At 34.9% G+C, this 69,171-nt stretch overlaps 11 protein-coding genes across 14 annotated transcripts in view; 5 read left to right on the top strand and 6 right to left on the bottom strand.

Annotated features, from left to right (window-relative positions):
- Positions 1-4,833: 4,833 nt before the first annotated feature.
- LOC132172560 (uncharacterized) lies at positions 4,834-5,382 on the bottom strand. Its single transcript, XM_059584082.2, has one exon. The coding sequence runs from the start codon at positions 5,344-5,346 to the stop codon at positions 4,993-4,995; it is 354 nt and encodes a 117-aa protein (XP_059440065.2). The 5' UTR covers positions 5,347-5,382; the 3' UTR covers positions 4,834-4,992.
- Positions 5,383-9,467: 4,085 nt separating this feature from the next.
- LOC148587970 (uncharacterized) lies at positions 9,468-10,021 on the bottom strand. Its single transcript, XM_088512381.1, has one exon. The coding sequence runs from the start codon at positions 10,002-10,004 to the stop codon at positions 9,603-9,605; it is 402 nt and encodes a 133-aa protein (XP_088368507.1). The 5' UTR covers positions 10,005-10,021; the 3' UTR covers positions 9,468-9,602.
- Positions 10,022-16,138: 6,117 nt separating this feature from the next.
- On the bottom strand, positions 16,139-16,784 carry LOC132172335 (uncharacterized). Its single transcript, XM_059583815.2, has one exon. The coding sequence runs from the start codon at positions 16,729-16,731 to the stop codon at positions 16,297-16,299; it is 435 nt and encodes a 144-aa protein (XP_059439798.2). The 5' UTR covers positions 16,732-16,784; the 3' UTR covers positions 16,139-16,296.
- A 7,838-nt stretch (positions 16,785-24,622) lies between these two features.
- Positions 24,623-27,056, bottom strand: LOC132171797 (Pectin lyase-like superfamily protein). Its single transcript, XM_059583198.2, has 6 exons — positions 26,463-27,056; positions 26,202-26,369; positions 26,071-26,115; positions 25,608-25,815; positions 25,432-25,513; positions 24,623-25,268 (listed from the first exon to the last, which is right to left on the bottom strand). The coding sequence occupies exons 1-6, from the start codon at positions 26,850-26,852 to the stop codon at positions 24,764-24,766; spliced, it is 1,398 nt and encodes a 465-aa protein (XP_059439181.2). The 5' UTR covers positions 26,853-27,056; the 3' UTR covers positions 24,623-24,763.
- Positions 27,057-29,481: 2,425 nt separating this feature from the next.
- Positions 29,482-34,239, bottom strand: LOC132170752 (glycogen synthase kinase-3 homolog MsK-3). 3 transcript variants are annotated; one of them, XM_059581846.2, is made up of 13 exons: positions 34,158-34,239; positions 33,480-33,621; positions 33,268-33,360; positions 33,095-33,154; positions 32,623-32,895; positions 32,351-32,425; positions 31,536-31,592; positions 31,307-31,447; positions 31,166-31,216; positions 30,868-30,963; positions 30,647-30,730; positions 29,670-29,772; positions 29,482-29,590 (listed from the first exon to the last, which is right to left on the bottom strand). In XM_059581846.2, exons 2-13 carry the CDS (start codon positions 33,570-33,572, stop codon positions 29,505-29,507), a joined length of 1,212 nt encoding a protein of 403 aa, XP_059437829.2. In that variant the 5' UTR covers positions 33,573-33,621; positions 34,158-34,239; the 3' UTR covers positions 29,482-29,504. The 3 variants fall into 3 exon arrangements, with proteins under 3 accessions (XP_059437829.2, XP_059437830.2, XP_088368472.1); XM_059581847.2 differs by having other exon boundaries at positions 33,480-33,618; positions 34,158-34,199; XM_088512346.1 differs by lacking the exon at positions 34,158-34,239 and adding an exon at positions 33,719-33,835.
- Positions 34,240-45,291: 11,052 nt separating this feature from the next.
- Positions 45,292-48,498, top strand: LOC132172522 (putative protein phosphatase 2C 49). Of its 2 annotated transcripts, XM_059584038.2 has the most exons (5): positions 45,292-45,482; positions 46,696-46,893; positions 46,976-47,208; positions 47,667-48,242; positions 48,337-48,498. In XM_059584038.2, the coding sequence occupies exons 1-4, from the start codon at positions 45,405-45,407 to the stop codon at positions 48,238-48,240; spliced, it is 1,083 nt and encodes a 360-aa protein (XP_059440021.1). In that variant the 5' UTR covers positions 45,292-45,404; the 3' UTR covers positions 48,241-48,242; positions 48,337-48,498. The 2 variants fall into 2 exon arrangements, with proteins under 2 accessions (XP_059440021.1, XP_059440020.1); XM_059584037.2 differs by having other exon boundaries at positions 47,667-48,498.
- A 577-nt stretch (positions 48,499-49,075) lies between these two features.
- LOC132171059 (Polyketide cyclase / dehydrase and lipid transport protein) lies at positions 49,076-52,533 on the bottom strand. The gene is made up of 7 exons (XM_059582269.2): positions 52,185-52,533; positions 51,503-51,602; positions 50,952-51,047; positions 50,774-50,826; positions 49,880-49,928; positions 49,605-49,652; positions 49,076-49,305 (listed from the first exon to the last, which is right to left on the bottom strand). The coding sequence occupies exons 1-7, from the start codon at positions 52,427-52,429 to the stop codon at positions 49,213-49,215; spliced, it is 684 nt and encodes a 227-aa protein (XP_059438252.1). The 5' UTR covers positions 52,430-52,533; the 3' UTR covers positions 49,076-49,212.
- Positions 52,534-55,061: 2,528 nt separating this feature from the next.
- On the top strand, positions 55,062-56,060 carry LOC132172700 (short-chain dehydrogenase reductase 3b-like). Its single transcript, XM_059584253.2, has 2 exons — positions 55,062-55,106; positions 55,196-56,060. The coding sequence occupies exons 1-2, from the start codon at positions 55,093-55,095 to the stop codon at positions 55,968-55,970; spliced, it is 789 nt and encodes a 262-aa protein (XP_059440236.2). The 5' UTR covers positions 55,062-55,092; the 3' UTR covers positions 55,971-56,060.
- Positions 56,061-59,301: 3,241 nt separating this feature from the next.
- LOC148587971 (protein rolling protein) lies at positions 59,302-62,919 on the top strand. Its single transcript, XM_088518826.1, has 8 exons — positions 59,302-59,764; positions 60,845-60,878; positions 61,375-61,608; positions 61,700-61,789; positions 61,932-61,997; positions 62,203-62,294; positions 62,412-62,459; positions 62,540-62,919. The coding sequence occupies exons 1-8, from the start codon at positions 59,424-59,426 to the stop codon at positions 62,655-62,657; spliced, it is 1,023 nt and encodes a 340-aa protein (XP_088374952.1). The 5' UTR covers positions 59,302-59,423; the 3' UTR covers positions 62,658-62,919.
- Positions 62,920-63,715: 796 nt separating this feature from the next.
- LOC132169184 (uncharacterized) lies at positions 63,716-66,637 on the top strand. Its single transcript, XM_059580255.2, has 8 exons — positions 63,716-64,219; positions 64,344-64,377; positions 64,515-64,673; positions 64,923-65,012; positions 65,709-65,774; positions 66,011-66,102; positions 66,180-66,227; positions 66,319-66,637. Exons 1-8 carry the CDS (start codon positions 63,933-63,935, stop codon positions 66,437-66,439), a joined length of 897 nt encoding a protein of 298 aa, XP_059436238.2. The 5' UTR covers positions 63,716-63,932; the 3' UTR covers positions 66,440-66,637.
- Positions 66,638-67,640: 1,003 nt separating this feature from the next.
- Positions 67,641-69,171, top strand: part of LOC132173063 (tolB protein-like protein) — a 2,404-nt gene continuing 873 nt past the window's right edge. Inside the window, exon 1 of the mRNA XM_059584627.2 lies at positions 67,641-69,171. This exon is cut by the window's right edge and continues 873 nt beyond it. Coding sequence (XP_059440610.2) covers positions 67,965-69,171 — 1,207 coding nt within the window. The 5' untranslated portion in view covers positions 67,641-67,964.

Below are 69,171 nucleotides of genomic sequence, written 5' to 3' on the forward strand. Positions count from 1 at the left end.
CGATTTTATAAACCCTCCTAAACTTTCAAATCTCTCACTTTGGACCTCTGAACTTTGAATTTCTCTCAATGTGGACCCCTCCGTCAGATTTTAAACATTACATGACATTTATACCCTTGGCTTTTGTATAAAATTTTAACTTCCAAAACGTTTTTTTATTTTAAAAAAAAAACAAAAAAAAAATCAGGGATATTTTGATCTTTTTTGTAATTTTAACGGCTAAAATTGACAGAATGATCCTAATTGAGAGCAATTCAAAGTTTAGGGGTCTAAAGTAAGAAATTTGAAAGTTCAGAGGGGGATTTGTAAAATCGGGTGAAAGTTTAGGGGGTCAAAATGAAGTTTACTCTAGATTTTAAGTAGAATTGTTAATCCAAATTCTTCCAATAGAACCCTACTTAGATTGTATCTCCTAACTTTAATTAACAGCTCAATGGGCCTTCATTGGCCATGAGGCCCAGGATCAAATGAGCAAGTTGTACAAAATTATTCCCCGCAATGATGAAGTTGAAATTTATAGATATAGGTTTAATCATGTTATATTAATTTAATCATTCACAATAAGGTAAAAATTAATATTATTTTTTTCATTCACACGCATATATAATTAACATTACTTGTATGCCTTTGTTGCGTGCATGAAGAGTGAAGACATTGAATTGAAGAGCATTACTTAAATTCGTTTTAATTAGTTTGCAGTTGCAACCACGGTTGTCAGTGACTCTTACTGTAACATTATCTCAGCAGCAAGCAAGAGACTATCCACTCAAGATGTTGCCATTGGTAAAGCTCATGCTGCCCTCTTGGAGGTTCAAACTGCAGCTTCTTGTGGTGTTTATTTTTGCTGTTCAAAAATAGCAGTTATTTGCAGACTAGGGATTTTCTAGTCTTATCTTTAATAGCTTTGAAAGTTTTTAGAAGTGCTAACTTTAGAGAATATAGTGTAACTAGATCAGTCGTTTCTCACCTATCTTATGTTTGAAAACATTTCCAATTCGTCTCCCATTTTCTACCGGTTTGTTACTGTGTAAAATGGTTTTTGGAAAAAAATTTTTCTATTTTTGAGTGTTTAGCACAATCTAAAATAATAAAATATTAGCCAACATGAATATGTTTTCAACTCACCAAGATAAGTAATCTCCATGAGGTATAAAATGGTATACACTTCTTATTTACATTATACTATTTTTTGCCACTCTTCCACACTCCCCAATGGATTGAGCATTTTTTATGTACCATCTTATTTGAAAACTAATTGGTATCCAAGTGAAACAAGCCAAAGTCTTCTATGGCATTTGAAATCGTACAAAGCCAAACATGTTTTAAAAGTCGTCCATATGAGTAGAGCAGCACTGTTGCATCTTAGCAATACCGCCTTACCCATAACGCTACTTCAACTCAAACACATAACTCTGGCTCTAATACTAATTGTTAGATCGGGCCTTCAACAATCTCTTATGAAAACCAATTAATGTCCAGTAATAAAAGTCAGTCTCTTTACAGTATTCGAAACCATACAACGTAAAGCATGTTCTAAAAGTAAAAGCCGTCTACATGACCAAAGCGGCACTGTTGCACCTTAACACTCCCGAACAAGCAATTGTGAGATGGCCGCTAATGTGACCCACGGACTCGAGTAGGTGGGCCCCACAGGGCCCTCACACAATTGCCGGCCCAAATTGTAAATAATATCAGCAAGCAATTGCACTGAATCTCTATCTCACTTTCAAAGGCTTTCTAATCTCACACACTTGTCTCTTCCATGGCTCGTATTTTTCAGTCTCTTTCTTACCAGCTCCTCAAATTATATGAAAATATATGATCATTAAGAGCAAATATGTGTATATTTTAATTAAACATAATGTTTTAGGTTGATCTTTTAAGTTTTTTTTATACTAAAATTTTAATGTTGTGAAGAATAAAAGTCGATATTGATAAAAATGTCTTCTGCTTTTTTGGGGGGGCCCGGGGGGCGGGAGAGAAGAAAAATGTCTTCTGCTTGAGACATTCGATTTGGCAATTAACCACTAAATTAGCTTTGTTGCTTTCTAACCAACCAAAAAGTTGTAGTGAATGACTTTCTTCACATCTAGTACTGATCAGAAGAAAACTCCAGCGAGCCCACCGTAATTCCTGCTTAAAACGGGGAATTTGTAGCCTTCGCCGCCGTCATTCACGTTGAAAAGATTTTGCACACTTATTATAGCTCTAAATAAATAATATGCATAATAATTTAGGAATAATTCTTTTATGTAAATAATTAAGTTTAAAAGGTGTTAGTTCTTGTGTTGGCTTAATTCAGTTCCAAAATGCAGATGTTACTGTTCACGGCTCAAACACTGATATAGAATGCTCAGAATCCAATCTCCACCGTTCATAATGTAGATTCATGTGTTATGAACGTCCCTGCAAAATTTCAGCTCAATCGGACCACAAACGCCCATCGATCGGAGCTGTTGATGAAGACTGGACAGGCCGGGTCCGGACCGCAATTCCTCGGGTCCGGACCTCATTTCCAGAAGCTAAAATCTTGCTCCGCGAAGCCGTGTCTTGACCGCCCATTAACATGTCCGGACACCCCGTAAGTTTTAGGCCCAAAAACATGATTTTAAGTGGGTTAGGTCTAGGATTTTGTCGGGGGTATATATACATCATTATAGAAGAGAGAAGCACGAATTTTCACCCCCAGAGACTTCGTGTGAGGCTGTGCTTGAGTGATTATTTTGTTGTGAGCCAAATTGATTCCTCTTAGAGGATTTTTGTTAGTATTGATTGTGTGCTTAATTGAAGTTTATCGGAAGGGTCCGATAAAGGAGAATCACGTTGAAGAAGATTGTGAGCGAGGAGACAAGTTGGAGGCTTGTCGATCTTACAGAGTCAAGGTCTTGCAAAGGGTTGTAAGTGTTCCTAGTGTCTGTAATCTCTGGATAATCTTTTGATAGTGATTTCTTGGGTTTGGCTGCCCCGGAGAGGTTTTACTTTTAGAACTTTTTGTAAAAGATTTCCTCTTCGTCACCAAAATCTTTGTGTGTGATTATTCATATTTTGGTGAATGTTTGTTTTGATATATATCTGTTAATTCCGCATAAAATTGTGATATTTATCTATTTAGAATTTTTCAAAAGGAAAATATCACATCAATATCTATTAATATTAACTAGAAATAGCTTATCTTGTCCATCTTTTGTCAAACTATTTTTTAAATTCACCGCTATTAGATCTGTATAAAAGAGTTAACAAGTGAGTCCTACAGATTCAATAATAGATTTAAAATTAAAATTAAAATTAAAATTAAAAAAAAAAAAAAAAAAAAAAAAAAAAAAAGTACACGTAAAGTTTGACAAAAATTGGACGGGAAAAGGAAAAATAACATTTCTTTATCAATCCAGCTATTACTTTGAAATATTAAATTTTAAATGTTGTATTAGTATTGTAGTTGATGGAGAAAATTCATTTTGTTGAAATACTTTTTTGGTCAACCAAACCCAAAGACAGGCTCTTACAAAACAGAAAGAGAACCGTCAGAGTAGCGCTAGTGGAGGGCTAACAAAGGAACTTACCATGGTTAAGTCAAATAAATAGCTGATGAGAGAAGACATAATGAAGAGGGACTTTTGACAGAGCACACCTAATTTTGGGGTTGGTGACCCCCTTTTTTATGACATATTCTTTGGAATGGTCCTTTGATGCTTGCTACGTTGCAAAGCTGACAGTTATACGCCATTGGTATGGTTATTGATTATGCAGTGGGCCTCCATGCATAAATTAGGATATTCACAACATAGTAAATATGTGATACTCTTTAGATGAAAAAGAATACAAAAAGTCAAAAAGCTCTTTGAAAGAGCATTAAGCTCTAAAGTAACAATTGGAAATACATGCTGGGGTTTCCTCCATCCAAATGTTATCCATAACATTCCTAGTCGACTCCTTGGCCAATCCATGTGCTACTTTGCTTCTTGTTTGATATGACAAATTCTCCACTGTTGAAGGGACCTCATAACCAAACTTGGTGTCATCCACAATTAGCCCAAACCTAAGCCAGTTTTGCTCAGTCCCACCAATCGCCTTAACAACCGTCAAGGAGTCCCCTTCCAAGATAATCTCATAGAGGCCTAAATCTCTGCATAATTCGGCTGCTTGCAGGATTGCCATGGCCTGATCCCCTGTAACTGGATCAAAGACAGTAGGAATAGTCTTACTTTTAGCCGCAGTGACGAGTCCTATATCATCTCGAATTATCACCCCAACTCTCATGTGTTTCCTCTCCAAAGCTATTGCAATGGCCTAGTTAGCTTTATTGAACCAGGAGGGGAAGTCCACCATTTCAAATGGCAATAACTTCTAAAAAAGAAAAAATGGCTATGATTTCGATCTATATGGTAGGATGCTTTATAAGTATATGTGATCCAAAAACTAGATTTAAACGATAGTTAATAATTTAAAGTATAAGATCAAATCAAGGGAAATCCATCAATCATAATATACCTTATTAAACTACTATTCAATTGACAATATTTACTCAAATTTTTAATCGCAACAACGTTCGTCTAAACTACCAAAACATTACACAATTTTTTTTTTTAATATAAAGCAAACTTGAATCTCTCTATGTAATTCTTTCTTCTCTTTTTTATTTTTTAATTTTTGTTAAATTGACATCATTAACATTCAATTCAACTCAAAAAAATTTAATTTTATTTAAAATTTTATATTTTTTCAAACAATTTAAACATAATCTTAACTCTTTGTGTTTTCTCCATATTCACAATTTTAAATTCAATTTAGTAGATTAGAAAAAAGATTGACAAACCCAAACGAAAAGTCATGTAGCAATTCAATTAATAACATTATTTCTCATAACAAGTACCTTTAACGTAAACAAGGTGACTCATAATAATTACATATGACAGTTACAAAGAAAAAAACTAAACAAACAAACAACCTCCCAACACTTCTTTCTCTCCGGCTGTCGTTTACAGAGCAACGCCATTAGAGGGCGAGTTTGAGGTCTAGACCAACCTCTGCTTCTCCTTTCTTGGCCTTCTCTTTGTTACAGGGAGAAGGAAAAACAAGAGGAGGCCTTCTAAACTCAACCTCTCTGGTGAAATCCTCTTGCTCGAACTTGGGAACCCAACAGCTTGATTTCTGCAGATCATCTCCGCTGCACATCATCTTCATCTTCTTGTTGCTCCTCTTCTTCTTCTCCAGCTCGTTCATTTCTTTTCTTTTGTAATAATTCCGCGCCTCTCTAAAGCTTCGTATCAGAGCAAAAAACTTCTCCATCTTCGCCTCCTCCTCATCTTCTTCATCTCCCCCAACTCTCACACACTTGTCATTTTCCATGGATGAAGAAAATTAATCAAACAATGCTTATCTTTCTTCTTTGGGTGCTTAGAAATTTATAGGGCGGTGACTGATAGGAAGCCAAAAGTACCCCGCCGGCTAAGATTCCTTTAACAAGTGTGTGATGGGCATAAAAGTAAATTCGTATTGACGACGATGGGGGTGACATCAGCGTAGTTACGTCTGCGGGAGTCTTAAACAAGAAGTGTAAAAGGCCAACGAGGTTGTTTGGTGACGTATATTCCGTGACATCATGGACCCACTGGGTTGCGCGTTTTGCTGTTTCCAACGCTCTGATTCACGAGGATTTTGACCACTACTTCACGCGTCATTTGGACAACCAATAGAAACGACTAAAATAAGGAAATAAAGCATTTCATTATTATAATTTAATATTATTGTATCTTACCTATATTTAGCTTTATTTAATTAAATAACGTGATATTATTCATATCATTAAATACAATAATATTTAATTTTTCAAGTTATAATGAATAAATACTCGTATTTATTTTAAGTGATATGAATAATTCTAGAGTTGTGACTATTGAATTAAATTAAATACTCAAGAAGGAAAAATGCTTCGAATTATTTTTAAGATTAATATTTTTTTTTAATCTTACGTAAATATTTTTTTTTTAAAAAAAAAAATTACACTACCTAGAGACAGACGGAACTACATGTAGACGGGGCATGACCAAAATTCCCCAAGTTTTGAATTTTTTTTTTATTATTAAATATGTTTTAAATTGTGAATTTGAGCTAAAAGTTATTAGTTAATCGAACCCAAACCCATTAAAAAGGCAATCCAAAGTTTGGTCTTAGACCATAAAAAATAGTCCAAAAATTTTAAGTTTTAATACGCTTTAACATTTGTGTTGCGTGACTGTGTGTAATGTTTATCTCTAATAAGTTTTAATATACTTTACATTTTAGGATTAAATTGAAAATTGAATTATTTTTAAAAAATAATTATTTTTTAATTTGTTTATATTTTCTTAACATTGAATGAATACTGATTTTATTTTTTATTTTATATTAATTAAGTCTTTAATCTTAATATATTTCTCATCAATTATTTGGTCCCCTATTTAAATATATTTTTAATTCATACTTTAGCCCATGCCGACGAAAATTCTTGATTCCATCCCTAACAACCGGTCCCTCATATTTGTTTTAGAGGAACGGTAGCATTTCTCCTCTATTTTCAATTTGTGAGTATTCTGTGAAATATATTTTATTATAAAGGTGATAAATGCTATTCAAATATCTTTTAACGCTAGAGTAATAAGTATCTTCATCTTAGTTTATAAGGAACTTATAAAGAAAGGTATAATACTTCTAATAGAATGCTTCGAAAAGAATGTATCATGATCTCTTTTTTGAGTGAGATTTATCTCATATATATTTACCTTAATTGAGACACAATTTATCCTTGAAGTTAACTAGTTAAGGATGTATAATCATAAGTTGTAGCCCATGTGACAGTTAAATGTCATTGTAACACGATAATGGCTTGGGAATTACTTCCTTGTTAGGCAAGTAGAATACAGTGGGGTCAATATATGGGTTGATTTTGGGCTTACTGTGTGGGTTACGTCGGGGATGCCATTAATTTGTTGGGGCCGTTGATGTAGCATATGAAAAAGAATGGGACGTACGATTGAGAAAAAAGTCTTGGATGAGTGATGAGTGATGAGTGGGACTCTTCAATAGCCATTATGCTACACTAACGGCCACGTACGCCTTAGGGAACTAGCTAGAAAGACAACAGGATATATAGGCTCTTTGATTGAATGGAATCAATCAGATTGATAGAGTATAATGAATCCGACGTGATCCTCCTAATTAACCCAAATTGAGTTGCCCCCACACATGCAGAGGAAGAGGCGTGAGATTTTTTTTTGTTTTGTTTTTTTTTTTTGAACAAATTGTGGAATGACAATGACCAGACACGGGTAAGATGCTCTTAGTCGGTATCTCATTACAATGCCACAGATATAATCTGAAGATTTTTTAATCCAAACTTTATATATGACACACTTAATAGCCTCTCTAGCAAAAGTATGAATGATTGAGTTTGCATCTCTCATTACACGTTCAAACCTCCAAGAATCTCAATTGATTCATTTCCTCTTTGATTTCATCGACCGTACGACCAAATTTGCAGTGGGTCTAAACAAAGATGTTCGATACAAAATTATAAGAAGCTGTACATTTGTACTGTTGCATTCTCAATTAGACATCATCCGAAGGGGTTATGGAATGAACAAACAATGAAGGTTGGGAGATCATCTAGGTTGGACCATGTCTGAACAGATCACTTATCTTTCTAAGCAATGCCTTAAAAATTGTCGTTTCATAGTTTTAATTGCACCAAAACACTTGTTTTCTTAGTGTTTATATACGCTTCAAATTGCACGATTTTCCACGGAACCCGAAGCCATTATTTTGTGAGCTAAAAGAGAATTTATGCATTCCTATGCCTTCAATTTCATACATCTCTTAGGTGGTGTTTGGCAAACAGCACCACACTATTCATCTCATTTTAAAAAAAAAAATCAACATCAAAACATTCTCACTTTTTATATCACATCATTTACTTTTTACTACTATTTAAATAAAAAAATCACTACAAAACAAATTTTTTTTACTTTTCAATACTATTTTTTCACTTTTCTATACTAATTATTAATTACACTCATTTTTTTCCTCACCAAACAAGAATAGTGCCTTATAAAGTTCATGTTATTTACCAAACAAGGCCTTAGACTCTATTTAGATTCAATTTCAATTTCATACATATTACCCCGCAAATATCAAAAACCTTCAAGCCCCACTGGATCAGTTCTGGTTGCAAGAGAAAATTCTATAGAAAAATTGGCCAAAACTCTAGAGGTACTGCATGCAGACAAATGAATCGTTTGTTGAGGGTAAACATAAGGTTTTCATACAAATTACGGTTTTGTAAGTATAAATTATGTGTAACTTGATTATTCTGAGCAGTTTTACTTTTGCAGAGTTCTTCAAAATGTCTAAACTTCTTCACGAAAATTTGTGTATTGGATTTATTTTGTGCTTTGATTAATTCTAACAACATTGCATGTGCTAATTAATTTTCAAAATTTATTATATTTGTTATGTTTGGTCAAGAACACCACATATTCGCCTCCTTTAGGTGTTGTTTGGATTTGGAAGGGTGTAAATCGCGCTATATAGGGGAATAACATCCTTATTCTACATCAAAGAGTTAATTTTAGTATATATCCACATTTGCACTTTGCGGAATCTACCCACAACCGCACGGGTACATGTGGTATATATCCCACACAAATAGAACGATAGTGAATGCGGAGCAATTTTTAACCACTCACCTTAACAAACCTAATTGTTTGGGACCATTGGAGTAATTTCACGAAGAGCCGAAAGAGTAGATCTAACTTTGAGTCAACTAGATGTCGGGTACCCTGTACTAGGAAAGATGCCCTAAAATCGAACAAAAAATAAAAGAGATACCCAAAGGGCCAAAGTTAACTCCAAGGTTTGAATTTTCACAGATGCTTTTCTTTCCACCGCCAAGCCAATCTTTTTCACCCCAAATCAAATCTTGGGACCCATGTGTGGGCACTTGGGCTTTGTTTGGCAATGAAATAGAAAAAAAAAAATAGTAGACTCATAGTAGCAAATTTAATTAATATGAGAAAAAAAAATAAGAATATATTGTATAAAAAAGTAAAAAAATTTATTTTATAATAATTTTTTTTATTTAAATAGTAATAAAAAGTGATGATGTAATATAAAAAACAAAAATATTGGGTTAATTTTAAGAAATCTTTTTTTGAATATTTTTGGTCCCGGTCTTTGCCAAACACAGCCCAAGAGAATGGAGTGTAAATATATCATCACTTTTTACTACAATTGCTTTTAGGTGAGTAATTATCTCAGCTTTGAAAAACAAGTCTCCTAGCATGGCCAAACAATCTTATTCCATCCTCTTCTAAAACATGATAAGAATAGAATAACACAACAAAGACTTTCTCATGCAAATTGTATAAAACATTTGATTCGTAGTTCTAAATTAAACCCTAATAACAACATGATTAATTTCTAAGACCTTAAAAAAAAAAAAACAGTTGGTTAATATATATAGATTGTCAAGAACAAGAACTACATGGTAAATTTGAAGGTCTAAGCACAATATCTAACCTTAAATTTCCCTCTCAACTTCATTAATTAACATAGAAAAGTTACATTAATTAAAGAGAAAGCTTGAGGTCTAATTCTTCTTTCTCCTCTTGATCTTCTTTCTTTGATCCTTCATCTCCTTCTTGAGAAGAACCCACAATGGATTTGAACTGAGATTCCTCTTCCATGAAGTCTCCACGTTCGAAAGTGGGCTTCCACACTTGGATTTGCTTCATCTCCTCGTCAACAACGACTTTCTGCTTCTTCTTCTTTGCATCAAAGTCATTCTTTAAACGCTCACGAGCCTCTCTAATGTTCCTGATAATAGCAAAAAACTGCTCTATTTTCTGTTCTTCATCTTCATCTTCTATGCAAATCTTTCTCTTCTTCCCTCCTGCTGCTGCTGCTGCACCCTCCATGTGATGATGATGCTTAAGCAGGAAGCCAAAAGGGAACAGAAGAAGAGAAAGCATGCAACTTCTAGGATGCTTCTGCGCTACTTCTTGAGAAAAGGTTCAATTATATAAGGTCACGGTCATGGGGTTAAATCATTTATTATATTATTATTCATTGTACCCAAATGACCCAATTGCCATATTCTCCCAACTCCTATTCTCCCACTAAAATTTATTTTATGAGTGTATTTCTGTAATTTCTCAGAGTAGTTGAGTGATCGGCGTCATCAAACTTGCAATGTGACGAAAACATATGACGAAACTTCGGTTGAGCCTTTTTTATTTTTTTACTCCTCGTCGTTTTTTTAACAAAAGAAAGAAAAAAAAATATATATATATATATATATATATATATATAAAAAGTTGTCTACTGTAATACTTTTTTGGAAGTCTTTCTTAATCTTTTATTATTTACAAACTACCTTTAAACTTTAAAAATGTGATGAAAGGATATCCGTGCATGAATCTTTAATTTTTTTTTAAAAAAATAATATTTTAAAAATTTTAACAAGATTTAATTAAAAATCCTAATGGATGTCTGAAATTGGAAAAAAAAAAATTAAAGATAAACACTAAATTAAGAGGAATAATTGCAAAAGTAATAAAAGATCAAGAGTAATCAGTAAATTTTTTTTTTTTTTTTTTTTTAATTTGGCTTAAGTAACTAGCACCTATCTTTAGAATATATTATGCTTGTTAATACTTTTTATAAAAGGTGGTTCTTGTATTTTTGTTTGAAAAGAATATTCTGATGAGACAATTAAAAAAATAAGTAGTTTTAAGTGTTTTGTGTTATTTTTTAATATTTTTTTTGTTTTTTTTTAAAAAGAAAATAAAGAGTAAACATAAAAGGGAGAAGGTAAAAAAAAAAAATGTTATCATACAAAGCCATAGATTTTCACATAGATTTTTAATTACCTATGCTCTTATTCTCACATAAAAATTACCTACAAATATTAATTTAATATACTGAATTAAAGGAAAATTTTCAAACCATTTTTTACTAGATTTTCAAACCCAATTTGAAAAAAGAAAAAAGAAAAAAGGAAGACATATATAAGGTTCTACGCAGCAATTTTTGGGGCTTTCTTTAATAACTTTGTTGATTGGTCTTACTTTATCTTTTCCCTTATTTCCCTCCCAATTTTCTGGTTTGACTACACTCTACACCTACAACATTATGAGCACTTGATTTATTTAGTTATTTATTAAGTCATGGTTTCTATTATTTATTATTATTATTATCATTTATTTTTATTTTTTTCTTTTTGTCCGTGAACCTATTGTTTCTTTTGACAGAATCGTATTTTTGTGATCCCTCTCACCTGCAAAGTACATGGACTGGGCTCTCACTAACTCTTAGTCAATGGGGTAAGTGAACTTCTAGCTCAGCAATTAATCATATCTCTGCATGTGACTCTGCCAAGAAATTAAACGACATTATAATACAAGTTCTATCATATAAGATTTTCTGTATAATATATATATATACGGACGAATTTAGGGGGACCGGTAGTGGCTATGGTCCTCACAAATTACAAGAAAAAAAAAATTGAAGGCGAAAAAAAAAAATTGAAGGTAAAAAAAATTAATTTAAGATATTTTTTTGTCAATTGATCTATTTTAAAAAAATTGACTTTTAATCATTTCAAACTCAAAGTTGACTCCGTCTCTTTTTATATATATATATATATAAAAGAAGCAGAAAAGAGTGGCAGCTATGAGTACATGAAATTTTGTTATAATTTATTTGTAAGTAAACTTTATTAAAAGAAGAAGGAAGAAAAGAAATGAGGGATGATAGAGACCCAACTTTTTTGCTCAACAAAAGTTCAACTTTTACATTTTTTTTTTTAAAAAAATAATAATAAAATAAAAAATAGAAAAAATGTCTGAAACAACCCTATCTATTTTTTGTCTTTCTTTTATTTGGTATTTTAAAAAAAATAAAAAATGGTATTTTTTTCATTTTTTAAAAAATACCAAATAAAAGAAAGACAAAAAAATAGATAGGGTTGCTTCAGACATTTTTTTCATTTTTTATTTTGTTTTTTTTTAAAAAAAAATAAGTCAAAAATTAAACTTTTATTAGGTAAAAAAGTTAGGCCTTTAGCATTTTTCAAAAAAAATACAAGGGCTACAGCACAAGCAAGCCCCAACAACCAAAAAAGCTTCATAAACAATAATGACATAGAAGAAAAGACTTGAGGGAACGTCACGTGAAACCTTTATTAAAAGAATTATTTACCATATCCTTGTTTTAATTAATTCTAAATAAGGACGGATAAAAGACAAAAAACTGGCCCATCACCAGAACTGCTCTTCTCGTTAATTAATTTATTTTTATACGGCCGCTGCACAAAAGAGAGTTATCTTTAAAGCTTTTCAAGCTGCAACATCCAAAGTAAAGTAAAGTAAGGTATCCTGACAACATCTATCACTCCAACAGATGCTGCATTTATCGCAGGATCCTGAGTCAAATCCTTAACAGAAAAGAAAGAACGAACATGAAAATAATAAATGATTTCTGAGTTTCCTTAATTCCCAAGTTGCACGCGACACGACCAGAGCCGGCCCTAGGTTTTCTCCTAGAGAGACAAAAGCTGCCCTGTAGTGAGGAGGAAGGTAGCCGTCCGCCTTCTACTGTAGTGCACCGCTCTTCCTAAAATTGGTTAGGTTTTAAATTTAGTTTTTCAAATCTAAATCTAAGCTTCTTACGTGGTTTTGCTCAACCATGCACCAGCCCACCGTGCTCCCTGGCTCCTCACAACTCCATCTTGTCCACCACGCGCCATCCAATACACTTCACCTCCCTTGCCCCGACTGTTGTAGCTATTTGTTGGTTTTTTATTATATTTTTGTTGTTTGTTTTTTAATAAGAGCTTAACTTCTGCTTAGATTTGCTTAATTTCATAAGTGGTTTTTTGGTTGAAGGTTTTTGTCTTGACCTTTGGGTCGATGAGTATTAATTTTGGTGTGAGAGTTTTGCTCCCATAATTGAAAAAATAAAAGTTGAAAATATGGGCTATATATGTATTAGATTGAGTCTTTGTTCTATAATTGAAATTTGGACATGGGTTAGCGGATGTTGAAGTCATAGATAATACCTAATTATACAATTTTTATATTTTATTTCTATGACATTGTAACATCATAGCTTTGACTATGATTTAGCAGAGTTTTATGCTCTCTGATGCAAGAGCTTTATGCTCTTATCTTTTTTTTCAAGGAATAAATTAAAAAAAAAAAAAAAAAAAAATTGTACACAACACACTTAATGAAATGGGATACGGAGGGATTCTCAGCAATTTGCTGTTTCAATTGATAGGCCAACTTGCTCAATAAATGTTGGGGTAGATTTGGCTATGTAAGAACCTCAAATAATTGGGAAAATTATGGTGGCTTGGGACCGCTACGTAGTTCCGCCCCCGCCTAATAGGCATATACATCTGCTTAAACAAAAGACGTGTTGTTCGAGACATGTTGGGGGTAGAATTTGTATAAGATCAAGTGAGAGATATTATACGTTGGAAGTTTCACATTGCTTGGGTATTAAGGAGATTGGCCATTTATAAGGGTAAAGAAAAACCTCAACTCTTGAGTTAGCTTTTAGGTTGAATTAGGCTCAAAACTCATTTCTAATATGGTATCAGAGCCAGATTCAATTGGCTGTGGCCTACCGTCACCCATTATCGCACGTGTTAGCTTGGATGTCCTCCCGTCACACGTGAGGGGGCGTGTTGGAAGTTCCACATTGCCTGGGTATTAAGGAGATTGGTCATTTATAAGAGTAAGAGGAAATCTCAACTCTTGAACTAGCTTTTGGGTTGAGTTAGACCCAAGACCCATTTCTAATATTATATATGGACAGCTAACTAGGTATTTTCCTAAGCTTAGAAAGTTATTAAACTATTACTGTAGTCCTTGTCTTTGGGTCGGGTGGTGGGTGGAGTGATTATGTTGGCGTTGGTTCTTTGGTGGTCATCAATGGGTGCAATACGTGGGAGCAGTGTTTCCTCCTGGCCCCTACAAGGCCAGAGAGGTCCACAGCCCTAGCCATATAATTTTCTGAATAATTCAACAAACTCATGAGCACATCTCATGAAATTAACACCTACTATATACGAGTCATCATCATGCCTTCATTTTAACAGTTTGAACTGACAATTCCACCATTTCAACAACTTGATATATATTTTTCTGCTCGGAAAGGAGGAGACAATAGTCTAGTTGGTAAATCAGCAGAGGTTAAGTCCTCTCTTTTTTTTAGTGGTCGCGTGTTCGAATTCACTTGTAGTAGTAGTTGCGCGAATCAGATGCTATTAAGAATGGGCTTTATTAGCTTGTACTTTGGTGAGGTTGTGGTAACGAACTCGTCTTTTCAGATAGTAGCTATGACTCAAACCAAACATTTTACAGTGAGTGGAAAACCCTAATGGTCACGTCCAAGAAAAGAAATTACACTGATCACCCCTTCTCATCCTTTAGTTAAAAAAAAAAAAACAAGAGAGATCGCTCATTTTTTTCGATCGAGGTCCCTGTATGATGATGATACATTCAAAATTTATACAATTATGGCCAAATTTATTATAGAAATCTACTTGCATATAAGCCACACATAATTCCTGTTGTTCCAGCCATGCATACTATAACTTTTCAGACAAGTTATTCATGTGAAATAGTTTTTCTTTAATTTTTTATTCTTGAGAATATCTATCCCTCTAAAAAGGAGAGGACTAATTATTCCTTTACTGTAGAATAGCATCTGGTATTATTAATTCTTCCAACAAAAACCATCAACAAGAACAATTAAAAATAAATAAAAAAAAACTAAAAATGCAATGAACAAAACCACTCTATCTCTCTCTCTCCTTCACATTCAAATACACAGCAAATTAAAGGAAACCGCTAGCTCCGGCCATTTTATCAATGGTTTCTTTGATAAATGTTTGTGATTATATAAATGTGAAAAGTAATTTCAAGTGTACGTTTTTGAATATTTTATACGTAGAATTATTTGTTAAAGATTTTACTTTTTACCTTTTTTTACCGCTAAAAAACAAAAATTAATCGTAAAAAGCACTAGTAAACGAGCACTTATTCTTTTCATCCCGATAAAAGGAACAGTGGCCCGGGTAACTTATAGTTGGCTCCATGAGGTTGGACTAATTCGTATTTGATAATCACTTTTTTAAGGTTTTAAGACATAATTAAGAAGTCTATGTTCAATTGGAGAACAATTTGGAGGGTGTACTAGTGTCAGCTTGCTCTTTTTAATAACATAAATTATTTTTTTACACTCATAGAAGTGTCCTTATTCTTTATATGGTGGACTGAATATAAGTCTTCTCCTCTTTTATAAAAAAATATGGGTAATTTCACTTACTTCGATAAAGTTATCCTCTTTTTGTAAACATTTCTCAATGTTCAAAGTGAGTTATAAACACTTCTCAATGCTTAAAGTCTCTCACTTTGGTATATCGAACTTTGATTTCTTTTCACTTTCTCCTTTCCATTAGGATTGTTTGTTAAATTCTAAAATATTCTTACTGAAATTATTCATTATACCGTTTAATTTAACTGCAATATGTAACGGAAGGAAAAAAATGGAAGGAAATCAAAATTCAATACACCAAAATAAGAAACTTTGAACATTGAGAGTATTTGCAAAAGGCGCATAACTTCATGAGGTAAGTGAAATTGCCCCTAAATAGTAATAATAATAATAATAAAGTACCATTAATTAGGCTATTAGAATTGGTGGTATCAGATAGTTTAATTAGTTAATTAAGTCTCATGTTGAAGCACATGCTTTTTTTCTTCTTTTTTTAAGAGAATTTCCTCCAACTTTTAAATAATATTATTAAAAAAATAAAGCATACAGTACTTCTCATGTATATGGTTAAAAAACACATAACAATTTTATAAACTAAATTCTTCTAATTAATCCAATTTAAAGAAATGTCATCTTCAACTATACCAAAAGAAAAAGAAAAAGAAAAATAAAAAGAAAACAATATGTTCTTTTTGACCCTAATAACCAGAATGTGCAACGTACCCTTTGTGAACCAAGCTTTTTCATTGGAATCTAGACATTGAAGCAGTACAAAATAAAAATTAAAAAGATTTACTAAATTAATTGGGATAATATATAGTCCATAATTCCAAATAAATAAATAATAAATGGATAAAAGGGGTCTGCATATTCCTCCACTTAATCACATACATCATGATTCATGATGTATGAATCATACATCATCCATAGTAGATAATCATGCAATTAATTAATATTCTGCAAAAAGCGCAAACGCTAGAGTGAGAGCCTTAGGTCTAACCCTTCTGTATCATTTTCCTTATTACCTCCTCCTCTCTGAGAAGAAGAACCCACTAACAAGGCCGTCACCGGCGGAGGGTTTTTGAACGGAGCCGCCACCGCCACCGCCACCGCCGCCGCCGCCGCCTCTTCCGGCGCCATGAAATCTTCACGTTGGAACGAGGGTTTCCAAACTACAGCCAGCTTCTCTTCCCCGACCTTCCTCTTGAGCCTCCTGTTCTGATCATCTCCCCCGTTGAATGCACTCGAGCCACTCATCAAACGGTCGCGAGCCTCGCGAAGGTTTTTGATAAGAGCAAAGAACTTGTCTATTTTTTGTTCATCATCATCTTCTTCCTCCTGATGATGATCTTCAATATCATGGCTAATCTTTCTCTTGTTGGTTGCAGTAGTGAGCTCCATAGCCTCCATGGAAGAAGCATGCACCTAATTTCTAGGTTGCTTCTACGCTACTTCTCGGACAGACACTCTCACTTATAGTACAAGGTCAAGGTCATGCGCTCCAATCATTTCACTTTCAATGTGATGCACAACTTACACAATCATGACACATTTCACAAATTTCACTCTACTAATACTCATTTACATTTACATTCACATTTACATTTACGCCTCTAAACTTAACTATGGCCCAGCGTATGTATGTCGAATCTACAAACTACCAAAATGTTCTGAGTCATCATCTATGTCAAATTTGGCGGTTAGTTAGAATGGAAAAACGTAGACACACATGACTAGCACGTGCACCTGAGTCATTTTTGTGTGACTAATTTACCCATGTTTTTGCATTAGAATGTTGATAAAAAAATGGCTGACTTCACAAAAGTCCTCCAACTCTCAACCATTTTAAGAAAGACTTTTTAAAGCTTAAAAACTCTCAAATTTACTTATCGAACTTCTAATTTGATGCAATCTATCCTATTCGTTAAGATTTAGTGTTAAATCTTAACAGAGGCTATGAAAATACCAAAAATACCCTCAGTGTTTCTTTCTTTCTTTCTTTCTTTCTTTTTTAAAAAAGGTTAATGTGAAATTAAGGGTAAATTTAAAATTTTATAAAAGTTTTGAGGGTATAAATGTCATTTCATCAATTTTAATGTTTGTTTAACACCAAACCTTCTCGAAGGGGGGGTATATTGCATCACATTAAAAGTTTGAGAGGTCCTCAAGGGATAGCTCAATCGACTAGAAATCACGCTTTATGAAGCGGAAGTCATTAGTTCGAATCATCTCTCTCCCCTTCTGTGTGGACATGTCAAAAAAATTTAAAAAAAAGTTTGAGAGGTGAAAATTAAGAGCTTTTAAGCTTTACGAAAATCTTTTTAAATGTGTGAAAGTTCAAAAGACATTTGTAAAGTTTTCCCTTAAAACAAATCGCTATGCAACCACTCTTAGCATAATAGCTTTTGAACAAAGAGATGGCTGCTTTCTCAAGAATATTAGATGGGTGATCACTCGATCGACCACCTTGCAACAAAATAACGTACGAACAAAGAAGTGGTCATGCAGGCACCCCTTCGCTCAAATGGGGGATGGCTACATGATCACACCCCGTATGTTGAGATGGAAGTGGCCGCGTTGTCATTGTTCTGTTCAATTCAGGGTGATTATACGGTTACCCTTAATAGAACAACATCTTAACAAAAGGATAATTGCACAAGTACCCCTCTATCCAGATGGGGGTGTAGCCACCCCTCATAAAAGGATAACTCAAAACATTTTGATAATTTGTATACATGAGAGTTGCAATGATTTGTAATAAGATGTTAGTTTGAGAAATAAAATATAATTTATCTTCTATTTTTCTTTTTTTTCAAAGGACATGGAGCTTTGTTTAATAGATTTTGAAATGTCCTCTCCTTCCCCCAACTACTACCAAATTTGAGGACACAAATATTACTTCTATTAAAAATTTAAAGACATTAATAATATTATAAATTAATTAGATGATAAATTGAGGAACATGTGTACTTTTGGGCCTAGATTCCTCTCTACCTCTGTCCCACGTAAGTTCTGCACACATAACGTGATGCACACCGTATGACTATGACATTGATATATCAGGAAGAATTTTCTCACATTTTTCTTTTGATTATTTTTCACCAAATGTGTCTGCACGTGTGCACATGTTGCAATCAACGCTCTTCTTTTTCTTTTCCCTGCTTTTTCTTTTTGTTTTTTTGTTCTCTTTTTAAAACAATAATTAATTAATGCATGCCTCCTTTTCTCAATTAAATTAATGATTAGTGATTGACTGTGGCTGACTCTGCTTCAAATTCTGTTTTTGGATCACTTTTTGTTAAAAAAAAAAAATTAAAAAAATCAAAATTTAATGGGGTAATTACTTTTTGCTCCCATGAACTACAATGCTTTAATATTTTCTCTTTATGAACTATCAATTATGACACATGACCCTATTAAACTATCATCTTATGATAAAAAGCTCTATTCCATCAGTCAAAGGGGTTAAAATTGACTGTCAATGGTCATATGTTATTATTATTATTATTATTATGATTATTTTTTTTTTTTCACTTTTGTCCTCATTTTAAATTATTTTCATGTGTTGGATTAAGGTTTAGGAGGGTCTAAGCATTATTTTCTTGGTCTGAAGTGAGAGAAAAAGTGAGAAATTTTTTTTTTAAATGGCACATGACCGTTAACCGTCAATTTTATCTTCTTCGACTGACGGAATGAGACTTTTTGCTATAAGATGATAGTTTGATGGGATCATGTGTCATACTTGATAGTTTATAGAGAGAAAGTGCCAAGGCGCTGTAGTTCATGAAGACAAAAAGTAATCACCCCAAATTTAATTTATATTTTGAACAAATATGATCAGCTTAATAGGTAGTTGAATTAAAAAAAAAAAAATTAAAATTAAAATTAAAACCCAATTTAGAACAAAACTTTATTATATTTCTAATAATATAAGCCAGAAACTATTTACCTCTTGAAGCATATCGTACCATCACCATAAAGGGCATGAAGTTCATATTAATTTGGTGAACCTAATCTTGTTTTGTTGGTAGAATTTGTGGAAGCACATTGATGATTAATGATGGTGGTAGTGAAATATTTGACATGACAGAAACTAGAATGCCCGACACAAGTTGTTGGAGAATTAATATATTAATTTGTCCAATATGTATAATTAATATATATACAAGACACTAGAAGGGACCGGGTAAAGTTTAGCAGCAGCACATATCACCTAACAAAACATGTTCAATATAATCTAATTTAATGACACCAGTATTTTACAGAAAGAGGAGTTTTCCACGTGGTTTATAGAAAGAAGAGGAGTTTCAAATTGACCGGTTTTTTTTTTAATGATAGTTCAGATTTAACTAGCGTTTTTTTCTAAGTTGTTACGTATATAGTCATCAGAGTAAACATGCTTCATCTACCATTAATTTTTTTAAAAATTTTTTTTTTTTTAAATAGCATTTCTCATTTCTCAAAAATAAATATTTGAAAAAACTTAGGAAAGCTATTTTTTATTTATTTTTTATTTTTTACATGTCCGCAGAAGAGAGGGAGGGGGATTCGAACTAATGACCTCCGCTTCATTAGACATGGTCTCAGCCTATTGAACTACTCTTGAGAACTTTTTTTATTCCATATATTGAATGTTCCAACTACTTGCATTCTGAAACTTTTGTTTGTAGTTTCCTTGAAGTTTCCCCTCAGCATCCTCAGTCAATAGCAGTATAAGTAATTGAGTATGTTCAGAAGGCATGGTGAAATCATGTGGGTCTCACATCAAATTGTTATTTACACGATATTAATTTTCATCTATTTACTGATAAGCCATAAAAACAAACAAAGTGTCCTTTTTTATTGATAAAAGTTTTTTTCAAAAGACATATATTACTGAATTGAAAGAAAACCGTCATTTATTCCTACCCATAATCAAAGAAGAGACCAAAATATACTAATAATAATAAAGTTATATGAGAATATTTTTTAAGACTTGTAACTTGTCGGTATATAGAATTCCTTGGGTAAAAAGTAAATTTTTTTTTTTTGTTCGATTGAGCAGTGGAAGATCATTTGTTTTGGGCCGTCCCTGTGATGAAATATAGTTTCCCCATCTTTTACAAGACATTGTGCAAACCCACAAGTGATCCAGGCAAAATGCTGAGGCCTAAAACCACGCAATTCCTTCTATAACTAATGGATCATAGCCCAAGCTTCTGGCTTTTGAGGTTGCGGCCTTTCAAAACTTTTCATACTTCACAGATTATACCAAAACATAAAAACCAAAATTTTGCGGCGGATCTTTTTCTGGCAGCATTCCTATTTATCTTCCTCCTCCTATATACGGTTCCTATCATTAGCGGGAAGGACCCTCCTTCGGTTTTTTGTCCTAGACATGTTTAGTTTTCTTGTTGGTTTTCTGCTTTGTTTGCTTATGTACTCACAAAAAAAAAAAATTGGGGAAACTACCTTGGGCCATCCAAACTACCACCTCAATTGTAATGTTTTTCTAAATTACCAATTGTTACAATATACCCTGTTGAACTATTAAAAAGGGTTGCAATGGGATTGAGATCCTCGCAATTTTTATTATTTTTTTTTTTTTTTCGAGATCTGCATTATTTCATAGATATGGGAGTTACTTGTAGTTGAGGACTTGAGAGGTTCAAGTCTGTATAATAGAATGGGAAGCAAGAATACGATTAGTGCAGCTGGTGAACCTTTTAGATCTATATAGCATCAATATATTCTGAGTTGGGTTTGGCCCGATCTCTTGACATTTGTTGCCTGAATAGCATGTTCGAGCAACTCAACAGAGAAGGTAGCTACGTACGAGACTCATACACCTCTCGCAATTCTAGGTGCGGGCCTACCTACATAGGTAAGTGTGTTTTGCACCTATCTCTTTGTAAGACTGTCTGAATTGCACATAATTCGAATAGCAAGGGAGTTTTGCTTTCCACAATTTCCTTTTTTCTTTTTCTTTTTTCTTTTTTCTTTTTGAATTTTTTTGAATTTTTTTGACAGAAAATGATAGGGATCCGGAACCTGGAACACTTGTTTCTTTCGTGAGGCTCTGAGCATCCTTAAAAAGAGTGACAGAATAAAATAACAAAATGATAAGTGGAATATGTGCAAAGGTTAGGGTTAATTTCACTTACCCCCCATAAAATTACACGCATTTTGCAAACACCTCTCTAATGTTCAACGTCTCTCACTTTAGGGCCAGTTTGAGATTACATTTGAGGGGCCTAAAAGTGCTTTTAACACTAAAAAAGCCCGTTTGAAGAAAAATGTACTTGTTTGGTAAAAAAAATTAAAAGCGCTTTTAAGGGTTCAAAAAGCTTAAAAATGGCCAAAAAAACACTTTTGGCAAAAGCTTAAAAATAAAGTTTTTGCCTAAAAGCTTTTTTTGACTTAAAAGCTCTATTTCTCAAATCCCAAACAGGCTCTTAATGTATTGAACTTTGATTTCCTTCCACTTTCCCCCTTCCGTTAGGATTTTTTGTTAAATCATAACGGAAAATGTGTGAAATTATTAAAATACCCTTACTGAAATTACTTTTTTCACCGTTTAATTTAACTGCAATATGTAACGGAAGAGTAAAAAAAGGAAGGAAATTAAAGTTCAATACATCAAAGTGAGAGACTTCGAACATTGAGGGGTGTTTGCAAAAGACGCGTAACTTCGTGGAAGTAATTGAAATTACCCCAAAAGGTTAATATTTTCTGTTCAATTTTGTGTATTCTCTCTAGCTTGCAAAGAAGCTGTACTTCTTTATTCTTCCTTTTGTCTCCGTGTCGGTTTATTTATTTGTTCGTGCTTCTTTTTCTTTTTTTTTTGAAAAAGGTCAATCTCTTCATCAAGCATGAGGAACATTTTGTTTACTTTACATGTCATTTAGTAGTACTCATCAGTATTATGCTAATGTAGATCTGATACACTTTTGGTGCTAGATTCCTTTTTTGTTTACATGTCGGCAGTAAAATATTCAGACCTTCGCTTTTCAAGCTGAAAAAAAAAAAAAAAAAAAATTAAAAATTAAAAATAAAATAAAAAACCCTTCTCTTGCCATGCCTTCTATGTTTTACAAATTCCTTCGACTTAGTCGATTTATATAAATTTTGGGTAGAACTTATCTTTAAATCTGACTTTGGAAAAAGAAGGGTGTCTAATTGTATTAAGCCATGTGGGATACTTAGGACGGGTCACCCCTTAGTATTTTGATCACAAAGCCGCAACTCATTCAATTACATACTCGACGAATTGTGCCTAATACTATACTCAACATGGTGGCTCATGCCTTTGATACCAAATGATGATACAAACTTTTGGCAGAATTCACCCTTAAAAATTGACTCTAAGGAAGATGCCCAAACTTCTATACACATAGTTAAAATTGTACATTCTAATATCGATTTTTCACGGCAATATGCTTACACAATGTTGATCAGATTAAATGCGTCTGCACTAGTATATGATCTTTGTGAGGATGCTTACAAGCAAAATGGCTTTAGGCTGGAGCTTTCTATTCAGATTAATGATTCCATGTACATACATCTATATGATTAAGGAAAAAGCTAGCAAAGGAGTAAAGCTAAAGAGACATATATAGTCATGAATATTGTAGAATGCGGATTGATTGCTTGTGAAGGATTGGATGGGGAAAAGGTCCAACTCTTGGCCTGCAGAGAGAAACAAAAAGATGTTGGCAGGAGCTGAAAAAGCTTAAAAAGCTTGCTTTCAATGTAGGGAAAGGGTAGGGGACCCTAATGTTTATGCTTACATGCATCAGAAGTGTTGCGGGCCTCCCTCCCATTTTCACAAACTCTTTGAACTTTTGTAGGTAAATCTTGAACAAATTGTTTATACCCCACTCAGGGAGTTCTTCTCTGCTTCTGCATATATTAAATATTGAAACAAAAGAGAAAGAGTTTGGTGGGTGGCAATTGGATTTTAGGCCGTGCACCTTTTCAGAGCACGTAAGCCGACACTCTAGTACTCTTGGTGCTCCATAGGAAGCCTGAATATATATATTTCATGATTATTCTAGGCTTTTAGCGGCTGCGCGTGCAAGAGAGATGATAAAAAGAGTTTTTGTCCCTCCACTTGAGCACCTCATGTATCATCCAAGTTAGTGCTGTGGTACATCTACAACAAATCCTCTCCAATTCAGTCACTCTCAAATTATTCTCTAATTATGCTTCTCTTTCTCTTGTGGATTTTCGTACCACTTTTACACTGCACTCACTTGTCTCAATCTCCCCTAAACAAACAAATTAATGACGCCATAAAGTTGTTGTATTTTCTAAGTTGGAGAATGGTGAAGGGTAGGACGACTAATAGTACAACGGCCACTTAAATCCGCCTGCCCTGATGGATTACCGATGAACTTTTAACCATAACTCTAGGCGAATGGATATCATCTCTGCTATGGAGGCGAATAGCAGAATATAGTCCGCCCGCCCGCCCGCCTACCCATATATATATTAAAACGATTTGTCTAGAATCATTTTTCTTGCCAAAACATTTTGTTCCTTTCAATTTGAGGTCTTTCTCCTTTTGTTCTCGCTTGATCTCTCTCTGCACTGCCGCTCTCGCCTTTTAGGGTTTTTGCTGGCCGCCGCTCTCCTCCCTTTCTTTGTCTTCGCCTTCGCTGACCATTGATATGTCTTTGTTTTTGTTTTTGTTTTTGGTCTATCTCTTGATCTTTTTCTCTTCGTCTTTGTCTTAGGTTAGAGATTTGAGTTCCATTTTTTGACTTTTGCAATGTGGTTTGTAAAAATATGTGATGCAATGTTGCTTGTCCAATGGATTTGTGAAAATAAGTGATTTTTGCAAGATGGTTTATGGATAGTAATGTACCATTCATTTCAGTTAAATAGTTAATGTGTTAGGTTACACTTGTTGAATACGAGTTTGAGCCTATACATCGGCCCTGCGGGGAAGTGCTAAAATATTAATTTTAAATAATTAAGTTTACACTTTCCTATGCACACATTTTTCTATTAACTTAATCTCTTAAGATAAGTGGTGATTTTCTCACATCAAGGTTACCAAGTGCTTTCCTCATTGAAAAAGTTACTGGGTTGATATGATACCTCAGTCTGATGCATTTGCTTTATGAAGTATGTGTAGTTTTGTAGTTATGTTCATGCATACTCGATCACATGGGTTGCAAACGACACAAATTACTGCCCTTTAGTGTGCCACTACAAGTTCAAAATTATTGAGGCACCACAAATGTTGCCTTACAGTTTTTACTTTTTAGCAGCAAACATCATATGCTAGTTGAAACTTAAAGATCATGAAGTGATCCAGGCACACATTTTTATATTTATAAATAGGGAGGAGCATATAAAACTCCACTCCTCAACAATCACATAATATGATTTACCATCCATATATACACGGATAGATATGCAATATTATATATATGTATATATAGATTGAACCTAGCTAGTGGCAATAATCTATCTCATTCTCCAATATGGATGGAGGAGCACCCTCCAACAAGCAGGAGACTGGTGGAATTGTTAGTGTCTGCAGATTTCCATAAGCATTCCAACAGAAGGGGTCTAGCACTATATCTCCTTTGGCAGGAAGAAGCTCAACATCCGAGAGAGTTAAGTTGGTGCAGGGGACAGAATCACTGCAGGCAAAATGCATTGGTGGGCTTCGAACATCGTAGGTTCCCTTTATGTTTGTGTATAGTATGTCTGAAACATAAACTGCAGAGGTTTGGTTGGTGCACGCCTTGGTGAGGCAGTAGAATTGATCAACCATGATTGGGTTCCGGACATCATCCATGTGAATGTTGCTGAATGTTACTCCTGATACCGCTCCTGATCCACCTTGCCATGTCTTGATTCTTACTCCATTCTGTGACATTTTAATAACAGAGTCCCTGACTGTAACATTCGAAACGCAGGCACGCGAGTTGTGATTTCCTAAACTCCCAATGCTGATAGATTGAAAAAGCATAAGTTAATTTGTGAGCAGATGGGTTTAAGAAATTCTATGGAAAATGATAGATCGTAAACCAATTCCTTTTAGTGGATATATGAAAAGTACAGACAGTATCAAGGACCCAGGTGTCGTTTTAACAACTATCGGAGATAGAGTACCTGATTCCATGACCGGGTCCACATGTGATGTTTCTTATGTCTACATTGTAACAACCTGATCCAATTGATACACAATCATCACCTATAAGAGAAATCAGCAAAGGAGTAGCAGCTTAGTGACCATTGGAGGATAGGAAATGAAGAGAATAAGAAGATTCTTGAGATTTTTGGCTAACCATTAGAAATGACTGAATTATATATTCTGACATCATTTGTGTTCTCTATGTGAATCCCATCTGTGTTGGGACTTAAGGCAGGAGCTGTTATGTAAATTGATTCGATATGGACATCTCTGCAGCCATCAAATCTTAAGTGGAATTGGGGGCTGTTCTTGATTCTAAGCCCTTGCACACTCAAATTCGAGCTCATGAAGAACTTTATTGCCTACATCATGAATTAAGAATGATGTTCATATAGTGTTTTCATTTCATTCTAACTGTTGGAGTTTGCGATTTCAAAATAACAATTTTAAAATGTGCGATTTGTTAAAATTTGCAATTTGTCTTTTATAATCGCAGTTTGACATCCAAAATCGTGTGTTTTTAAAAACACATATTTTTCTATATTTTAAAATCACATTTTTATACTAAACGCATTCTAAGTCAATAAAAGATATTATTGAGGCTGTGTGCAACTTACAATTGGGCTATCGCATGGTCCAGCCATTGATGCGCCATTAATTCCCTGGTTCAATGGTCACAGAGACTTAACAATTGTTCTAAGCAAAAAAATGGGGCATATTACAAACAAAGTACACAATATACATATACCTTGTGGGGTTTGCAAGGAAGATGCCACCATTTCTCTCCTCTCCCATCTATGAGACCACCTCCTTGCAGTGACATCTCATTGATTCTGTAAAAGACCAGCCATTGTCTTCTACTGTTATTCTTTGGCCAGGAATCAGGTCCATCCGGGGGCATAAGAGTTCCATCAATCTTCACAGTTGCTTAAAAAGTCAGTTCTTTTTATCTTAAAAGGCATTAGGAAACATTCAAAAAGGCTTACAATATTAATGAGTACATGATTACCTGAAAGACTAAGCCACCTTGACAAGGACCTGTAAAAATGGTTGACTTAATCATGAAGGAGAAGCCGTGGGGAACAAGGATAACTGCCGAATCACTTTGACATGCAGTGTCCCAAGCCATCTTGAATGCCTCTGTGTCATCTGCTATGCCATCCCCAACAGCACCAAAGTTTCGTACATCGAATAAACCAGTAGAATTATAGGAAATTCCATCATTATAAGGTGGTTCTGCAGGCTCAGGAGAAGCAGAAGGGGGTTGTGAAATATTGGATGACTTGTGAGAGTGACTGTGCTTGTGTTTTGTATGGTAATGCCTTCTAGCTTGGGTGGAAAGACAGAAACAACCCAAAGAAATGCAGAATACAAATAATGACACTCTAGAATACTTCATTTTGAGCTGTGTTAACTAAAAGTAGCGGTTTCTCACTTGCTGGAATTCAGAATGCTAAGCTCAAATGAGTTTGTCTCAATCAATGACTAGAATAAAAGACTTTGTTGTGAATGAATATACCCAAGTTGTGGGAAGTAGAGAAACTAGTAGCTTCCTTTATATAGGTGACCACTACTTAGCACAAGAACAACTTGCACAAGATTAAGCAAGTTTAGCATTGGAATGCATGCAGAATCAGAAAGGCAGAATTCCTATATATATAATATCTACTAGTGGAATCTGCACCTCCCATCATTTTTTAATGGTTTTAAGGGGCGGGAACCGACCAATTCGATTTGGCATTGGCCTTTTTTTGAGATTGTGGAGCTGCATATGACTATTCTGGAAAAAGGCAAATGGAATAACAATAAATCAGTTGAGTGGGCAATTGATAACCCCCCCTCCCCATGTTCTTCCCATAACTGTCACTTTCTTTGGTCCAAAAAATCTAGTTATTCCGACAGTGCCAGTATATATTATAATTGTCTCAGGCTTAACACCTGACCCAATGCTAAGAATTCGAACTCTTGAAGTTGGTTGACACTGCAGGAATACTAAAATCCCAGCTGGGAAGTTTTGTGTTCTTCAAACTAAGCAGAATTATGCAATGAATACTATGGAAAGCTCAGTATACATCAAGAAGACCCCTTGCAGTAAATTACAGTTCAATATCCATGTGCCACTTAGAGCTACTGCATTGGGTTATGGAAAAGTCGTCGCTAATAACTTTTACCTTACCAATGACTAGTCATCACAATTGCTCCGTCGAGAAAGGTTATCAGCAACGACTAAGGTCGTCCCCTCATTCCCACTTAATTTAACTCAACTAAGTCATATATTATGAATATAAAAATCATCTCTGCTATCAACATATATTATTGTTGGAAGATCTATATGTCCCATAGGAGCTGAGTCAGCTTATTAATAGATTAATTAATAGCATTTAGATGAGCTCATTTGCTCAGCAGCAAAACAGGACATTTATGTTATTCTAGATATATAGTCGATGAGCATTGGCCCTTTGTTGGTAACTCACCAGAATTGGTTGATTGTGGCAACCTGATTCATCATGTTGGACTGGTGGACCTGACTGCAATATGACCGACTCAATGGGAGAATAAAATAAACATTATCCTCTACCAACCAAGCCGAAAGGTTTGAGTTATGTTCCTGTTACATGTCCTGTCCACTAAGAGCTCTTCAAGGCTTATAGAAGCATTCCCATATCAATGTCCAGTGTTTTTCCATTGCTTCTTTCCCTAATAGCCAATCATGTCCAGTGTAATGTTCATTCTATCAAACCCTATGTAGCATTCAGCAGAAGATTTTAATTATTTAATTAATACTTTAACATTCCTTACTTATAGGATTAAACAACATAAGAAAATATTGATTATGGTGGACTGTAGTTTTACCCTAGATTATGAAGTATTGATTATGGTGGACTGTAGTTTTACCCTAGATTTAGAGTCTGTTTTCCAATTCTTCTTTTACCAAATCACCAAGTGCTACAATTGATACATGCTTGAGATGAACTAGGTAGGAAAACAGGAAGCCTAGTTGTCCACTTCTAAATATCTCATTTTTCTGCAACCATTTCCTCCAACTCAATCAAAACCAATTTCATGTCTTTTTCTCCTAAAATCATACTTTTAGTGTTAAAAAAAAATAGGTGCTTTCCATTCCACAGTACATGATATTCCCATTTATAACCCTCAGGCACATGGACCAGTTTGCTAGTCCAGCTAGGGCTAAGGCGAGCCCAATGACTGGAAGCTCAACAAGTCTAAGTAGGGGTGCCATAGAGGATCATATCTCGTTATGTCATTTTAATCATTCCTCATATCCTCCATGTGATATGGGTAATGACAATTATTTCCAACACAACGATCACATGTCTTCGTTAGATCTCTTTTGACTCTTCCACTTGACTCCACCTCCAACATTTCGGAGGCGGAGGCCGAACCGAAATGACCTTTGCCTGAAAAGTGTTGGAGGTTATTCTGACCTTCCAACAATGGCAGAGGCGGCAAGCTCATTCCCAACTCCACCACCTTTGATTAGTTAACCTACATGCTTGTACAAGGGACACACATACCTCTAGAGTTCAAAATGCCTTCTTTAACAAGATCTCATGCCTCCTTTAGGTCATTTAAGTGCATATATTGTCTAATTTACCACCAAACCATTGTGATATCTCAAGCCATGTACCACCAAAACTAGGCCATTTTGTGATATCTCAAGCTATTAGTAGCATCTCTTTTGCAACCATCAATATGTCAACAGGCATTTGAATCAATTTAAGTCTTTAGGGCACAGTATGAAATTCAGGAAAGTAATTACATTTTGACATGAGAACAGATTCCAATTCAAGGGAAAATTCTATGGCTACCTATGAAGGTGTTAAAGTACATACTGAGCAGAACCTTCTCAATTTCCATTGTGGAAACAAGGTGGAAGGAGACATGTGAAAATAAAATAAAATATAGGGAACAAATGAACAGGAAAAAAAGAAGACAAATAAGACATGATCACTTCTAAATTGGCCATTAGCTACATATCTACAGCAGACTAGATTTTTGCAGCAGGAAGCAGATATCAACTGAAACAGCCTCATGACGACCCAAAGAAGGTGCAGTCCTTTCTTGCATGCTTAGGAATTAGCTTGACCACCATCTCTGCGGGCGCTTCCTTTAGTTCTGATCAAGAAACACAAGAATATCAACATACAATTGAGCATTGCCTTGGGAAAACGAAACAGTATAAGATGACCTTTACCATGGGGCTGAAAGTTGAATAGTGCGGGAAGGGGGCGTCCATTTGGCAGGCAGGCATTAGGCTCACGAAGCTCATCAAAGAAGGGGTGAACCAAAGCCTCCAGCTGCTTGCAGATAAACAACATTAACCACAAAGTTCAAGTAAAGAAGGACTAAAATGACAAGCAGCATCCCAAATAGGTATCTTGGGAGGATAAATTATCCAAAGCTCAAGCAGATAGATAAATGCATGAGTACTCATCAACACTGCACCATTAAGACTACGAAAAGATCTAGCTTAAACAAATCCAATTGATACATAGAAACAAGTAGGGGTGACAATTCATATTTGCATGTCGGATTCGGGTTGTATCGAGACATGAGTATAAGACTATATAAGTCCATCCTAACCAGACCCATTTAATTAAACAAATTAAACCCTTCAACTCTAACCCGCTAAATTTTGTGTTGAATTTGTGGGTCGTGTCAGAAATTTTTAACCCTAAATGTTGTGTGTCGAGTTCGAGTTGTGTCACGGAATGGGTATAAGACTATATAGGTCAATCCTAACCCGGCCTATTTAATTAAACAGGTCAAAACCCCTCAACTTTAACCTACTAATTTTATGTAGGATTCGTTGGTCATTTCCAAAAATTTCAGTCCTAAATTCCGAATGTCAAGTTTACGTCGTGTCGAGATATTGGTATAAGACTATATAAGTCAACCCTAACTAGACTCATTTAATTAAACAGGTCAAACCCCTTTAACCCTAACACACTAATTTTGTGTTGGGTTAACTTAAAGGGTCATGACAAAAATTGTTAGCCCTAGAAACAAGTATTAAATGATGCTCATGAATTTTATAGGACAAAGGACATAAATGCAATCTAAACAGCTTAATTCATTGTTGATGGAAAGAAGTAAGACCGCTTAAAAATAAAACTAGGAATAACAATGGAAAGCATAGGATATACAGCTGGTTGCAAGTTTTAGACTCACAGCTGTACTACGAAGATTTGGAGAATACTGAAGTAGTCTAGAGACAAGATCCACAGCTTCAGGGGGCACACGTTTGTGGAATATCTGAGGATCAATGAATATGGTGAATTTTACCATATGATATGATCTTAGAAAGTAGAGAAACCAGCTACAAAAAAAAAAAAAAAAAAAAAAAAATTGAAGGTAGAGAAACCACATGTGAAGTAATATCTCTATATTACCTTGTGCCATGGGTAAGCTTTAATTTGGGGGAAGTTAAATTCTGTGTAGTTAGGATTCATGCGCTTAATTTCCTCCCTAGTTGGGGTACCCAAAACCTGCATAAGTATACAGATTGTTAAAAGAAAAAGGAACATATGACAACAAGAGAAGGGAAAGGAAACATAGCAGGCATCCAAGAGGAAGGAATTTATACCATATGGAGTCTAAATCACATGTAAAAGCTTGAACTTAGGGTTCAAAATCATCAAAATGCCTCAATATCAAAAGCCAAAGAGAAATTTCGGAGTATATAATCACCTTAATTATTTCAACAAGATGGTCTACTGCACGTTCACCAGAAAAGAGAGGCTGACAGCAAGAGAAATACTTGATTAGCTGGTAAAATAGATAAGAAGTAGAAAGATACTGGAAATCAACCACATAAAAAAAGCTACCTACCTCTCCAAGCAATAATTCTGCTAGTACACAGCCGGCAGACCACATGTCTATGGCTGTGGTGTACTGAGTTGCACCATATATAAGTTCAGGAGCTCGGTAGTACCTTGAACAGATGTAAGATATGTTTGTTTCCCCATCTACCTGTCAAACATAAATTCAAGTTTAGCATAAAAGCATCGGTAACGAACATAAAAATGTGTTTAAAATGGAAAGATACAGAGAAACAGACCAAGACTTTGGCACTTCCAAAGTCACAGAGTTTAACTTGGTGGGTATGCGGATTAACCTGATATAAGAAAAAGAATTGTAGATACATAATTAGAAAAAAAACAATATTACACAGCAGGATAAATTTTTAACCCAAAAACAAATCCTGAGGTTAACAACTTGAACCATTCAATTTAAGAAACAGTCCATTGAGCACTTTGTAGAAGAAAAATAAAAAGACAAAAGGAAAATTACTGATGAAGTCACCAACTCATATAGGAGAAAATAGATATGCCATCGTAACATGTAAAATCACCTTTTCCAAGTTCATAAACATTTCATGGCCAAGACAGAGATTTGGTGTCCTAGATCACTACATGTACACTCCACTAATAGTTAGACTAGATTGAACAAACACCTCAGTAAGCTAAATACTAGCAGCAGATACTAGTTGACTTCTACATCGCATAAAAACTAATTTAGTATTCCTCAATGTCCTTTAAAAGTATTTTGTGGATATTTAACTATGTTTAGAACAGTAAAATTACCTCATATTGTTTGTTAAAATTTCATGCAACTATTCAAATATGATTTTTAATTTTTAAAATACGTTCAACCATTAATAGTCAAAGGAACATACTGTAGTCCAATAGCTTTTGATCGGGAAATTGGGAGATTAGACAAAACACAGTCAATTAGATCAACCATTGATAATGCAAACAAACCATACAAATAATTGCTGGATAAGTACCTCTAAATATACATGTACAATGGCATATGTATCTACGAATTATTCACCAATGCACAATAAATGAAAAGGAATGGATGTTCACAAACCAGCAAATTTTGCGGCTTTAAATCCCTGTGACACACTCCAACACTATTATGAATGTATGCTAGTGCTCTACATATCTGCAGGAAAACATAGAGAAATCTGATGTAAGATCCAGACGTTATGAGGAGGATTATTGATTTGCATATGAAAATCTAAAAATTACAACAAAGCATGACTGATCAAGATATGTATACATATGAAAGGGAAATGCTGAGATAAGCTATGATAAAACACATCCCAAATGGTAAAATCAAGATACATATACAGCATATACCTGATAAAAGTAAACCTTTACATATGTCAATGGCATCCTTTGATGCATCTTATGGTAGTGTCTGATCACCCGATAGACAGTCTCGGGTACATACTCAAGTACGAGGTTAAGATAGAGCTCATTCTTGTCAGTGGTTGAAAAGAAGCAGTGCTTCAAGCTCACAACATTGGGGTGGTCGAGAAGACGCATGATTTGTAACTCCCGGTTCTTGTACCTCTTGTCTTGAAGAACCTTTTTTACAGCAACTGTTTCATGAGTTTCTAGGCACTTTGCCTGCATATTAGCCACATCAAATTAGAAAACAAGTTTAGTGCCCCGTCCAAATCTTCTTCAAATTCAAAAAAACAGAACTCACCCGACCACACCCATGAACAGTTCCTTAGAAACAACCTACTAATTCTTTTGGTCACAAAAAATCAACCCGCCACAAGCATGCATATTGTAGCCTAGTTATAGAAATAAACAAGTTTACCTGGAACACTACTCCAAAAGATCCATTTCCCACAACACGCTCAGCCATGTAGCTTATTGTCTACAATCATTAAGTCATTAACACACTATTTAATCACATTATCACAGTGAAATACAAGAAACTAAAGAAATATATATATTCCCAAGGCGCAGAATAAAATTTCAGAAGTATACTTGTTTTGGATCGCCATGTTTTCCACTGATAGTTGTGACAATTATATGGCCTGCCTCTGCGACATTACCATCAACAACAGTTGGTTCCATTTCCTGTAAAAATATCAAATGCAGCTCTCACTTAAGCTAATCATGGAAGATCACTAAACATTAATCAAGTGGAGACGATTAAAGACAGATAAGGAGTGAAAAGAAGAAGACATGACATTCACCTTGTCCCCTCGAATTTTCATGTCCTTCATCTCATCACGCAACCTATCAACACCAACAGCATTTCCTGTTGAACCTCTTAACCCAGAAGCCATTATCCCAAAAGAATAGTATCAAGCAATGTTCTCCTTCTAAATTCACCTTCTTCAATGAGATAGAAGAAATCAATAACATATCTCCAGACAAAAAAAAAAAAAAATTATACCGTCAACACATAAATTGTCAAATTCCAAGTCTTTACCGAATTGCATCAAAGAAATTAATCGCTAAGAAAAGGTCGAGTCATCGATATCACATACAAAATTCCAAATTGCTAAAGCATGAATGATAGCTCATCAGGAAAACGCTATGTTCTAGTTCAAACTGCACATATACATATAAAGGGGTTTGTGACTTCAAATTTCCAAATTCATTTCAGTTTCCCATACTTTCTAGGCAACCAAACGGAGCACCCACTAGACAAAACAACAAGAAAGTAAAAAAAACAACTAAAAAAAATGAAAAATGAAGCTATAAAACATTTATCAAATCATGACCCAAGAGCCAAAACACAGCAAAGGTTAAACTCGTTGCAAAAGAAACCATGAAAACAGACATGAACATTACGCTATTGATCGATGAATCAAAGTAAGAGTAGATTCTTACAAAAAAAAAAAAAAGTAAGAGTAGAGGGTTCTTACCGTGTCGGGTAGCCAAGCGGAAACCACGGCCGGACCTCTGTACTTTGGTTTCAGAGAGACAGAAGCAGAGAATTTGACAAAGGTCTTTTGGTTTTGTAGTAGTTATGGTAGTTTTTTTTTTGTTGCTTTGTGGGGTTTAATGACAGTCAAACATATTGATCTTCTTTTGTCACCTTTTCCCACGGCGTCTTCCTTTTTGACCGTTCAACCCCGGGGCCCATTACTCCTCCCTATATCTTTGATTAGGCAATACTTTTCAAAAACAAAGTGGATTAAAGAAGAAGAAAGAAAAAAAAAAAAAAACTATTCTATAATGGATTTAATTAATAAGAGACAGTTTTGAGGGGTTTTTTTTTTTTTATTTGAACAAAAAAATATTTTTATGTGATATAATTAAAGTTGAAAATAATTTTGAGTATTGTGTTTTATTTGTTTAGGAAAAATTACATTTTACCCCTCAAAATTGACAGCGTTTTTTAATTTTTCAATTTGAATACTAAAGTTTCAATTTTGTAATTCACCTCCCAAAGTTTCAAATTTGACCAATTTGACCAATTGACCAATAATTTGACCAATTTTTTATTTTTTATTTTTTATAAAAAAAAAATAAATAATAAAATTACGGCCACCCCTTTGGCCATCTGGCCATTTTTGCACCTCCAAATTTATTTTTTATAAAAAATAAAAATTATGGGTAATGTGAAAATTTTGGGATAATATTGGTCAAATGGAAAAAAAAAAATTGAAACTTTGTCGGGGTGGATTCAAAAATTAAAACTTTAGTGTTTGAATTGAAAAATTTTGTTAACTTTAGGAAGGTAAACTGTAATTTTCTCATTTGTTTATTAATATTTCTATTTTTTTAAAAAAAAAAAAAAAAAAAAAAAAAAAGATGGAGTTTTTAACCAACATAGTTATTATTTCTTTGCTTTAAAAGTGGTAAACGGCCGACTTATAAGATCATTCATATTAGCCGGGTGAATTGAATGTAGTATAATATCTTTTTCCATATAATCACATGTGAGATACGACTTTTATAGCGTTCACATTTAACTTAGTAAATTTATTTTTTACTGTAGTAAAAAAAAATTAGCTACCTATTTTTTGAAGTACTTATATATATTTTAATTATCTACTTTTATTATTTTATTTAAATATTTTTTTATTCTTCATTGAGATTTTTAAATTTGGTGAATGAATTATGAATAGGGCTCACCAAATTTCATGAGCATTGTGAGAGTTCACTAAATATTTCTTTAAATTACTGAGTCGAATTCAGCTTCTTTTGCTCTTATTTTTATCATCATTTGGTTCGTCTGATGAAAATACTCTCAAAGGGATGAAAATTTGGTGGACAAAGCTTTACTTTAGATTTGGTTAGCCATAATAGTGCGAATTAGTATTACACATTTTACTATAAGTTTTCTTATAAACTAATATAATAGTTCATAATTGATGAAATCATTAAGTAAAAAATTTAATTTATTTTTCACCAATTATGAATTAGGTCGGTTTGTAAGAAAATAGTGGTAAAAAGTGTAGTAATCTAAGTATTTTCTTAACGTTACTTTTTCACTCCTTTCGTGTGTAAAAACAAGCCTTATCTATAAGTAATGTTCTCGTGAGACCTTTTATTTATTTATTTTATTTTTGAAACAATTCAATCTCATTAATTGATAAGCGAGCATAAAGCTCAAACAACACAAAGCCAAGCTTTGAAGCAACCATAGCCGAAATTACAAGGTTAGAAGCGTAAAAAATGACGTATTACATTACAGACTCATACAAAATTCGCTAACCTATGACTAATTTTCAAATTAAATAGTAGATCTGCGCCAAACAAACTCAAATCAATACATAGGTAGCTCTTATTCCTCGACATTGAAGGTAGATAACCCCAAGCCAAAACTCATTCTCCTCTACCCGAAAGACAGGATAACGTTCACATCCACAACTCAAAGGTCTGGACCAAAGCAACTACCCCGAAGGGCATGAGGTTGGCAGATTGAGAGAAAGGACCGAACATTATTACAAGCAAAAACAAAATTGATACAAGGAAACAAAACAAGACAGAAAGAACAAAAAAAAAAAAAAAAAAAGGAAAGCCAGACAAAATTACTGGGAAATAACCAACAGAAAAAGCACACTAAGAGAATGATAACAACCGGAAAGAAGAGCCAATCACGGTGGGGGGTGCAAGAAAAAGGCCAAACAGAGGATGGTGGGCGAGAGATCGGTGGTGCACTCAAACGAAGGGGGAAGTTTGAGTAAAACCCCATGAGCATCACCCACTAAGAGTACTTAAACAAGGAGAAACAACAAAAGTAAAAACAAAACGTGGGTTCGGCAAATAACGGGCACATAATGGCCGATCCAAAAGCTGAGAGCCAAAAAAGGGACCAAAGGAGGGGGAAGAAGCGGAGAGGAAGGAAAATGAAAAAATCACCCAAAGAGCTAAAAGCATCAGGTAAATAGGCTAACTTGCTAAGAGAAAAAAAGGTGGTGGGAGGGGAGGGGGGAGGCAGAAGAGGGAGATGGGAGGAGGACCGAAGGGGGAGAACAAAGGTTCTTCCCCTCCGACGGCACTCTCTGCTAGAGATAAAACCCTAGCTGAGAGGGGAGGAAAAAAGATAATTTGGTTAAATTATGGAAAAATTTACCAATTATCAATCAATGCTCTTTCGATTTTATCCAATTACTTTATTTATTTGCTTTAATTAAATAGGACGGATTAGAATTAACATATATAATCTTATAAGCATATCTCGAGACGACTCGCACCTAACAAACGACATTTTTTATTTTTTTATTTTTAGATACACATGACATATTCTTGGCTACTACTAGTATCATCCCTAATACAGTATGTTTCCAAAAAAATTAAGATCTAATGTTGCATATGATATTATTCCTAAAGCATAGCAACGTTTTTCTTTAAATTGGGTTAGAAAAAATTCTTTTAACCCAATTTATTAAACTGAAATTTGTCTTTAAATGATGTAATTTTCACGTCCACTATCAAAAATGTATGTGATTTTTTAATAAGTTTTATTTTCTATTAAAAATGTCTCTCATATATTCTAAAATTGATGTCATGTCATTAGACTGAGTTAATTTTTTTTATTTTTTATTTGGTCTCCTATAGGCTATAGCATTATTACTTTTTAGTCAATAGAACTAAAAACTGATTGTTAACGTTTTTTATTTATTATTATCTCTAATATAGCCTTTTGATTGTTATGTCCATTTATTTTTAGAATTAGTGATTGTAATAAATGGAATTGAAGACACCTGTCTGATCATGTCTTATTTCATAGGCCAGAAAAGATGGTGAAGTTTCTTTTTATTTTCTTTTTATTATTTTTTATTTTTGGTGAGTTATAGTGAAGTTTCTATTATTGGACGCCACGTGGGGTTGGATAAAGATGGATATCTACTCCATCTGTATTCTGTACCATAACAAAATAAGCATTAGTTATCAACCTCCAAAAGAAAAGGACCAAATCATAAGAATGGTAGTTCAATGGCTCAAGGAAGTTCTCAAGTTATATATATATGCTTGATTAGTATTAGCCATCTTAAATTTTCATTGATACTTCGGAGGAGGTGGGTCAAACTATAACTCAGTCGGACTTGAGAGAACTTTTCGTAAGAAAGATTACATGGATTAAAACTTAAAAATGGGTAGACTCATAAAATGTCCCGGTCTTCTCAATAAGGATTGCAAAAAGCGATTTAAACACCAAAACAGAAAAAATGGAATCTTAATTCCTACAAAGAATCCTGTAAGGTAACATCAACAACCTCATTCCTGAGGTTGTTGAAGAAAAAGCACGGTAAGATCAATAGGATCTAAAGATAAAAGAAAACTCCATATTTCAGTAGAATAAACAAGTAAAAACATAAAAAGAACAAGGAAAGCCACACTTGTATTACCAAAGAATTTTCTACAAGTAAATCTGAACAATTTTTCTTTTTTATTTTTTGGTGCAAATTCATGACAATTTCTTATACGACCTATAAATTCAACAAGAAATTTTAAAAAATAAGGGTTAAAGAGTTTGATCCGTTTAATTAAATAGGTCATGTTAGGGTTGGCCTATTTTAGTTTTATGCACATACCTCGGCATGACCTGAACCCTACACGCGAACACGAATTGCCACCCCTAATCTCGAGTTATCCGCCTACTTGTCCAACAAGTAGACTATAAAGGTCCTCTCACATTTAGCATTACTATTCAATAAATTCAATATTTCAAAGGCATTACTGTTGTAATCATTGAAGGCAGTCTAACAACTATTTTTAAGGGCATTTATGGTTAGGGTCTGCCTATTTTTGTTTTATGCATATACCTCGACATGACTCAAACTTTACACGCTAACACAAATTGTCACCCTTAATCTCGAGTTGTGTGTCTATTTGTTCTGACAAGTAGACCATAAAGGTCCTCTCACGCTGAGCATTACTGTTCAATAAATTCAATATTTCAAAGGCATTACTGTTGTAATCATTGAAGGCATTCTAACAACTATTTTAAAGGGCATTTATGATTCTATCTGCTGATACCAATCAAGCGGAAAATGATCCTCTCCATTTTAAATTCTCTCAATTTTTTTTAGTTAGTGCATTTAGAAGGGTAAAATTATCCAAAAAATTTTAAGGTTAAAATTTTTAGACAATACTACCATTCTAAATGCACTAACCGGAGAAAATGGAGGGGAGAAAATAGAGGGAATTTTGAATGGAAATGATCCTTTTCCCGATCAAGCATAGGTTTTGGACCATCCAAGCTTGGTTAGATCATTTGCTGCATTGTGTTTCCTACCAACACAGCACAGTTAATAAGGTCACTTGACTCACAACCAGGGCAGCCCTGTAATAATGCTCACTGCAGGCTTATTAGGGATGTTTGCAGGTCCACTAAAATGAGAAGAGAGAGAGAAGCTTTGAATATTGCACATCATGTAATTTTAACTGAAACGGTGGAGAATTGTTTTACGATCTGAATTTTATTTTGTTGCGTTTAATGGTATACATGGCCTGTTTTATTTAAAAATAATGTAACAACATATACATTATTAGATTTGTAAAATTTAATTTAGAGCATAAAATGATTATTCTCTATTTCACATCATACCCATTCATCCCGTATTAAACATAGTGAGATAGAAGAGAAATTAGCTCAACCATGCACCGGTGGTTTATTATAAGCATGTGCAACAAAGCATACGTTTTTGTTCGTTTTCAATTTGACTAATGTTACTCTTCACATCTATTTTATTTGACTAAGTTCCTAGGAATCAATTCGAAGGGAGGGAACCGAGGGAGAAGATGACCAAACAAAGATGAAGGAGTTATTGGGGATATTAAGGCACGCTTTGAAAACCATAAGGTTCCTAGACTCTTGGCTCTATTTGGCAATCAACTGATTCAACTCAAATTTTATCTAAAAAGTTAACTTCAAAACATTCATACTTTTTATATCACATAAATCAGTACTTTTTATTACTATTCAAACAAAAAACTCATTACAAAACATTTTACTTTTTTACTTTTTTCTTACAAAAAAATTTAAAATTTATCTATACTTTTTACCACATCAATTATTTCTTATTACTATTCAAACAAAAAAATCTACGGCAAAATCCTTTACCAAACAGGGCCAATTAAGGTATTTACTTTGAATTTGAGAGGCCCATTGACTGCAGGCTTTTTTTGAACATTTATCCAATTTCTTGGTGATGCTGAGAGGGAAAACCCCACCAAAATAAATATATATAATTTGTTTTCTTAGTCGTATAAGGATTTGTCTCCCCAAAAGGTTCCAAAAAAAATTAAACAATATTTAATATGTTTGAGACTATTATTTGAGCTGTAAGGTCGACTTATATTGACTTACCAAAGTCTTAGTATATATATATAATGAATTTGAAAGGCCATAGTTTTATATTCAGTTGTTAATTGGAGTCGAATTTGTTTGTTTAATATATGCTTTAAAGGTGATATATTTTCTTGTGGTTTTTCATTTAAGATAATTTATTTTTAAATTCCTATGCAATAAAGCACGCGGTTTGTATGTAGAATATTATTTTTAATAGTCATATAATTTGTATAAATAAAGTAATAACATAACCAAGTATATAATACTATATATATATATATATAAACCAACAAGTTAGTTTAAAATTGTGACCTCCAACATAAATTATTAAGTTTTTATTTGTTATATTTAGATGTCATGGTAGTCGCATTCTATTTTAATATTTTCAAGTTTTAAGTTTTGTTTTTTTTTTTTAAGAGAAATTCATTCCGATTTTATTCATTAATAATCAATAGCATAAAAACTTTTACAATTACAGAGCATAAAGCTCTGAAATTCATAGTCAGAGCTAAAGGATTATACGTTATAGATGTCAAAAACATACAAATCTAACATTGAAATCATATGACGTCTACATTCGCTAACTCATGTCCAATCTTCAGTTTATAGAACATATCTGCCTTGTGCAGACGCAATTCGAAACATAGATAACCATTCTCCGGGCATGAGTAAAAACACCATGCCAAAACTAAACAAGTTTTAAGTTTCATGTAGTCAGAAAGGACCATGTTTTCTTTTATTTAAATTGGGTTGAAAAAAAAAAAAAAAAAAAGTCTCTGACGCCATCTATTGAACCGTATCTGCAATTTTAATAAAATTAATTGAAAAAGAAAATTACCAGTCCAAGCAAATCCTCTCAAAAACTCACCAACTAGATTTGTAAAAGACTTGGACTTGGGCCTAAATTTAATATTGCGATATTTTAAGTAAGCTAATAGGGAATCAGCCAAGCCCAATAAAAAAAGCCCATAGCCCAACTGATTAATTCAGTCTTGGGCGAAAGTACAACCTCGTACAAGATTGCCTTTGTTGGGGCATAATGGCCCATTTAGTTATTTCCTTTATTCATTCGGAATTTCAGATACTCAAGAGTACGAATAGTAATTCCTGTTTACCTGTCGGGTTTGGATAATATGAAAATATAAATATAAGACTAAATAAATTAATCTTAGCCCGACACATATAATTAAAAAGGATTTAGTTATTTCCTTTATTCATTCGGAATTTCAGATACTCAAGAGTACGAATAGTAATTCCTGTTTACCTGTCGGGTTTGGATAATATGAAAATATAAATATAAGACTAAATAAATTAATCTTAGCCCGACACATATAATTAAAAAGGCAATGCGCTTCAACTTTAATCATTTAATTTTGTGTTGAATTCATATAAAAGATTAGCAGTCTAATCAAGATTATGCAGACCTAATTGTTATTGAGAGGATAGACTTAAGTCACAAGTCATCTTATATGGGGTTTAAATTGCTGTAGACTATATTATATAGTAAACCTTATCTCAATTATGTAGATAAGACCACTATTACGCCACGACTTTGTGATATATTAGAGAGCACCCACCTTTATCGAGATTCGAGAAAAGAACATACAAAAATATTCCATTTAGATGCATTCTGCATACTAACTTCCAAGAGAACTTTCATTTATGCCTCTCTCTTGACTTTGATGATATATTAGAGAGCACCAACCTTTATCAAGAAAAGAACATATAAAAAAAAACGTGCCATTCAGATGCATACTACCTTTCATGATCTTGAATCTTATACATAATTATTAATAACTTTAGACCTCTGAGTTACACGTGTTTTGAGAAAACTCTTTAAATTTTAAAAACTCTCAATTTAATCACATGAACTTTTAATTTGATTCAATTGACCCACATCCGTCAGATTCAGCCATTAACCTCTAATGGAAATGACTAAGAAGACGAAATTACCCTTCGATTTTTTTTTATTTTATTTTTTAAAATTTGAAATTAAGGGTAAATTTATAATTTTATAAAAAAGTCATGTGTATAAAGGCCATTTTATTATTTTTAACGTTTAAAATATGACGGATGGGGTACATTATATCAAATTGAAAGTTCTAGGGTGAAATTGAGAGTTTTTGATATTTGGAGGGTCTTCTCAAAATACTTAGTTGTTTAAGGGTCTTAAGTGAAGTTTATCCTTTATATTTTGATCTTATATAATGAATAAGCTCTACATTTTTTTAGTACCAATGATTTTCATGTAACAACTTATGAAAACCGTTAATCATGTATGCATTATTACTCCAATATGACAATTTAAGTTATAATTACTTATAACATTTAATCTCACTTAATAAAAAAAAAAAACTAGTGTCATAATAAATTATTTTAATACAATCCATTAGATTAATATTTATCACGCATGTTGCAAGGATAGATGCCCTTCAACTCAATTTGGAATAATAATAATAATTATTATTATTATTATGGAATTAGGAATACATTGAAAAGAAATTACAAGAAAAGAAAAAGAAAAAGAAAAAGTTTGGTAGGTTGAAAGGCCAATTAGTGGATGTAGTGTAGAGCTGACAATTACGAGCCTGTGGTTCTAATTTTGTCATCCACGCATAACTGAAAGCAAAAAATATAGACCACAAAACACTAAAGCGGTGCCTGTTTGGAACACAGGGTCCAATTAAGTTAACCAATAATCTGTTTGCAGTGAGGCTGTTCCCAACACGGACAAAACTCTTTTTTTTCTATTCACATATAATATATAATTCCGGGTACCCACACACGCCTACAAATAAAATACTGCCAAGTGTCCTCCATAATGATGCCCGGATACCTAATTATGCCCCCAAATCAAATTCTTTATGTTTTATATTTGAGTAAAATCTACTTAACCTCCTTAAACTACCATTTCCAATGATAATTTACCCCTTAAACTATCAATTGCGACTACCAAAAACTACCAAAATAATGATAATGTACCCCAAATTTTAACAAAATGATGAAATTACCCTTACTAAAATAAAAACAAAAATATTAATTTTTTTTTTTTTCAAAATTTTAAGGGTATTTTTTTCTTATTGAAAATTATATAGGGGTAATTTTGTCATTTTGCTAGCATTGGAAGTATATTGTCATTGTTTTGGTAGTTTGAGAGGTAAATTATCGTAATTGATAGTTTGAGAGATAAACTGTCATTGAGGTGGTAATTTGAGGGGGTTAAGTAGACTTTACGCTTTATATTTTGACTATCCGTATTAAATTTATATTAGAATTACTCTATTCAAGTTAACCATTTTTAGAAGTTATTCTAATTTGTTTAAAAATAAATTACCACAAACTGAATCTAATTTCGAACATTTAGAATAAATAAGGTTGTGATCTCTTGCTTCATATTTATTTATTTTTTAAATAAATTTTGTACTTGTAATTTTAAATAAAAATTCGGTAAACAGTTAAGTTAGGGTTTGAATTCAAAATCTTTATATATTGTAATATCACGTTAAATTATTATTTATTTTTTTAAAAAAAAAATTGAATTATTTAATTATGTTTTCAAGCAGGTCGCAATATTGCCTGGAAGTGGTCAAATATGTATCTGGGTCGTTCAAACACCATATAATAGGTCCATTATGCCGTGTTGGCGTTTTGCGAGGTCCAGATGCAACGATTGCACAAGAATGTCATTCAAGCTAGAAAATAGGGGCATTTACGTCCAGAAAATATAAAGAGGGTTCTGACTCGTACACCACCAATGTAAACGACATGCGTCAGCAAGTGTGAACTCAAGATCAAAACCAAGAAACTTCGAAGTGTCGGTGAGAACTCGTGTTTCCCTAAACACCCTTAAACACCATCATCATTCCATATAATGCATGCTGACGTATCGATTTCTAGTAAATGCGTCATATTCTTTCATTTTAGTTAATTTCTTGCTTGATTTATATAGAATTCGTGTGTTGTGTAAATTGGTTTTTTTTTTTTTTTTTTTTTTTTTTTTTTTTTTTTAGGGTGTGTTTAGAATTGTGATTTCGTAAAAATAATCTGCATTTTTAAAAGATATTGTAAAACATACGGCATTTGGTATTGCGATTTAAAAAGTACTTAATTTAAAATAAGAAAAAATCTACGATTTCTATAAACAGACTAGGAAGATACTTATTTGAAAAAGCTCGAATTTAAACCAAATTATAATTTCACATAACAAATTTTTTATAAAAAAAAAAGTATTTTTTAACATATTTTACCAAATGTCTTTACGATTTTAAAAAAATATCGATTTTAAAAATGCAATTTTTAAAAACACAATTTTTATAATCGCACTTATTGAAACCGTAATCTCAAACAGACCCTTAAATTAACACTTATCTCAAAAGTTTAAGTTAGTAAAAATAGATAAATTTAATTATTTAATCAATACTTTTAATACTCTTATTCACGTGTGAACGCAAAATATTTTAATGAGATGAAGAGTAAATGATGGAGTTAAGGTTCGAACTTAAGACTTTTAACTCTGATACCATGTTAAACTACTACTTATCTCAAAAGCTTTTTTTATATTAACTTAAACTTTTAAGATAAGTGATAATTTAATTGTCCTTATATCTGCATTTAAATTATGTCGAAATATGAGTACATAAGATTATATAGGTATCTTATAATTCAATCAATTTAATTCAATAGATCAGACCCATCAAATAACTTATTAATTTTATAAGTAATGTTTGAAATCTTTCTTGTATCTTGTAAAAGTCAAATTTTTATCCGTTTAAGAATAATGTGACTTTTAAAATCATCACTGAGTTTATTATCGATTATTAAAAAAATGAATTATAGAATTACTCTAATTTTCTATGGAGCTCAAAAATTCTATTGTCGATTATTAAAAAAATGAATTATAGAATTACTCTAATTTTCTATGGAGCTCAAAAATTCTATTGTCAAAAATTCGTTCTATACCCTCTTTCATATATTCGAAAAGTCAACATTCCAGCTAATTACGTGAAGGGCGTTTATGCCATTTCAATAGAATCGTACGAAGCTCACGCAGTCACGCGTCCCGGCGTCCGTCAAGCGAAGCCCTCATTGCGTGTTCACGGAATTGTTCCACGTATCTACACGGCCCGTAAACCCACACGTGTCATCATATAAACAACTTTACCGGTAGCCACCGGTCAACCGTTGTCCTCTAGCTGACTTCTATAAAAGTATCAGTTCAACTGCTCTTTCTCGCTTAAAGAGCCAAAGAGAAAGTCGGGGAAAACTCTCAAGAAAGTCCGAGAAAAAGAAAACTCAAAAGATATCTTTCTTTCTTCTTTGTTTGAGCTGTTTGCGAGGTGTTTGTTCTGGTAAATGATATTGGACAATGGTTGCTGAAGCCGAGATTGTGTGCCAACAGAGCGTGCCTTTGTTGGATGTTCAGCGTATATCAAGCTCTCAAACGGTGAGGCTTTCTGATCAGCTTGTTTCACCTGATTTTTTGTTTCTTTGGTGTTGTACTTGGTAATTGGCTAATGGGTTTGTGCTTCTTTTGTATATCAAGCTAAGATTTTAGTTGTTTTTTTTTTTTGTTTTAGGACTTATTTTGTGTTGGATTTAGTGCTTAGATATTGAATTTAGATTTTTTTTTTTTTTTTGAGGATTATGTGGTGTATCATGTATGTATAGGTTTTTAGATTGATATTGCTCTTAAATTCATAATGAGAAGAAAGCACAACCCTCTGCAGAAAAATTGTAATTGGGTATTTAGCTGGATTAAGTTCATGTTTTAGATACTCTATACGATCTTGCATAGTTTCTTTAAATTATAGTATAGTTTTTCTTTGGTATTATAGTTTTATGTTGTTCTCTCAATAGTAATGAGGTTGAAGCTGAAAATAGGCTCTAGATTTTTCCTATTGATCCGTAGCTGAAAAGTTTCACTTTTAATAGATTCTTTCAAGGGTTAAAGGTAATTATATTATTAAAAGTTTTCCAAGATCTAGATTCATAAAAAATGAAAGAGAAATTTGAGACTATGAGGTTGTGAAAGTCTTTATAGTCTACATGGGAGTCTAAATCTAGGGGATTTGCATGGTATCTTAATAACGTTTAATTACAAGCATGCTTACCCTAATAATGATGAATTGAATAACAAACTGTGAATAATATAACACATTGGAAAGCAGACCTCTATGGGGTTTTACAGCGAAAAAAATGAACCAGTTAGTAAAATTTGCTAATTCTTACACACAGAACACGATGTAGGGATGTGTACCAAGTGGTGACAAGTGTTTACCAACCTTATAGTTCGTAATGGTCGATAACTGCCTACTAAATTCACTCGGTTTACTTTCAGTTGTTAGTAAACCGCCTATTAAGCGACGATATATGTTAGTAATACAACAAAGAATTTGAGGTATGTGGTTAAGCTATCCTTTGTGTTTTGATGGTTGTTGGACATTCAAGGTTTGTGTTAGGAACGTAGAATTATACATCCCTAAGAAGTGCAAGCGGGGCAGATTCCATATGCTCTTCTGGGTGCAGAAGATTTTAATCATTAATATCAGCATGAGCATTGGTATTATTAATGGCGATAGTATTAGTAGATAGTTTCAACATTGTAATATTTAGCCTTCAAGGGGGAGATTTGACATCCAATTAATTTCTATTTACAGGATATTAAACCAGTAGACAAAATTCCAGATGCTGCTCTTGAATCTTCCATCCTGCAATTTGTGCCCTGCATCCGTTCTGGTAGCTTCTCTGACATTGGTCCTCGAAGATACATGGAAGATGAGCATATATGTATAGATGACCTATCCTCACACTTGGGGCCATCTTTTAAGTTTCCCAAACCAAGTGCTTTTTATGGGGTAATGAACTATCGAGATCTTAAATTTGATAGTTGTGCTGCTTTCTTATGTAAAACTGACTGGTCCTATATATATTACATAGGTATTTGATGGTCATGGAGGATCTGAGGCAGCAGCTTATATAAAAAAAAATTTACTCAGACTCGTTTTTGATGTCAACTTCCCCCAAACATCTGAAGTTGATGATGTCTACTTAGAAGGAGTTGAGAACTCACTCCGAAAAGCATTTCTTCTGGCTGACCAAGCCTTAGCAGATGACTGCAGTGTCAGCAGCTCCTCAGGGACGACGGCTATTACTGCTCTGGTATTTGGAAGGTACAATCATGCTTTAGAATTTTGTTTTTCCATGGCAAAGCATTGTTTCAATTGCATGATATTGGTTCCCTGGGATCATTTTATGCCATTTTACTTTGTCTAGTGTAATTGCTTTGATCAAATCTAGTTTCTTATGTGTGATTAGTAGAATATTCATGTTTGATTTAGAATATGCTTATTTGGGAATATCAGTGTTGGTTATTGCATCCCTCTCTCCTGTTTTATGTTTACTTGAACCAGCAAAGTGTTGCACTATTCCTGATTTCCTCAACCTGCATTTTGCGGCTAATGTTGGCTTATACTGTCTCTTATTGTGCCTTTCTCAAACTAACAAATATGTGGTAGCTAAATAAGAATTTTCCAATTCCTATATATATATGTATCCTTTAGTTCAATCCTCTGCGTAGTTGTTTCAGCATTATTTGCTCTGTTGCTGACTGATGTCTTTTCTCTTCCAGGTTTCTCATGGTTGCCAACGCTGGTGATTGTAGGGCAGTTCTCTGCCGGAAAGGTGAGGCATTCGATATGTCTGAAGACCACAGGCCTATTTATCCATCAGAAAAGAGGCGGGTTGAAGAATTAGGTGGGTACATCAATGATGACGGGTATCTCAATGGTGTTTTATCAGTTAGTCGAGCATTGGGGGACTGGGATATGAAGTTCCCTGGTTCTCCTTCGCCTCTCATTGCGGAGCCAGAGTTCCGGCAGATGTTTCTGACCGAGGATGATGAGTTCCTCATCATAGGGTGTGATGGAATTTGGGATAAAATGTCAAGTCAGGAGGCAGTTAGCCTTGTTCGTCGTGGGCTGCGGCGGCATGATGACCCAGAGAAGTGTGCGAGGGACCTTGTCATGGAAGCCTTGCGTCTCAACACATTTGACAACCTCACTGTGATTATTGTATGCTTCTCTTCTCTGGATCACTGGGAGCCATCACCAGCTCGGCAAAGGAGGTTGAGGTGCTTTAGACTGTCTGCAGAGGCCCTTTATAGCTTGAGGAGGAGCATGATGGATGGCAGTGCCAGCAACTGAATGTATATAAAATTTGTCAAATAAAATCTCCCTTCTTTTGTGTAGTCTAATATAATCATTCCAGAAGACAATAAATACTGTTTTTGGCTGCTTCAGGTAGGTGGGAGAAAAAGCAGCTAGCAGTTTTGTAGGTGCTGATTATTCAGCTTGAATGGTGTGCTACCCTGGGCTGATGTACATAACCATTGCAGGTGGATGGTGGTGGTGTAGAGATGTTGTATATTGATACATTACATGTTCAAAGTCATTATCTATTCTTTTTGTAACAATCGTGCAGCCTATTCTTGATCCCTGAAATAAATTCGTAATCAAATCAAGCAAAAACAACAGGTGTCTTGACCTAGTAGTAACACACGTTCTTGCTTTGTATAAACAATCCCTCCTCTGCAAAATCCCATATGTAAAAGAAGTGTACGCCAAACATTACTCAAGGGTAATCCCCCACTTGGGAAAAGTTTTCCTAGATCATTTAATGGAGATCACTTCATGTTCTCTATCATTAGAAGCTGCAAAATGTGTGATGTCAAAGTGGTGCCATTCTTAAATGGTTCAAAGGCTTAAGCATGATAAAGATCTGAAGCAATTTTGTTATCCAAAGTGAAAGAGGCCATATTAGATTCACCTGCCCGATTAGGTCTCAGGCAGCTCATCTGCTTGTTTGGGCAGATTGGCCACATAAGAATTATTTCGTATTTGGGATCTGAATTGCTAGACAACAAATTGCTAAAAATCCAAATTCGCTTAAACATGCACTAGTCCCAATCAATATTATGCAGGAACATTTGGTAGTACCAACAAATGGAAAGGCCATGTATATGATCAAAATCGATCAGAGTTGACCCTACAAAATTATAAAGTGTTTTTTATTTCTTTACAAAGTACGCATTACAATTGGATGCGGTAGAAACACGCAATTTCACCTTGAAAGAATTAGTGACAACTGTTTTTGAGTTTTGGTTGCCATTTATACCATCAGCTAGTTAAGTCTGCTTCGTAGGTTTTTGCAAATGATGCAAACTTATCCAAACCACGTCGAAGTAAGCCTTCAAGAAAAGGTTGTAGTGCCTGAACAATTTTAACATCACAAAAAGAAAAATGATGGGTCACTTCATGCTACTTGAAAATAAAAGAAAAGTCACACACAGAATCCTTTCTTGTCTTTAAAGAAAAAGAAAAAGGGAAAAGAAGAAGGAATTTTGAGGCATTTGCTCCCAGAATTTTTCTCACTTCTACCCTTTCCTTTTACCAATCAAAACAACAAACAAGTTTTCTTATACTGGTTCATGTTTGTTCAGGTGGCTAATCTGAGGAGTTCCAGCTTAAAGCAATTCAGTAAGATAGAAAATAAGAGCCAGAAAGCTTACTGATGCCACAGGAACTAAAATTTCAGGAACTTCATATGACACTGTCAGCTGAAAATAACAAATACCAGATAATTGTAAGGGCATAAGTGAAAGCTGAGCCATAAAAGACTAGGAGGAACATTTATCTAATTTTAATTTGATGGCTGATATATCCCCACGAATTCATCGAACCGTGGGCAGTAAAATTGATGAGAAAAGGGCAAGAGGGACATTCATAATACTGTAAAAATAATGGCAAAATAACAAATTAAACGTTGTAGAAAAAGCAGCCTCACTTCTACTACGCATGATGCAGGACCTTTTGGATAAAATCGAACAGCACCTCTGCCATGGGAAAATTCAGTCTATCAAGATTCAGATATTAACTTAAATGGTATAACAAATTATACGTTGTATATCATACCAAACAACATCAGCACTCAATTTATTTTTTCATGAACTGAAGGGAACTTAGACACGGGCAAGCCCAGTGGAAGTGAATATGGTTATGAAACATACGTGCAGTAGTATTTTCTAAACGCCGGTGCAAGTTTGCAAGAAATGTCAAAATTAAATGCTAAATGGCTGAAAAAGGCTTTCATGATGGTTCTAAGAAGTTGCAATTTCGACTCTTTCATTTTATTCTGCTTAACAGCATAAGCAAAAGCAACAGTTGTCTCCCAAGCAAAGCCCAAACAAATTGAGGCTGTTTGGCACCAGGTGCAGGGGAGTCAACTTGTTACCAACCAACTAAACATACATACACATACAGATGCACCAAAAGGTGATGCAACTCTAGGAAAGCATGGAGGGTTTAACTAAAAGTATCAATAAAAGCATTTCATTGACAATTTCACTTAAGATTTAGAGAAATTAAACTAAAACGTTGTTATGTAAATACTAAGCACTACAAGGAAACTAGCCCAGAAAATGCCAATGTACTGAGGCATCGTCCAGAAGCTTGACTACCATTAAGATCCCATGTGTACTCATTTTCATTGTTTACTTTCCAAATTATTTTCAGCATTTTATGAATGAAGTTTCTCTCTCTCTCCTCTTCTTTATTTTTCTTCTTATGCCATGATCTGCTTCACCTAGTAAAGCCTTGGAAGACATGCACCATTAATATTGAACAGAAAGGTAACCAACACATACCCTTCCCAATACTATATTACTGTTTCTCTTGTTACCTGTTAGCAAGACCTTCCAGAGATCTCCAGTGGATTTTCTGATTTGGGATAGGCTGCAAAAATTTATCATAACAGGACTCAAAAAGCACACATAGTAAGAACATATTCATATATATGAGGGAAAAATAATGGGGAATATAGGAAGAATTTAAGGAAAATGCTAGGCTTACATCCCTACCTGCATATTTCGGGCAAGCCATGAGAACTCAATATCACGACCAAATGCTTCATACTTCAGCGACCAACGTGATAAGTCAGGCTTGTCTTCCAATATCTGGTAGGAGAATTAAAAATCAAGTTGTCTCACATGCACAATTTTGAAGCTGATCAGCTATGTGAGACTCAAGACTCAATAATGTCATTGCACTGATACACTCTTTAGGCGATACAACGCCATGGTTTCAAACTTAATAACAAACAGAACCCATGCCATAAAATGCCCTGCAGTTATGGATACTATGAAAAGCAGAACCATTTCTACCTTGTAACATTTGTCAGACTTAATAATTTAGTGAATGTTTGTCTAATTAAGCTGGGCTTTAAAACTGAGTTAAGTGTCTGATAATATTAGAATCAGTTGTACAAGAAAGAACTATACATCTACTATAACCCTTACAAAGCAAACTTTGCTTTTGATCAAGCAAGTAAAACAGTTAGATTAGGGCAATCCAAATTCAAACGTTACAGTCAAAGTTATCTAAAGAGCTATTTTGTGCTATCTAGCGGCACCTTTACAGATGAAATAAAAGGCATCCAACGGGGAATGGCTTCACGATCAGAGTAACAGGCATAGGCAACGGAAACAGGCACATCAAGTTCCATCTTGACCCTGCATTTGGTCACATTTTCTAGTTAATAGTAGTAACTAGTAAGCTGGTAGATTAGGTTCAATTGGCAGCCTAGGCATGCTGAAAGCTGACTCTAAGGACTTGTATAAAAACACATTGCATCATAAAAGGAATCAACATGGCAGAACTTCTTCGCATCAAAATTAAATATGATGTGCAGAAATCACTATCATTGTTATGCAAAAGAAGATACATCGAGTGGAGAACATTAGCCAATGGATACCGCGTTTCCACCTATCCTCTTTAACTCTAAACAAGTGATGCAGCTCTGCAATTACTAGATGGAAATTATGCACAATAGTTAAAGAAAATGAAAATGTCATCTCTGAGATGAAATGCATATTGGGTATTAACCCATTGCGCGAATCTGCTACATAACAGATCCAATTAATGAATCAAATAAATTGATCACCAAATTCATATGGAGCCCTTCGAAAACCTCGTACTTTATGGTTGCATATAACCCATTCAAAGTTTATGAATCTGGGTAATATTAACACAACAAAATACGTTGAAAAACAAATAAGAAGACTACAAATTTTTCAGAAAGAGAGAGTTTTTACGTGGAATCCTGCCATTGCATGACAGGGGAAAAGGGCTTGGAGCCTTTGAGGCTTCGCTTGGAAAACCCATGTGGGATTTTGAATAAGATAGATGGTGGCCTCAAAGAATGGAAGCTTCTCCAACTAGGTGTGGCTACGGAGCTAAAGAGGAAAACATTTCTGGGTCTTGTTCTTGATGAGAAGTGGCAAAGACCCAAAGAATTTGGGCCTGAAACAACATAGGATGATACTGCGGTTGCAGACATGGTCAGTTATTTTAGCAGAAAAACCAGCGGAGGCGGCGACTGATTGACCGTCAAAAATCACCTCCACAACACATAAGCCACAGAAGAGTGTATTGGACAGATTTCCCAGGCTGTGGAATAGTACTGTTGCCGTGATGCTATTCTACATCAGCTTGTACGATATAGATATGACAGACCAATCAAGTCCATACCACGTGAATCTTTGTGTGCAAAATGCATGCTTATTTGCGAAAAAAGGAAGTAGGATTCTTCCAAGGCATTCTTATGGATAATCTTAAATTTCAGTTTCGTTCATTTGAGGCTATCACTCAAAAATGAAAACTTTACTAAATTCAATTCTACTTTGGATGCGTTTTGAATTGCGATTTTATAAAAATAATTTGTGTTTTTAAAAGTATCGTAAAATGTAAGGCATTTAACATTGTACTTTTAAAAGCACTTAATCTTAAATAGGAAAGGAAAAAAAAAAAAAACGCGATTTCTATAAGCATAGTAGGGGGTGGTTATTTAAAAAACATAAATTTAAACTAAAATCACGATTTCGCATAACAAATATTTGATAAAAAAAATGAAAAAAAAAAATTTAACATGTTTTTCCAAACGCTTTTACGATTTTAAAAAGTAAAGATTTGAAAAACGAAATCTTTAAAAACGCAATTTTTAAAATCGTACTTATTGAAACCACAATCTCAAACGAACCTTTGGCAAGTAAGCGATGTTAAACTTAGATGGATCTACCCCATCATCATTCATGAGGTAGATCCATGAATGATGAATATAAAGTTTTCCATGAATCATCATATGAGTTTCTTTATAGACCACGACTGGCCACCTACTTCATGTAGGCTACTCATCTTCCTTTAATATGAGACCAAAATATTACATAATTTTTATATCTGTCATTCATCTTTTATTTTAAACTCACACTTAAAAAGAGGTGCTAATTAAAATATTAATTAAATTAATTATTTTTTATTGGTATGAACCAAATTTATCAGAGGAGTATAAGAATATTTTATATTCAGCCATATTCAACAAAATTTTAAAACTAGGCAAATTTCAGCAAAGTATTTGCCTACAAAGAAGGCCCAAGACATTGTTGTCAAATCAAAATGTGATACAATCGGGCACTAACTCGAGCACCACAACCTATGAAACCTAGACCTACTAGTATTATAGTCTACCAAAGAGTGATGAGTGTGGAAGATCGGGCTTGCATTGGATCCTATACAAGGTGGCCTTGAAAAAACATCTTATTTCTTCTTTTTTTTTTTTCTTTTTTTTTTTTTTTAAAGATGAAAAAACATTAATATTTTGTATTTTGAGAAATGTGTTAGTAGTAGGAATCATGCATGAAAACCCATTTGGCTAACTGATTTTTTAAACTAGTTTTTAGCGTTTGAGAAGCGAAAAGAGATGTAGAGAAGTTTACCAAACATGTCTTAAAGTTTGAGAGGGCGCTCGTCTCCTCCTTTTCATTGACGTTATTTTCTGTATGTACTTGACTCCTTGCGAAAATAATTCGAATGAGGAAAATGGCTCCTTCCTTCCTTTTTTTTAAGTTCTTGGACTTTAAGGTTATGTTTGGCAAAAGAGTAGACTTAAGAAGTAGGTCGGAACTGTAGCAGATTTAATTGATGTGAGAGAAAAAAGTAAGAATGTTTTGTATAAAAAAGTGAAAAATTTTGTTTTGTAGTGATTTTTTTTATTTGAATGGTAATAAAAAGTGATTAATGTGATGTAAAATGTAAGAATGTTGAGGTTGATTTAGAAAAGAATTTTTTAAGATTTTGGGTCAAGTTCGACCCACTCATTTGCCAAACACATCCTAAACATCTCTTTTTACATTTTTAAAGGCCTTCTTCTTAAAATTATTCTACTACAATATTTGAATACAGAATTAAGTTAGATTGATAAATGAGAAGAAAAAGAAAAAGTCATGCCCGTTAGATTTCCTACTGTATACACATACATTAAATTATTACACTAGTATTCCTTGCTAGCTAATTAACCTAAATAATATCCCTATCAACAATTGCAACGGCGTGGGCTGTGGCTGGCTAATGGGATCGTGCTAACATGGAACTCATGGAAGAGTTGAGAAGAATAAATAATTTAAATCAAGCAAACACTCGAGTCAGAGCAATTAATTTATACACAGACTTGCGTAAATTGCTGTACACTCTTACTCCAATTATACATTATGATCAATTCTATAATATCTATATCAACAGTTGACTTGGATCAATGTGGATGGGCCCTCTCTATAACTTCATTTCCTAATCTTTTTTCTTTCATCAAAACCAAAGATATTAAAATAGTAATTATACGGGATCGATAACCTTACACGTTTGCCATTCATTAAGACTAGGTTAATATAGCAGTGTCCATCAATTTTTAATTTTTTTTTAGAAAGAACAATAAGCATTGTCTCTTCATTAAAAACAAAAGTAATACTACGTACTATACCCTCATTTTACTAGGTGTTAATGTGACGGTGTCTATCGGTCGTATCACTAAAAAAAACATACGGGTTTGTTACATGTGTCATTGTTGAGCTGAGCAGCATTGTAAATCTTATAAATGTACATGACAAAAGTTAATATAAGCAGCAGATCCAAGAGGCTTATTTGGAAGTTTGAGAAAAGAAAACAGAGCAACCAATGTCTAAGCCAAGGTAAGGTTTTCTTTCTTTGACCAACTTTAGATCTGCCTCTGCACATACAGACATGTTTAACATGATCGTTTATTCTCAATAATCCACAGGTTAGAGGGTAAGGTGGCCCTCATCACTGGTGCAGCAAGCGGAATTGGTGAGGAGGCAGCCAGATTATTTGCAGAGAATGGAGCTTTTGTTGTTGCTGTTGACATTCAAGACGAATTGGGTAATGGAATTGCTGCATCAATTGGTGCAGAGAGGATTACTTATCGCCATTGCGATGTAAGAGACGAGAAGCAAGTTGAGGAAACGGTGAGTTACACCTTGGAGAAATACGGCAGCCTGGATATCTTGTTCAGCAATGCCGGAGTCATGGGCCCATTGACAACCATCCTAGAGCTTGACATCGACGGTCTTGACAGCACCATGGCGACAAACGTTCGTGGAGTGGCTGCGACAATCAAGCACGCGGCTCGAGCCATGGTGGGGAGAAACATACGCGGATCCATCATCTGCACTACAAGCGTGGCATCCTCGATCGGCGGAAGTGGCCCCCATGCATACACGACATCGAAACATGCTCTTGTCGGCCTAGTCCGGTCGGCCTGCAGCGAGCTTGGGGCTTATGGGATTAGAGTCAACTGCATTTCGCCGTTTGGAATCGCCACGCCGCTTTCGTGTAAGGCTTACAATCTGCAGCCAGGTGAGGTGGAAGCTAATTGTTGTGCGGCAGCCAACCTGAAGGGGATTACGTTGAAGGCAAAGCATGTTGCAGAGGCTGCTCTGTTTCTTGCTTCTGATGAATCCGCTTACATCAGTGGGCATAACATGGCTGTCGATGGAGGTTTCACGGTTGTTAATAACAGTCCGGCGGTTGTCTAAGAATTAATGCTACTGGGTTTGAATTCACGAGCTACCCAATATTTTATGGTTGATTGGCTTCTTTGTAAAATTGAAATGGATTTTACTTTTTTGAAGTCAAACCTTGTTACCAGCACTTCCCATGTGCATTTTCCTTGTAATCGGCAATGTTGTTATCTTTTTTCCATTTTCCATTTCATAAATCCATCAATCTTGTCTACCTAGCTATGTATTTCATCATGTCATGTCATGTATCATGATCAATCATATATTTTTTTCGTTCGAATTTAGACTCCGTGCAATGAGGTTGTCCTATTATCTTATAACGTTCGACCTTATGTAAGAGATTGGTCGGACGCTACTTACTCCGACACATTCTCAGACAGGCTACAGTTCATTACACGGAATCCGATCATTTTCTATCCCCTAAAAAATTAAAGAAAAAGTTGGGGCCTTTTCTAAGGAAGGGTGGGTTGGGGAGTATATGTTTTGCATCTTGGAAGAAATTCTTGCTAGATGGTTTGGAAGTATTTATAAATTGTCAACTTGATGGTGACTTATTAAATATGAATTATATACTCTTTGGACTTTGCCCACTTGAAACTCAGTTGTGAATACCGCGCCAGTGTGGTAAAATGTTCCTAAGCAATCATGTATTTGGGGAAAAATGGTGTGGTAAAATGTTCCTATCTAGGCAATCATATATTTGGTAAAAATGATGCCAGAGAGATTACCCACGCTGCAAAGCTGTTAAGGAGTGGAACTAAGAAACCTACAACGGATCCGGATTGTTGGCAAGCAATTTGTTGTTTGGATCGCTAACAACCCAGATAACGAATGTGAGAAAACTCCTATAAAAAGCAAGTTGTTCAAGACATGTTGGCCCTGTTTGCCTAAGGCGTGGAATGACACTGTAGCTGGAACGGTACTGTTTCAGCTACAGTACCGTACAAGATGTGCAGCAGATGTGCACAAAAGTCAAGCGTAATTTTCAAAAAAAACTCAACTCACTCACACACCCCAAAGTTACTGCAGTGACCATTTCAGAAATTTTTTTTTTCCTTTTTTTCCTTTTATTTTTTTGTTTTTTTTTTTCTTTTTTGTTGAAAGAGAAAGTGGAGTTAGAAAGAAGAGATTTTCTTGAAAAAATGTGGGAGAACTCGTTACTGCATAAAGTTTTTTTTTTTTTTTTTTTTTTTTTTGTCTTTTAGTTGAAAGAGAAAGTGGATCCAGGAAGAAGAGATTTTCTTGAAAAAAGGTCGGAGAAGCTACAAGTTCTTTACTGCAGAGAATTTTTTTTCCTTTTTTTTTTTTTTTTTTTTTTTTTTTTTTTGTTGAAAGAGAAAGTGAGTTAGTGAGCTCCATGGTTAGGTTAGTTGTTAAATGGTTACTGCAGTAACCTTGGGGTGTGTTAGTGAGTTAAGTTTTTTTGAAAATTAGGCATGATTTTTGTGCACATATACGGCACATCCTGTACGGTACTGTAGCTCAAACAGTATCGTTCCAACTACAGTGTCATTCCGCGCCTTAGGCAAACAGGGCCATTCTGACAGATAAATCTTAAAAGGACTCTCATATTTACCGACTAAATTACCGACAACTTAAATAGCAAAATTTGCTTATGGTTCTTGACATTCCAGTACTCTGTCTTGGCCAACAAACCATAAAACACCTTGAGACCCAATTTAGTGGTATTAATTACAAGACCAACAAGATGTAATTTTGTCACATGCGCATGGTGAAAAAATTACTTGTAATTACTGCATGTCACCAAATTAATCATCATCAACCTAAAACTTAGGGAAGAAACACATTTTTAATTGATGCAATTTGCAAGAATACATGTCCAAATTCAGTGTTTAGCATTCACACATGCATGTTGAGCTATTAATAATGTGGGACTGCCCCCAAAGACTTGTTAAATAAAGTATAATCAAGAATTGCGGCTAAGTTGGAAAAATATTCTGGAAGACTTCAATTATGAAATCTTTCTATTAATTAAGTTGTACCTTATTTATTATTATTATTATTATTTTTGTAAGTAAGTTGTACCTGAATTTCAAACAAGATATACTGATAGACCTGTATCCATCCCGAGCTGTAGAGATTCATTTGGGCCGGGCAATTAAGCCCAAACCACATATATCCCTATGGGCCAAGCGGGTCGAAACTTTTTCACCCATTAATAAAACCACCCGCCTGCCTGCCTAGTGAAACCTGTAACCAAATTGTAGAAGAATTGTAAAGCAACTCTTCAGGCTTCACATCTTTTATCTATTTAAAAAAAATAAAATAAAAGTTGCAACATCATAAATTGGTATGAAGAGCAATATTATTCAATATATATACTATATTTTTATTCCACAACTCTCCACAATGTTAACGTGGTAATCCTAATCAACTCTCGATAGAAACTTTACGGAACCCCTTTGAACTTTTATCATTTTTTTCATTTTTGTGATCTATAGTTTTTTTTTTTTTTTTTTTTAATTTCATTTTTGAAAAAATAAATAAATAAAACTAATAGTTGCAATTTAAGGATAATTGTGTAATTTCATAAAGTTTATAGGGGTATAATGGTAATGTCATCATTTGACTTTCTAATTTAACCCCCCAAAACTTAATGAGATGGGTGAAATTGCAGATTTTTAAAAATTCGATATACTAAATTGAGAGTTTTTGAGCTTTAAGAGGGAAATTGCAAAAGCGATAAAGTTCAAGGAGGGTAAATAAAATTTTCCGTTGTAACTGTCACATCAGCATTATGAGATAGTTGTGGAATAAAAATATAAATCTAACATTACTCTTACTCAATTATAAAAGAGTAATGCTATATATAGAGATACTATAACGGCCATCTCACTATCAACTCTTAAAATTCAAGAATCGATGAATATTGACACATCAATCCAGTAAAATAAAAGTATATTATTTAGTATTTTTTATGGTTGAATCTTAAAAATGAGACATGCCCTGTTTAGAAACCAATATTGAGAATAACGTACGTCTTGGGTCAATTTAATAAGTTGAGTTGATGAACTTTTATCGTTTGGAAGCAATCATTATTCCCTTTTCCATGGAGGTGGAAGATTTAAGGGATGTAACTTTCAAAACAAATGAGAAGACAACAACAACAATTGTTCTTGTTGCCAAAAAAATAAAAAAGGGATTATCTTTATCAAACTTTTGTCACCGACCGTAGCGTCAACATGACAAACCGCCATGCTTTCTTTAATAATAATAATAATAGAAAAACATCCATAAAACGTGACGTTGAAAATCCTAAACCAGACAGTCAAAACTAACATTCTCGTATCAAACTATCAACTGCAGCAGCTAGCTCTTCCCAGCTGAAAATGTTTAGACAAATTATACCCAACAACAACAACATTAATCCAATCCCACGCCTTCATATCTTTTCGTCTTCAAAAATCCTTTGGCCTTCATACGTGAAGGCCTAGAATTGGCCAAAACATGGCACTACAAGTTTACTGGTATGATTTTGTTTGTTTTGGCATTGTTGCTTTTTCCTTCTGTGGCGCCCTGTGGGTGCTGTGGAGGAAAGAGGGTGGCTCCAGATGCGATGACAACACCATTTACGAGAGCCTTCTGGTGGCTAGACCGGACGGTGATGTCTATGTCAGTGCCCTGCCGAGGGCTCATGTCAGCACCTCCCAGCTATGGACCAGCTGCTGGAGAGGGGTGCATCCTGGATGGCTCTTGGCCTCGCGGTTCTTGTCCTTTTTGGCCATGGCGGGTTTTCTAGCTTGGGATGTTGTGGACTGGGATGCAACCATCTTTATTTACTACACTGAGTGAGAATTCTTTCCTTTTGTTTAATTTTGCTCACACCCATTGCAGATTTTGTTTCTGTTAATTCTTTGTTTGACTAATAGTTTGATGACTTGATGTTGCCGCTTCTAAGTATTTGCCTAATTTGGATCACTTAGTGTCTAATTCTCTCTCTCTCTCTCTCTCTCTCTCTCTCTCTCTCTCTCTTTCTCTCTCATAAATGTGCTTATACCTCAAGCAATATACATCTTGGGAGTTGTATAGTCTAGTCAGATGCCATGAGAAATGTCCCAAGAAAGAAGTTAAGCGGGGTCTTAAGAATATTAATTAAGTGATTAAATTTATCATTTTGTATGAAGCTTAAGCTTTTGGGATGAGTAATGTATTAGACCAAAGATTTTGAGTTTAAACCTTGTCTCAATGAGGAGTGTTAGAATATTAATTAAGCGGTTAAATATCACCATTTCCTACAAGCTAGGTAAACTGTGGGTGGGGATAAACATGTGCCCACTAATAAATGGGCTAGGGGGAACATTATAACAGAATGCCTGAAGGCATTGGAGTTGCCCTTTCTGGACTTGTGCCAGATTTAGAAGAAAAAGAAGCCTTCAACAGTCTGCATGCTTGCCTGTCAGACCTCCTTAACTTCAAGTTTGTACTCACCATTTAACTTTGAATTCTTGCATTAGAGCTTTGAATTAGAGCTTAAGGAGTTGTTATAGACAGTCACATTTGCATTAGAGCTTTGAATTCTTTTTTAAGTTTGTACTCACCATTTAACTTCCAAGTCCTTCTAAAACTTTTGAATATCTATTTCCCTCTTCACAACTTGAGCCCTCTCCCTATTGAGCTTCATAGGGATAATGATGAAGTTTTTATGTCTCAAATGTCAAATTTAGACAACAAAGAAGGTTTTGGATACTAACTCTCATGGTAAGTGCCAATTTCTACTCTAATCATCATCGAGACAGCTATGCTAGCTTAGTGTTTGTCTTACATTGTTTCGCTTACAATATTGGAGGTATTAGAATCTATGAGAGGTTATGTTTTATTGACCATTAAAACTGTCTAGTCTCCTATAATTTGGTGTAATTGTTCTGCAGGTGGACATTTGCATTAGTTATGGTCTACTTTGCGGTATGTCAAGCACCATATCCTTATCTAGTTTTTTCATATTCTGTAATGCAAGAATTTCTATTGATTCCTACTCTCTTCCATAATAGAGTTCAAACAAACTTTGATTATAATTGTCTCTCACGCTTCATTACATTGGAGACTTCTCCATTTATTTAAATAGAGACATTCTTACATGTGTATTAAATAACAATTAAATAAAACCACATTAATTGAGGCTATTCATTTTCTGTAACTGTTAGAATGTGAAGTAGAATGGACTTTGGTAACAGTTGAAACGGATGAAAGTATAATAGACTTTGGACTTTTGTATAATCTTCTTATCCTTTAATAATTATGTTCTAATACTCCTAAATGCTCTAGGTAATTATAGGTGAACGAAATAGATGCAACATAGAGCAATATAAACCTATCAGGCTTCTTTTAATTAAATAAACTAAACCTATATTCATTTCAAAGCAGCTCCTGCTTTACACATACCATAAAATTCTGTGTGTAGCTTGGGACCATTGTATCTGCATATGGATGTTGGCTATCCTCACACAAACCTTCTGAAAATGGGGCAAGGGCTGAGTTTCTGAGAAGGGATTTCGAAGAGAGTAGAACCACAAACTCTGTTACTTACAGGGAAAGAGAGATTAAGGGTACCATCAAGTTGCAAAGCCACTATGCTGAAGAGCAGATTCAGAAAAGAGCAGGATTTTGGGGATATCTAATGCAAACTGCATATCAGGCTAGCCTTTTTTCTGAAACTGTTTGCCATGTTGATAAATGTGTTCTTAGACTTTGAATTCTCATTGGAGCTAACAAATTATTTGCAACAGACTTGTGGAGGTGCTGTTATCATGACAGACATTGTGTTTTGGTGTGTTATCGTCCCCTTTTTGTCAAATGCACATCTAGGTCTAAACATGGTAAGAGTCCAACTCTGCAAACCATATCTATAATATAGTTGTTAAAGTGATTTGGTTTGTTCTAATTCTCTCTAGCTCCATATTAGATGAATGAATGACTAAATTTGTCCTGGCCCTTTTCCTATTGTTCTATGTTTGGCAGTTGATGGGCTGCATGCATACTTTGAATGCTGTTTTCCTTCTTCTGGATACCTCACTTAATAGTCTGGTAAGTATCACACCTTTAAGAAGTGGAAAGCCTATAAAGATATATACTAGTATATAAGCAGCTTACATCCTGGTAAATGTGTTGGATCAAATGGCTAGAATTGCCCAACCAGGACTATTTTCTGGTAGAGAACATGAACATTGCATCTATTATAAATGGCCTCAAAGGTTTAATAATGCCACAATATTCCTGTCTTGTTTTTCAGCCATTTCCATGGTTCCGGCTTTCATATTTTGTGATCTGGAGCTGCGTCTATGTTGTTTTCCAATGGGTCATTCATGCCTGTGGTTTTACATGGTATGCATAACTCCATCAATGTGTACTTCTCTGTGGCATTGTTAAAAGGGGAAAATGGTTTTCTATAATCTTATATTTTGGTGCAAGAAGTTGTAACTTACCTTGAGTCTTTTCCAGGTGGCCATATCCTTTCCTTGAGCTTGATACACCGTGGGCTCCTTTGTGGTATGTTATTTCCACCATTTTCTTGTGTCTTGTTTTCACCTTGAGTTATAAAGAATCTAATCACTGTGTTCAATTTACAGGTATTTTTGCTTGGCTGTGGTTCATATCCCCTGCTATGGGATATTTGCACTGATCATAAAAGCAAAAAATTCAATTCTCCCCAGATTGTTTCCCCACGCTTTTATTAGGGCATGTTAGTTTCATGCTGTCCTCCAAAATTGAGTACCATTGGAAAGTGTTTTCATTCTGAATTTATGCTTGTGTATATAAAGAGGGGGTGGTCAGATCCAACCCTTCTAGAAACTGTGGTTCATATATACTGTTGGACATGCTACAGTTGAGTCAATGTCCAAGCTTTACTGCCAGAATGAAGCTATCACCTATGATTTTTTTTTTTGAGTTTTCAATTTTCCTCTTTGTTCTTTGAATTGACCTATATCGGATATGTTTTTGAGCTTAATGTGGACTTTTGAGCCAGAATTTCCATTGATTGGGTTTCTTAATACAGCTGATTCAATCAACCATACATTTTTTTGGATGATCTCTCTGTAGACATTGCTTTGAAATCTAGACCCAGCACAAAACGGCAAGAGCAGACAATCAGTCCAAACTGCCACAATCTTTGGATGATTTTGAGTAAATGGCATGATGCTTTTCTCCATTATAGGACATACACCAACTCAATTGCACCCCTGAGTTTGTGAACAGGATCTTTTCAAATGTGGTTCTGGTTATAATTGGATCCAATATATTTAGTTAATTGGTTTGGTCAAGCGGCTATGACATAAAATAGAACTAAGCTTAGGTGCATCACATTTGCAATAAAATAGAACTAAGTTCATGTTAAATCTCATGTGGAAAATTGGATATAAGGGCGATATTCTCATGTCAGTAAGAAGAGGGCAATGGATTGCAGTTTGAGGCTTGTATATAGATATTGGTACTAAAAAATTGATGATTTTCAATCTAACTGAAGCGTCGGCCCAAATAGGCTTAAGTGGGCATAACACAAAAATCCAATGCTAGAAAAGAGTTAAAGGGTTTAAGCAAATCAGCATCCAATAAAAATAACATATTTTGATATCAGGGCAGGTTGATCATCACGGGTTTAAGTCACGGAGAGAGCGAGTTATGGACCTCGTATTTAGAACATGATGAAATGTTACGATGGGGTTTAACGAGATTAATATCCAACAGTGTAAGCATTTGAATGCACTTAACAAAAACATTGAGCAGGCCTTCCTAAAATTTACCAGATTCCTTATCCCATTCGCAGTTCCTAAACGGTTGATATGGTTGGACCGTTGGTCATCATGTTGGTGTTGTTTTCAACCGACTTAATTACCTTGCCCTTCGCTTTCAGCATTGAAAGCCCCCTTTTTAGAGCCTTCACAATTCATCTCACCCTCTCACTTCCATATGACTCTGTAGGTTCTTCATTGACCTTTTGCCTGCACAGAGTTCGTCTGAGAAATGTCTTCCTCGGACGACAACGAAGGTCTCCTGTACTGGGTCCGATGGCAAGTGCCGGTTTGTGCACTGATCATCGCCGCCCCAGCTGTGGTGGCTGTGAAATTTATCAAAAAACAGAAAGCTGAGCCTCTCGATCTCGATCACACTGACTTTTGGACTCCATGCTGGAAAAATCTCAATCCTTTCTGGCTTCTTCTTTATAGAGCCTTCGCTTTCGTTTGCATGGCTTGGGTGCTATACGAAGTCGTTGCCTGGACTGGAGCTTTTTCCTTCTATTTCTACACCCAGTAAGATCTTACCCTTCACTTATGGCTATTGAGATCAGAGGATTTAGAATTTTAGATTGTGGGTTATTTTCTTAACAATTGAAGCTATTTAATTTTCGTTTTCTTTGGTGGGATTGGCTTGTAGGTGGACTTTTGCATTAGTTATGGTCTATTTTGCGGTATGTGAACACTATAGTTTCATTTCTTTCATGCATTTCTGCAGAAGAATTATGGGGCTTTTAAGTGAGAATCAAATAAACTCATATCATATTAAAGCAGCTCTTGTTTTTTGCACATACATAATTTGTTTGTGTAGCTGGGCACCTTTGTCTCTGCGTATGGATGCTTGTTGTCCTCCAAGAAACCTCCTTCCGGAAAAGTTAAGGGTCCTGTTAAATTGAAAAGCCAGCATGCTCAAGAGGAGATTCAAAAAAAAGTGAGATTTTGGGGATACCTTATGCAAATTACATATCAGGTTTGTCCATCGTTGTAGCCTGTTCTGGAAACTAATTACAAGTTTTAGATACCAACTTTTAATTGATATTATTTTCTCTAGACTAAACGTTAATCATATAGCTAATAGCTAAATGGATTACTGGTCTGCAAAATATGCTACTAAAAGTGGCAAAAGTAGCTTCGTTTTTGAAATCTTTTGTAAAAGTGCCTTGTTTTGAAGAATGCTTTTTCAATTTTTTGTTTGAAGCTAATATTCCATTTTCAATAGACTTGTGCAGGTGCTGTTATGCAAACAGACATCGTATTTTGGTGTCTTCTTGTGCCATTTTTATTGGGTGAGCAGTTTCACCTAACACCGGTGAGAGTCCACTTGTACTAGTTATCTTTTTAGCAGGGTAAAGTAAAGAAAATAAAAACCAATAGTTTTCCCTAACAATTCACCTAACTCATAATTTCTGATATGAAAAAATTAAAATTTTGCAAAGGAATTAAGGCTTGAGTTGAAGGGAACTCACTATGCATCTGGCTTACATTTTTTTCCTGAGAGTTCTGCTGTATCAAGCTGATCAATCTACAGTTGCTCCCTAAATTACATCAATTTCATCTGCATATTTCTTCTTGGTTGTGCTCCTTCCTGGCCATTTTGATTCTACTGCCAAAAATCTTGCATTTCCTTCTGTTAACTTGCCTATGCAATTTAAACTTGTGAATGTTTTGTAGGTCTTGATTGTCTATTCTTCATATTGGTTACATTTTTCCTGTTTGCCTGTTTCCTCATTAAAATATCTTCAAGGCAATTCACTTCTAGACAGTAATATGTAGCTAACAGTGATTTTCTTTTCCTTTGAAGTATATAGTTTGTTGTCTAGACATGTCTTTGTCTTCTTCACTTACTATTTGCAGCATACTCTCTGGATGTTTTCTTCACCTTCTTCCTTATTTAGAAATTTTGGGAAGCATGGTCTCACCATCTTGTTCAATCCTCTCAGGAACCATAACATGAGTAAATGACTAATATTCTCCTCACTGACTATGTGTTGTTTATGCTTGGCAGTTGATCGGTTTCTTGCATAGTTTGAATGCTATTTTTCTTCTTCTGGATACAGCTCTCAATAACCTTGTAAGTATTACACCATTTAAACAAACAGCTTGATTAGGGTTTGCATATTTGTACTCTAGAGCTGCATGATTTTAGGACTATGATTATAATGTATAAACACATCTTACATCTTGGCTAAAGGTGTCAGATTAGATGGCTAGGATTGCATAGCAAGAAATGTAGGTGTAGAAACAGGACATCCTCAAATTACCTCTAATCTAATGATTGATGATGCCATTTTCTATAATGTTTTTCAGGCATTTCCTTGGTCCGGATTTGCATATTTTGCGGTCTGGAGCTGCGTCTATGTTTCTTTCCAGTGGATCCTTCACGCGTGTTGTTTTACATGGTACGCATAATATTTTCTTGTTTGTCCTCTTTCAAAGACTTGAGATGTTGATATTTTGAATCTTCTATATATCCCAGGTGGCCATATCCTTTCCTGGAGCTTCGTACACCATGGGCTCCTTTATGGTATTTTATCTGCACTATTTTCATTTCATACATCTGGTTTTCACCTTGAATTATGCATATGATGAGTCCAACAAATGTGTTTGATTCACAGGTATTTATGCTTGGCTCTGGTTCACATCCCCTGTTATGGGATATATGCACTGATTGTAAAAATAAAAAGTTCAGCTCTCCCCAGATTGTTTCCTCATGCTTTTGTTGGGAGGCCACATTAGTTTCATATTCTGGGAAATTGAGTTTTATTGGAAATGGATATGGTTTTGACAATATATGGTCATTATATGGAGGGAATGCTCATATTCCTGCTAGAAATGTTGTTGCAGATGGCAGAGTTGGGTGATGCCCTAGGGTTTAGTCGTCACATATGTACCCTCAAACATCTTCTTGAATAATATTATTGCATTTCACTCTAATTCAAGTTCTAAAATAAGGAGCAGAATAGCAATTGTTTTGGCAAGTTAATGAAATACTGTATGCAGTCGTATTCATTTCTTCTGTTTGGACTTGTCCTGTCAAGGGTAAGTTCATGATTTCCAACTCTGAAAAATGGTCATCGATACAAGTTGTTATGAGTGCACTTATGAGTGTTGTGTCCTATATTGAAAAAATATAAAAGAAAATAGTGTTCTCCATAGCCACTATATCTCCCAACAAATGGCATCAGAGCCATGGCTACCTTTCTAGGACGGGTGTCTGGATGCGTCTGATTTAGAGTTGTGTCTCTACTCACAACTTGGGTTTAGAGTTGTGTCTTCATCTGCAACTCTTGACGTGAGAAATGTAAAAAGACTCACAAACGAGGAGGAGTTGGATCAATATGAAGAGACTTACAAGTGAAAGAGAGATTGTTATGAGTACACTTGTGAGTTTTGTGTCTTACATTAAGAAAATATAAAAGAAAAGAGTGCTTAATGTGGACTTTAGCTCATTAGCTTAGGCTTTTAGATTATAGTTATATTTAATTATGTATATTAATGTATTCTTGGTAAAAATTTCATAACCACTTTATCTTCCAACACAAGTATTGCAATATGTCAATATTGCCATAAGCTCAATACGTCAATATTAATTTTGGAGACAATCTAATAATTTGCCTCTACCAAACAGTTTAACCTGGAGATATGTGAATCTTATCTATATGGAGTAGTAATTTTTAGCACATTGGCGTGCTTGAACAGTAAGCACGCCAGTGTTAAAATATTATTTTATTTAATTTTTTTTTATTATTTAAATATTATTTTAATAATATTTTAACACCGACATGCTTACTATTCAAGCGTGATGTGCTAAAAATAACTACTTGATTCTTGATTCCTAAGATGCTGAGCAAGTGAGCATATTTTACGCAATACAAGGTTGGAAATTTGACTCTTCTCGTTCTAACTTTCAAACGTGGACGGATGTTGAGCCATCATACCAAAATACTTGGGCAACAAGTCTTGGACTGCTCTATTGGGACATCATGCCAAAATCCTTGAACCATATCCGAATATATACATCACTCCTAAGCGTTCACACTACAAAATCTTAAAAAACTCTACTCTTCTGTTTTTTGTTTTTTTTTTTTAATTGAATAAGAATTCTGTCACTTTAGCCTTCTAAATTGTTAAGAGTCCGATCAAATCCACCCACCTGTTCTCACCACGCCACCTCTTCTCCTTTTTAAACCCTTGCCAGTTCCCAACTTCTTCACCACTCACTCTAATCCACTCTTACTTTATTCTCTACTCTCACAGGCTCATGGATCCAACCGGCACCATCGTCTTCTCCACCGTGGGCAGGCCCCACTACGGCTTCGACCTCTTCTCTATTGAGCTCGACCCCAGTGCCACTCTCGGCTCCGACCACCGCCTCACTGATGGCATCTCTATCAACTTCAATGCCCAGTTCCTCGACGATGATCAAAGCCTCGTCTTCGTTTCTGAGCGTACTGGGTCTTCCCGTATCTACCTAACACCGCCAGGCCTCCCCAGCCCGAAACCGCTTCCTTCTATACCCGCCAGCCTCTTCCACGACCGCCCCGTTATCAAGAACAACCGGCTCTACTTCATCTCAGCCCACGAACAACCCGACCAGCCCTTCAAGAGCTGGTCCGCTCTCTACTCGACCCGGGTTGACGATTTAGAGCTTACCCGCCTCACTCCGTACGGTGCGGTTGATTACAGTCCCGCTGTTTCTCAGTCTGGGAATTTCATAGCCGTCGCGTCGTATGGGTCTCGTCCATGGGACGGTGAGTTCCACGAGCTCCACACCAATATTGCCGTGTTTCCAGAATCCGACCCGAACAAGCGGGTCACTGTGTGCGAACGAGGCGGCTGGCCCACCTGGTCGGGTGATTCGGTCATCTACTTTCACCGCCAAGCCGAAGACGGGTGGTGGAGCATTTTCCGGATTGATTTCCCGGGAAACCTCGAGCTGTTGTCTGGGCTCTCAAACACTGCAATTCGGGTCACTCCGGCAGGGCTCCATTGCTTCACTCCGGCGGCCATGCACGACGGTAAACGAATTGCCGTCGCCACTCGAAGGCGCGACAAGGAATTCCGGCACATCGAGATCTTCGACACCGAGTCAAAGACGTTCCACCCAGTGACCGAGTCGCTGAACCCGAATTTCCACCACTACAACCCGTTTGTCTCTCCGGGTTCCCGGTTCCTGGGGTACCATCGGTTCCGGGGCGAGTCGACCCAAGGCGAGTCCAGGATTCAAAATCTGGACCCAATAATGTCTCCTGTTAAACAGCTCCGAATGCTTAGAATAAACGGCTTTTTTCCTTCATTTTCTCCCAACGGTGACTTTATCGCGTTCAATCACGACTTCGACGGCAACACCGGTCTGAAGATCGTGAAATCGGACGGATCTAAGCGGTGGACTCTACTGAAGGGCCGTCCAACGTTTTACAACTCGTGGAGTGCCACAGAGAAACACGTTCTATACACTTCGGTGGGCC

This window comes from Corylus avellana, chromosome 1 (genome assembly GCF_965113065.1).
Source record: "Corylus avellana chromosome 1, dhCorAvel1.hap1.2, whole genome shotgun sequence".
Taxonomy (NCBI): Eukaryota; Viridiplantae; Streptophyta; class Magnoliopsida; order Fagales; family Betulaceae; genus Corylus; species Corylus avellana.

What these genes read in the sequence shown, in the direction of transcription:
- LOC132172560 (XM_059584082.2), bottom strand. Translation starts at nt 5,346, where the DNA reads ATGGAAAATGACAAGTGTGTGAGAGTTGGGGGAGATGAAGAAGATGAG.
- LOC148587970 (XM_088512381.1), bottom strand. Translation starts at nt 10,004, where the DNA reads ATGCTTTCTCTTCTTCTGTTCCCTTTTGGCTTCCTGCTTAAGCATCAT.
- LOC132172335 (XM_059583815.2), bottom strand. Translation starts at nt 16,731, where the DNA reads ATGGAGGCTATGGAGCTCACTACTGCAACCAACAAGAGAAAGATTAGC.
- LOC132171797 (XM_059583198.2), bottom strand. Translation starts at nt 26,852, where the DNA reads ATGAAGTATTCTAGAGTGTCATTATTTGTATTCTGCATTTCTTTGGGT. An exon ending in GACCATGCGATAGCCCAATT is followed by an intron (nt 25,816 to 26,070) that starts GTAAGTTGCACA and finishes TTCATGATGTAG; the next exon opens with GCAATAAAGTTCTTCATGAG. An exon ending in TAATTCAGTCATTTCTAATG is followed by an intron (nt 25,514 to 25,607) that starts GTTAGCCAAAAA and finishes TTTCTCTTATAG; the next exon opens with GTGATGATTGTGTATCAATT.
- LOC132170752 (XM_059581846.2), bottom strand. Translation starts at nt 33,572, where the DNA reads ATGGCTTCTGGGTTAAGAGGTTCAACAGGAAATGCTGTTGGTGTTGAT. An exon ending in TGAAAATTCGAGGGGACAAG is followed by an intron (nt 33,361 to 33,479) that starts GTGAATGTCATG and finishes ATATTTTTACAG; the next exon opens with GAAATGGAACCAACTGTTGT. An exon ending in TAAAGCCGCAAAATTTGCTG is followed by an intron (nt 31,593 to 32,350) that starts GTTTGTGAACAT and finishes TTCTTATATCAG; the next exon opens with GTTAATCCGCATACCCACCA.
- LOC132172522 (XM_059584037.2), top strand. Translation starts at nt 45,405, where the DNA reads ATGGTTGCTGAAGCCGAGATTGTGTGCCAACAGAGCGTGCCTTTGTTG. An exon ending in AACCAAGTGCTTTTTATGGG is followed by an intron (nt 46,894 to 46,975) that starts GTAATGAACTAT and finishes TATATTACATAG; the next exon opens with GTATTTGATGGTCATGGAGG. An exon ending in ACTGCTCTGGTATTTGGAAG is followed by an intron (nt 47,209 to 47,666) that starts GTACAATCATGC and finishes TTTCTCTTCCAG; the next exon opens with GTTTCTCATGGTTGCCAACG.
- LOC132171059 (XM_059582269.2), bottom strand. Translation starts at nt 52,429, where the DNA reads ATGTCTGCAACCGCAGTATCATCCTATGTTGTTTCAGGCCCAAATTCT. An exon ending in CTTTTATTTCATCTGTAAAG is followed by an intron (nt 51,048 to 51,502) that starts GTGCCGCTAGAT and finishes TTCTCCTACCAG; the next exon opens with ATATTGGAAGACAAGCCTGA. An exon ending in CTGGAAGGTCTTGCTAACAG is followed by an intron (nt 49,929 to 50,773) that starts GTAACAAGAGAA and finishes TTCCCATGGCAG; the next exon opens with AGGTGCTGTTCGATTTTATC.
- LOC148587971 (XM_088518826.1), top strand. Translation starts at nt 59,424, where the DNA reads ATGGCACTACAAGTTTACTGGTATGATTTTGTTTGTTTTGGCATTGTT. An exon ending in TAGTTATGGTCTACTTTGCG is followed by an intron (nt 60,879 to 61,374) that starts GTATGTCAAGCA and finishes TTCTGTGTGTAG; the next exon opens with CTTGGGACCATTGTATCTGC. An exon ending in CACATCTAGGTCTAAACATG is followed by an intron (nt 61,790 to 61,931) that starts GTAAGAGTCCAA and finishes TATGTTTGGCAG; the next exon opens with TTGATGGGCTGCATGCATAC.
- LOC132169184 (XM_059580255.2), top strand. Translation starts at nt 63,933, where the DNA reads ATGTCTTCCTCGGACGACAACGAAGGTCTCCTGTACTGGGTCCGATGG. An exon ending in TTATGCAAATTACATATCAG is followed by an intron (nt 64,674 to 64,922) that starts GTTTGTCCATCG and finishes CATTTTCAATAG; the next exon opens with ACTTGTGCAGGTGCTGTTAT. An exon ending in ATACAGCTCTCAATAACCTT is followed by an intron (nt 65,775 to 66,010) that starts GTAAGTATTACA and finishes AATGTTTTTCAG; the next exon opens with GCATTTCCTTGGTCCGGATT.